We start from the raw sequence: 72,089 nt of genomic DNA, 5'->3' as shown, positions 1-72,089 counted from the left end.
ATTTTCTCTTGGAAAATTCGGCCATGGTGGGTGCATCAACATTATAATTTTTCAAGCTTGATTCTCACACCATAAATCACTAATTCCTAACCAAATCACTTGAAATAAAATCAAAATCATCATCAATATTCTACATGGAGAATTTGGCCAATGATGGGTGATGGGAGAAAATGAAATTTTCTTATTGGCTTTTCGTGCTACCTAACATTAAACAACTAAAAACATTAAAATATCTCAAAATCTAAACAAATAAATCATCAAATCTTATCTCTCTAAATTTGGTAAGCCATGAATCCTTCATGGTATCTTGTGATTCAACCATGGAAAATGCAAAATAATGCATAGGAAAGGTAGATCACAAGCTAGAATTGAAAAATCTTACCTTTTGTCACTTGTTTCCTTGAATTTTCACACTTTTCCCTTGAATTTTTCCACCTAGGGTTTTGTTCTTCCTTTTTCTTCCTTTTTTCTTGCTTTGTTCTTCCTTTGGCCGGCCATATGAAGAGAAATAGGCTGATTTTTGTGCTAATTTATAAGGAAAATAATAAATGGATGAGAATTTGACACATGTCACCATTCCATTGGTCCATGTGTCATACTTACCCATTAAGCAATCTCTTTCCACCACTTAAATTTTCTCAATTATCCATGATAATATTGGGTAAAATCCATATACTGGACAAGTGTTGGGTGGTGTAAAATTATAATTTTTCCCCTAGGGTGGCAAAATAAATATTTTACCCCTATGCTCGAAAAATGTTAGAATTAAAATTTTTCACTTCTCAAACTCAAATTATGTTCTAAATAGTTAATCTTGATCAAAAACTTCTTCCAACATTTCAATTTTAACCTCGGGTGGCAAAATGACCATTTGGCCCATAGGTTATGAAAATTCCAATTTGACTCCAAATCGGTCCTCGAACTCCGAATCACCATTTTAAGTCATTCTGGGGTTTTAAAATTCTCAATTTCATTTTAAAATCTCTATTTGGACTAGTTCGAGGCTTAAATCAACTTAGTTGTACCATTTGGTACATTGCCGTCCTTTAACTATTTTCGAGGTACCCAAGTAAGCAAACATGCATTCTTATGTAAGAATGGCATAATAAACATATTGTAGAGCTGGGCTTGACATTTATGTTCAGAAAATATATGACTAATTTGAGTAAAAATCATTAGAAAAGTTGAAATGGGCACTTGATGTTATAAACAAGTTGTCGATACTTATAATTTAAAGAATTATGCAAGCAAAGGATAAAGGCAACTTTGGAAAAAAAATGTGTTAAGATGTATATGAATATGCAAGGTTAAGTGAGGAAAGGTGGTGATTCTAGCATAGTATGAGTTATTAACATGATGGTAATGTTTGAATAAGAAGGAAAATGGGAATGATAAACACTAAGATTATTGAGTTTAAATTGTTGCTAGGAAAGTTTGCTGTGGTGGCATACTAGCCAAGGAAACAAGTGACCGGCAAGTAGAAATAGCGAGGTATGCACCCGGATCAATAGCGACGAAGCATTCTGCTATTGTAAGGTAAGTGGGTGGTGCCTATTTCAAAAATTCCATAGCTATATAAGGTTATACTTTTATAAATGTTGCCGGATTTCATTAAATGCAATTGTGGAAAGCATGAGCTGTTATCCTCGATAGGCAATTTGTAAATGGATTTATAATGATTTATACACTGTTATCGTGGAAAGCATGAGCTGGTATAACTCGTAGGAAATTGTGGATGCAAGTTGTTTTGAAAATTGTTTTGGATATATCTATAGATGAACTATATACGTAAAGTGTTTTAGAAATCGAGAAACAAGCCTTTTATACTGTTTTGCATTCAAAATATGTGCCTTGTGTTTATGTGTGATATGCATATTTTAAATGCAATTGTTAAATGATTTAAAAAGCAAGTTTTGAGCACTGGTTTTAGTCCAATCTTTGTATAAGAGAATACACCATGCCTTTTTATCTGAAAAGTAATTGGAAAGGTTATTGAACCTTGTTTTCAAATGGTTTTAAGCAAAAGACTTGGAAACCTCGATTTGATTTTTTGAAAAGGGTTTTCACAAACCAAGTGCGTCGAGAGTAGGCCGACTGTCGCTTCAGTTAAGTGTGACCCTCGTGCACGAATGAGCTCTAGCTAGAGAACCTTTGTGTCATCGATGGGCGGTAAGGCGTGGTGGGGGCCACGAGCTGTGATATGTATACGTGGCTAGGCCACAAATGACCTCGGTAGAGTAAGACTCCTGGATGTACGCGGTAGCGACCGCTTGATTCTCTGATGTCGGCTAACATAATGGAGACTGCCATGGCTATGGGAATCTGGTGGAGTAAAACTCTCGGATTGTTATTACGTGGAAGTGGGTACACGTGTTGATATTATACTTTCCTACTTGAGAGCCTTGTGAGTTTTCAATGCATACTCTCTTGCATGGTGGAGAGTTATGATTTTCTCTGCAGCTCTTATTGTTTAAATAAAAGCCTTCAGTGCTTACTTGACAAACATGAGTTGATTTAGGTGGTTGAACACTTTGATTTGCTTACATGCCACACATTTTGGGAGCATGCTTACCTTTATACTGTATTTCATATTTTGATGACAATAATGTTTTCGGTGATTAAAACTCTTTCTGTTACACTTATTTTCGGCACTGATTTGCTAAAGAAAGCATTGTATTATGATTTTACGATATTATTTTTACAAGGCACAAATATCTTTATTGTGATTTGGTTTATAAGGTTAGCATTTCATACTCTGATTTTATCATTCAAATGATCTGCTTATTGCTTGTTTCCCATCTACTCCCTGTTCACGGATCCGATGATCACTGAGTCTATGAGACTCACCCCTTTATTTTCCTTTTACAGATAGTGATCAGCCTAACGGTGCAATCATCGACACTTATGGTCCATTGCAGATAGGTAAAGGCATATCATAGCATTTCATTCCAAGTCACTCTGCTCTTAGAGGTCGAGTAGTAGCACTTTGTTTATTTAATTGTAAATAGATATTGGCCTTGGAATAAGTATTAAACTGGAGACTTTAGACCTCATTGTATATACTTATGATTATATTGTTTAAAGATTGAATTGATTACTATAATTATGGTTCAAGTTATGATACGAAAGGATGTGGTTTAAGCACTAATATTGATTGGTGAACGTGTAGAGTGAATTATTAGGAATCTCTCATAAGGCTTGCTTTGGTCTGGTGGGCTATGCTTATTAGGCCCATGAGCCGGTCATGGCCTAGGATTTGGGCTGTGACACCAACATTGAGTATAGATCATAAACATTATTCAATATGAACTTAACATGCAACATATCGTAAGATAACAATCATAATCATTCCATTAACATTTAACTCAAACATTGTGATGGTACAACCCCTATCAGCCTTGGGCCAGCAATGTACAACCTCATTGCACCTTGGGCATTTATGATGCATCATAGGAGTGAAGTCATCACTTAACCCCATTTAAGTGGAATCAATTGCACTCATTAAACTCTTATGCTCATAGCATTTAATATGTGGAATGTCCATCACATACATGCTTATGGAATTTCACATCATATACACATCTCATGGCATTTCCTCATGCCTACTCTTTCATCATAACATATGTAAAACATGCATTACATACATAATCTCATAGCATTCATCATGCTTCCTCAAACATTTCGTGTAATATATGAATAACACATCATATACATAAACATAATATCTTAGATGAAAATCATCATACAAGCCATCACACATTTCATGCCTCAATATATCTAACATACACCTTTTACATTCATGCATTAATTATAAATCATATCTCATACCCACACTAGTCCAAAGACCGGAGTAATTGAATGGACTTAAACATAAGGTGCTTGTCCCCTTTTATTGAAAACTAATACATAATATCATATTTACATACATAGTAGGTTGAAAACAGATTTTAAAATATTTTTCTCATCCAAAAATAAATTTTTAGCTCATAATTATTTATAGAACATCATATTCACTATTAAGCCTTAAATCATGCTTCAACTTTATAAATCAAAATAGTTTTGAAAGTGGTGTATCCACTCACCTTATAGGAAGCTCGATTACAACTTCGGTTCTGTGTAATCCAATGTGTTTTCAAGCGTTCCTATCACACAATATTAATAACAATCAATTTTTAAACTAATAAATTTAGAATAATTAATCTAGCAACTTTCGAAATTTATTCGCTTTTAACTATAGTCACTTTCTCTATTTAGACTAAGCTAGAAATGCATAAATCCTCTAAACTTACCTTAGATGAGCTTAGATGTTGAAGGAAATCACAAAAAGCTTAGCTTTAATCCTCAATAGAGATTTCTGGGCAAAGATAATAAACTTCCAACGTTAAAAGTGTGAGCTTTAAAGGTTTTATAACATAAAAATGTCATTTTTAGCTTTAAACTTCAAAACTAAGATCAAAATCATCAAAAGCAATGACTTTTCATTAAAAATGAGTTGAAGGGTTTTAGAGAGGTTTTACCTTTCAAAAATGGCTGAGGGTTGAGAAATCCTTGAGTATTGGATCATATTTATAGTTTGGGATGTAAAAATACATTTTTACCTCTTTTATTTTTGTGAAAACAATATCATCTATCGATAGATCGGGGCTATTTATTGATAGATAAGCTTTAGAACCATTTCTAAAAGCTTTTGATGGCCATCTATCGATAAATTGGCCTGGCCATCTATAGATAGATCTGCTCATCTATCCATAGATATTCTTCAAAGCAACTTTAATAGATTGGGTCTAGAAAGTAGAAATAAACCTAAGAAACATGTCCAATTGAACTCCTTTTAATACAAAACTTTGTAAATCATCTTAATGCATCAAAACATGAATTTTTCTAAGATCAAAACTTCCTTTTTAACATTCCAAACACAAAAATCATCTCAAAACATTACACTATGAAATTTTCCATACACAAAAACTAAATTTCAAGTTTTCAAAACACCATTTAACTTACTCATCTAAAAATTTCTAACTTAACAATTCTCACATTAAGGTGGGGTTTCACATTTTCCCCTTTAAGAAAAATTCGTCCTTAAATTTAACTAAGGCACTAACTTTCACTAAATAAATGCAGTTATTGTGCTCACAAGTCATGTTCGGCTTCCTAAGAGACTTCCTCGCTTGTGTGGTTGTGTCATTGCACCTTGACTAAGGCTACCTTCTTGAAGTTTAACTTCTTCACTTGCCTATCCAAAATGGCTATCGGCACCTCCTCATAGCTTAAATCATCCTCTAGTAGCAAAGACTCATGTTAAATTACGTGAGAAGGATTCAGTTGTTATTTTTATAGTACTAAAACATGAAACACTAGATGAACACTAGCAAGATCCGACAAAAGTGCTAACCGATATGCTTTCATGCCAACCTTCTCTAATATCTCAAATGGTCCAATATACCTCGAACTCAACTTACCCTTCTTACCAAACCTCATTATGCCTTTGGTTAGAGAGACTCGCAAAAACACATGATCACTAACCTCAAACTCCAACTCTCATCATCTATGGTCGGCATATGACTTTTGGAGACTTTGTGCTGCCAACATCCTCTCTCTAATCAATTGTATCTTATTGATGGTTTCTTGAGCTAATTTTGAGCCAAGTAACTTTCTCTCACCAACCTCAAACTAACATATGGGTGACATACATCTTTGCCCCGTATAAAGCCTCATAGAGTGCCATCTCAATGCTAGCCTGAAAGTTATTATTATAAGCAAATTAAAGTAATAGCAAGTGTCAATCCCGAGCGACTCCAAAATCTATGACACATCCCTCAACATATCCTCTAGTGTCTGAATGGTCCTCTTAAACTATCCATCTATTTGTGGGTGAAAAGCAATGCTAAAATTCAATTTTGTCCCCAAAGCCCCTTGCACTTTTTCCAAAATTGAATAATGAACTATGTGCCTCTATCCAATACTATAGTGATTGGGACTCCATGCAGTCGCACTACCTCATCAATATACAACCTAGCATATTATGCTGCTCCATAGGTGGTCCTCATCGATAGAAAATGAATGAACTTAGTCAGTTTATCCATAATCACCCAAATAGAATCATACCCCTTGCTCGTATGTGGTAGTCTAGTCACAAAGTCCATAGAAATATGCTCCCACTTCCACTTAGGAATAGGCATAGGTTGTAACAATCTGGCAGGCTTTTTTATGCTCTGCCTTAACTTATTGACAAACTAGACACTTAGCTATAAACTCAGCCACATCTTGGTGGTGCATGGATGAGCAACATATGTAGCCATGTGTACCTCCTCTAGAATCTCTCATAGTGTCCGGTCAGCCTTAGAAAACTCCATATCTCGATTACTAAAGTAGACCTTGTCCATTTCTCTACTGCCTCAATCTTTTTTGGGTCCACCATCATTCAATCTTTAGATACTATGTTGCCCAAGAAGCTAACACTATCAAGCCAAAGCTCACACTTGGAGAATTTGGCATATAACTAGTGCTCCATTAATGTTTATACCATAATCCTCAAGTGTTACTCATGTTACTTTTGACTCCTTGAATATGACCACAAATTTATTCAAATATGGTCTAAATACCCTATTCATCATATCCATAAAAGCTGCAGGGGCATTAGTCAATCAAAATGACATAACCAAAAACTTATAATGACCATACCTCGTACGAAAAGCTGTCTTGGGTATGTCGCTATTTTTAATCCTCAACTGGTGATACCCTAATCGTAAATCAATCTTAGAGAAACACTTATCCCCTTGCAACTGATCAAACAAATCATCAATATATGAGAAGGGATACTTGTTCTTGATGGTCACTTGTTCAACTACATGTAGTCGAAACAAAGCCTCATCGAATCGTCTTTCTTCTTCACAAACAATACTGGTGCACCCTGTGGTGAGACACTAGGGCGAATGAAGCCCTTGTCAAATAAATCCTCCGATTGATCCTTGATCTCTTTAAGCTTAATTGGTGCCATTTGGTATGGTGGTATAAAAATCAGACTGGTGACCTGCACCAAGTCTAAGCAAAATTTTGTTTCCTGCTCTAAAGGTAATTCGAGTAACTCTTTCAGGGAATACATCTATGAACTCTCTTACAATAAATACATTTGCCACATTAACTGCCTCTACTTAGGTGTTTATCACTATAGCCAAAAATTTCTAACATCCATGCCTCATTAAGTGAGTAGCGTCATGGCTGATATCATGCTAATTGAGGCCATGCTACAATCTGCCTATATATAAAAGGTGTTTGTCCCCCCTTGTTAAGAACTAATACATAATATCATATTTACATACATAGTAGGTTGAAAACAAATTCTAAAATATTTTTCTCATCCACAAATAAATTTTTAGTTCATAAATATTTGCAGAAAATCATATTCGCCATTAAACCTCAAATCATGCTCTAACTTTACATATCAAAATAGTTTTGAAATTAGTGTATACACTCACCTTATAAGAAGCTCGATTACAACTCCGATTCCATGTAATCTAGTGTGTTTTCAAGCGTTCCTGTCACACAATATTCATAACAATCAATTTCTAAACTAATAAACTCAGAATAATTAATCTAGCAACTTTCAAAATCTATTTGCTTTTGATTATAGTCACTTTCTCTCTCTATACTAAGCTAGAAATGCATAAATCCTCTAAACTTACCTTAGATGAGCTTAAATATTGAAGGAAATCACAAAAACCTTAGCTTTAATCCTCAATAAAAATTTATGGGCAAAGATAGTATATTTCCAGCATTAAAAGTGTGAGCTTTAAAGGTATTGTAACATAAAAATGCCATTTTTAGCTTTAAACTTCAAAACTAAGATCAAATTATCAAAAGCAATGATTTTCATTAAAAATGAGTTAAAAGGGTTTTAAAGAGCTTTAACCTTTCAAAAAAGGGCTGAAGGTTAGGAAACCCTCAAGTATTGGGCATATTTATAGTTTGAGAAGTGAAAATATGCTGTTACCCTTTTTATTTTTATGAAAACGATGTTATCTATCGATAGATTGGGGCTATCTATTATTAGATGAGCTTTAAAACCCTTTTTAGAAGCTTTCTGATGGCCATCTATCAATAGATATGGTCATCAATAGATAAATCTACTCATCTATCCATAGATGTTCTTCAAGGTAGCTTTGATAAACCCCTTCCAGATTGTATCTTTCGATAAATGAAGAACATCTATCGATAGATTAGGTCCAAAAAGCAAAAATAAACCTTAGAAACATGTCCAATTGAACTCCTTTTAACACTAAACTTTGTAAGCTATCTTAATGCATCAAAACATGAATTTTTCTAAGATCAAAACTTACTTACCTTGTAACATTCCAAACACAAAAATCATCTTAAAACATTACACCATGAAATTTTCCATTCACAGAAACTAAATTTCAAGTATTGAAAACACAATTTAACTTGCTCATCTAAGGATTTCTAACTTAGCAAATCTCACATTAGGGTGGGGTTTCATAGTGAACCTCTCATACATTTGATTTATGGTCTCATTTTCTTTCATCCTAAATAGCTCATAATCATGTGTGAGACGTCCTATTTTGGATTCTTTAATTTGGTTTGTTCTCTCATAGGTTGTTTCTAAGGTATCCCAAATTTGTTTGGCAATTTAACACATAGATACTTTATTGAATTCACTAGCACTTAGAGAGCAAAAAAGAGTATTGAAAACCTTGCAATTTGTTTGTATTAACTTATTTTCTTTTTCATCCCACTATTTTTTGGTTTTTACAACTTTCTTTCCATTTGCTTTCGTAGTGGGAACATAAAGGCCATTTAAAATGACATTCCAAACATCAAGATCTATTGATTGAATAAACATTTCCATTTCTTTCTTCCAATAAGGATAGTTTCTAACTGAGAAGAATTGAGGTCTTTGAGTTAAGTGTCTTTCATCAGGAATAGTTGATGTGGATTCCATCTTGATGTGTTGAGCTTTGTTTTCGGATCACTAAAGGTTGTTAAACCTAGAAAATTGAGCCCTAGCTCTGATACTAATTATTAGTTCAATAAGTTCAATGTGAATAAATCTAAGAAGGGGTGAATTGGATTCTTTTAGAATTTTAAAGAATTTTTTTCAATTTTTGAGAAAATAGAGTTTTTTTTCAATTCAACTACTCAATTTGAAAATGAACAAGATAGTTGACTTCTTGATGATTAAGAAAGATTGAGAATGCCAATGAAATTTAGAAAGTAAGTAACAAGAAAAATCAACATATAACTTTTATAGAGGTTCGGCCTCCTAACTTACATCCTCTCTGTTAAAATCACTAAGGAGTTTAAAATCCACTATTGAACTAATGTTCAATACATTGCCTTATGTGGATCAAGCATAAATTTTCAAGACAATGCCTTTTTATGGTTAAAGCACAACACTCTACCTTTTATATTGATTAAGGTATAACCACTCAAGTAAATACAACAAAAAGAATATAAATACAACTGGTATACCTCTTAAAGGCTGAATAACAAATTAGGTACAATACTTTGTCACGACCTAAACCCAGGGGTTCGTGATTGACGCACAAGTCTGAAAAGTGAAGCCAGCGAGACTTGAGCAAGCCTTAGGGTTCATAATCATATAACATAGAGCTAAGAGATTTCATAACTGAATAGTTGTAAACAAAGTTTGAATTCAACATAATACATTATCCATGACCCATAGCTCATACCAATATCCACAAGGCCATACACTGACCATTGACAGCTAGTTCGTACATAACAACCCTTATACAAATTCATATGGCATTCAATGCCTACAATATTTGAAGTACCTTACTTTTTAAATTTTGAAATTTCAAATGCAGAAGCTAGTATGGACTAGACTCAGCGGAGTGAACCATTGGGATAGAAACCTAATGGATGTTAGCTTTAAAATTATTATAGTTTTGATTATGACAAAATGATCAAATTTGCTTGAACATTATAATCCTTGACAATTTCTTGAAATGATTTAACTCCCATACATTTGTTCTTACATAAACACAAGCTTGACTCTTGAAGTTATTGAATTATATTTATAAGCTTGTATGACTTAGGTGTATGAGTGCTTATGATTCTCATTCATTAAAGTTTGATTTAAAGATTAAAGAAAAATCTTGATGCACTCATTAAGGGGAAGTTTTGAATATCTTGTTTAATGATGAAAAAAAAAAATGAGAGAAGGAAGACTAAGTTAAATAGAGCTTGATAGGTCTTCATGTTTAATTTATGTGTGTGCTGCTTAGTTACTTTTGACATTCTGTTGTGATAATTGCTTATGGTTAGAATTTGACATTCTACTGTGATAATTGCTTATGGTTAGGATTTGGATGCTGATGACTTACTTTTGTTATGCTTTTATGTTATTTTTGTTGGCTTGTTAATGACATTTGATTCTAGAATGGATATGGTTTGTTGATAATATGCTGATGATGGTATAAATGGTCATAATATTGATAATATCTTATTACTTATAACTGGCAACTCTGCAAGCTTGTAAGACAATTCATGAATATGCTTTGTCAAATGTCTGAATCAATGCTTGTTATTTTCATTAAGAAATAGATAAAAAATTAATTGACCTGCTAAGTTGGATAACAAAATAACTTGAAAAGATCATGCATACATTAAGGGGGAGCACACACTCAGGGGGAGAAATTCCTCATCTTGTGCAGAACAAAAAGAGCTAATAGACATTGTACTATTAATCAAGGAATGTTTGTCATCATCTTAAAAAAAAAAAAAAGGAATGTTGTTGGCTCCATAAGTTTTTGATGATAATAAAATATTCTCATTCATTTATGTCTAACTCTACTACTTGAGTGTGCAGGACAAAATGTATGTCCATAATAAATTAATAACTCAAAAATGAAGATGGCTGGTTCAGAAATAAAGAAAACTTAGTCGACCAAGAAGTAAGTTAGTCGACAAAGAGCCTACTGCCAGAAATCTGGACTTCAAGACAGAAACAACTTAATCAAGTAAGAAGGAAGTTAGTCGACTAAGAGCTCACTGTCAAAAACTGGGATCAGAAGATAGAGACAACTTAGTGGACTAAGAGCGCAGTTAGTCAACTAAGATCATTTTGCCAGAAAAATTGAATTGAGCACTAGAAGACAAAATAACGGCTAGAAACGACTAGTTTCTGTCTCTAACAGCCAGAATTGATTTTGCAAGAATTTAAAGCCTCTTCAACAGTCAAAAACAAGAGAGAGAAGTTATCCAAAGTGATTTTGAGCTTAGAAGACTAAAAACCTTCTCTTTGCACTTGCATTTCACTCTCATCCTTTGAAAAAGTGTTTGAGCTTAAGTTTGTACATCTTAGATCAGCTAGGTGATCAATTGTACTTCATCTTTTCTTCATTTCTTGATTACTTAGAGTGTGCAAGGCACTCTAAGGGATTTATTCAAGCTTGGATTGCTTGATTGAGTGTATAGGTTCTAACTTAGCCTTAAAAAGTTAGTTGTTGGGTTTTGGTTGATCCCGTGAAAAACCATTGTTGTGGGTTGTGGTTGAGCCTTTGAAAAACCACTTTGGGTTTAGGTTGAGCCCGTGAAAAACCATTGTGAAAGGTTGTGGTTGAGCCTTTGAAAAACCACTTTGGGTTTTGGTTGATCCCAGTAAAAACCATTGTGACAGGCTTTGGCTAAGCTTGGTAAAAGCCATTGTAAAGCTTGGTGAAAGCTTGTGAATTTCACCATTCTTAGTAGATTGATTGGAAAATCCTTGGTTGAACAATCAAGGTAATGGATGTAGGTCTTGGACCGAACCATTCTAAATTCCTGCGCATTGTCTACTTTGTTTTTATTTTCATTGCTTTTCAAATTAGTTCCTCATCTTGCCAAGAGCCGAATTGTGCTATTCACCCCCCCTCTAGCACATTTACTTGGGACCAACAATGGATGCCAAATGTGTGCCTGTCCATCGACGACACTAGCCACATAATCCCGTAGCTTACTTATTTGTACATAATACAATAGAAGGGTGAGTAATCTAACACTCAGTGAGGGGGGATGCTAACATAGCATAGGAATTCGCATACATACATATTTATAGGCATATCTAACCATCAATCAAACACAATCAAACATCTCTGAGGGTAAAAGTGTGAGGATCATCTTAATATTCCACGTATACATCTCATAATAATATGCCTTGCCAAATCATACCTCTTCGGCGTATCACATTCATAATTCTATGAACTTTATGTCATCACATTAGATCATATCAAATTAAGGCTTAACATTAAAGCCATCATCAAACTAGGCTCCCTAGGCTCACTTTAGTAATTGAGCATAATCACAATATTCGGTATCCATAATTCGCTTACCTTGAAACGTTTCATCAAATATCAACCATATTTCAATCGTACATCTCCCATCTTAAGCACACATCATTCATCCTTAAGGAGTATTCACATTGGTATACATTGTACTAGGCTTATCCTCAAAGCCGTATCAAAGTAAACATCCATAGGCACACACTAGTTGCCTAAGTATCATAACAGTTTCAAATTTTCATCTGAGCCTATTCGATGCTATGTCATATCATACAAAAATCATATCAAAATCTTTGAGTGGTCTTCCTTAGACATAGTCAAATCACACACAATAGCCAGTTAATGGAGAAACAAATTATCATAGCCCAATTTTCGAGCCATGACAGGGGCAAAAGCCCAATGGGCTCAGCACATTAAGCCCAAGCAAGCCTATTTATATAATCTTGTACATTAATCTACAATTCTTTAAAATCCACAATTCGTAGTGTTCCAATATAGTTCCTTTGAAAACAATTCATAAAACCCAATCATGCATTCATAATGGCATCATCAATTATATAAATATATAGATTAACAAATGAATCTTAACATTTCAAATCAAGTATTCATATACACATAATTAGACCTTGATCGTCAGCGGAGTGACTCTGGGCACGGTTGCTAACATCTAGTGTCATGTTAAACCTACTGAGCAATGGATAGGGAAGAGCACCTTGTCCTAGGATCCAATCATCTTTAACTCAGGAAACCTAAAACATGAATTTTAAAAACGTGAGTACAAACTCAATGAGTGAACATAAGAAGGGAACAAGCAACGTGAAGGAAAGTTTAGAAATCATGATGCACTTAAGTTTGAAAACAATGCAACTTAGTTCAAGTTCTTATTAAAAATCCCTCCATTTAACCCCTGGTTATTAAATCATTTAATGATGAAGGAACCATATTTAGTATGAAATTAGAAAGAGAGGAAATTTCCAACAATTATCCAAGCAAGGAGTATAAACAAAATGTTTCTCGTTGCAATAAAATCAATTTGCAAATAAATGGCAAATTTTCAAGATTCATTATGTGCATCTCACCCAGCTCATGTGCATCCCACCACATCATGCACATAGCCAGACATCCCATCTCAACTAGCTCATGTGCATCCCACCACATCATGCACATAGCCAGACATCCCATCCATCTCCCTCACCACCGTCATCACTGGCAAATGCACACTCACCCCGCACATGAACGGTTGCATTTGTCACACAATGGTACCATTTATGACATAGTATATATATATATATATATATCAACATTATACAAAAACATATGGATTCATCCTTTTACACATTTCACTTTTCACAACATCAAACATTTTATCAAGGGCTTTTTCCCAAGAAATTTTAAAGCAAAAACTGATCAAATTTTCAAATGATTCATTGAAACACGTAAACATTTCCCCAAAACATTTTGAAATGCAAGTTCACTCACCTTACGATAGCAGGATATTACATCGCTATTGGTTCAGAGGTGTATCAAGCTATTCCTACTTGCCAGTTGCTCGTTATTTCCCCCAGCACACCACCACAGTACTCTAACTTTACCTTTGCACTTCCTAGCAACAATACAAATGCAATACCTTTAGTGTACATCATTCCTACTTCTCTTTTCCCTTCAATCATGAATCTTTATTCAACTAACCTACATCTCGACACATTTTTACCAAAGTTGCCTTTATCCTTTACTTGTGTAATTCTTTAAATTATAATTACATGCAACTTAATTATGACTCTAGCACCCATATTAACCTTTTCTAGCCATTTTCATTCAAATTCATCTTATATTTCCACACATAATCCACATATACGGTAGCAACAATCATTCTCACTTTCACTCAATTATTTCCTAGTTTACATGCATCGTTATTTATCTAACTTTCAATACTTTGTTTCTTAATCATCCATCCACAATATTCCTTTTTCATTTCTTTCAAACAACATGCCATACAGTCTTAATAATTTTCAACTAGCTTAGGCAAACAGATCCTTTCAACAACCATAATTCCTCACAATATTCAACTAACCGTAGGCTTTAAAACATAATGTTAAGCTTACCGTTTTCCTTTTCCACTTTGAGTCCTTCATGTACCCACAAGTTTATTCACTTATATGTTACCAATTTTTCTCCAATCAAGCCAATCTTTGTTGCCACAAGACATTTCTCTAAGTCACTAACTCATTTTCAAAGACTACTCAAGCCAAAAAAAAGAATCCTTACCTCTCCTTGCTTGAATCACCAAAACCAAGCTTTTCTTCCTTTCTCTCTTTTTCTTTCTTCTTCTCCTAGGGTTTAGATGTGCTGGAAATTAGGGTTAAAAGCTTCAGGTTTAGTGCCCAAGAAGTTTGGAGAAGAAAGAATTAAGAAAAGAAAGGAAATGAGAAGAAATAAGGAAAATCACATGAAAAAAATTGATTTTCATGAACTTAACATGAAAATGGCGTTGGAAGCTTTAAGAAGGAGAAGAAAATATCTTGCTGGAGGACATAAGGATGATTTTGGGCTGATAAAGATGAGAGTCAAAGCTTTCTTTGGAAGCTTTGACCAAACTTTGTGTAAAATTATCGTTTTACCCTCCAAGTTTCTTCCCTTTTTAATTTAGTCCTCTCAACACTCATTTAACTCCAATTTCCTTCTATTATCGTCTTCTACACATGAACAAACAAAGTATAAAGTTTGTACTCTAACGCGGTGTCCCCATAATATTTAAAATATTTATTTACCCGCGCTATCTTTACTTAATAAAGACACGCGACCCCATTAACGTCATTTTTCTCCAAAATTTTTCTCCTTCTTCTTCTCCCCCACTTAGAATGACCATATCCTCCTTCTTTGTGGAAAATTTTGATACTGAATAAAATATTAATATTTTAATATTATTTTATTCCAAAAATTTTCTCTTGTCTCCTTTTGTCCCCTTAGTATCCAAAATACCTTATTATACCTCAATTGACTTCTGAATCACTTTTTATTTGGCAATTTCTTCTTTGATAAAAGTATTATTATTTTATTGTTATTTTCTCGCTTGCGGAATATTTTATCCCAAACTATTCTTTTCATCTTTCATCACTTTTAAACATTATAATTAACCTCAATTGGCATCCGATAATCTTTATTAGTTACCATATCAAAGTACGAGGTATCACACAAATCATGCACAAGGCAAAGTCGCTTACAGAGCACAAGTCATGCACATGCCGAAGTAACGAGCTAAGAATCAAATCATGCCGAACGTCAAAGCAGCTAATAGAGAATCATACCATCGACCGAGGTACTCTTTCAATGGTCTGCATCATCTAGAGTAATCTCCTGTCAATGGCATTGCCCAGAATAATCTCTCAACAGGTGACATCACGGCACTGTAGGCAAGACTAATACCACTGTCCCTACTTACCACCATCCCTGCATTCACACACATAGTCATAAGGTAATGAGACTCATTTAACTTCAAGTCAAATCAACATTTGGAATTCATCCCTTGAACGAAGCACAAATCCACAATGAGACCATCATGTCTCTATTTTTTCATATGTCCATAACATATCACAAATCACATTTATCGAGCTTCAATCATCTATAAGCTTGTTTGAGTTCTAATCAACTTAATGATTTATAAATCATAATGTCATATCATTTAATTGGCCTCCTTAGCCTCATATACAAAAATAATTCACTTTGAATATCAAAATACGTGGCCTTACATACTCAAGTAATTAGGCCTCAATAACAATGGCTCACTTATCAGTACAAGCCCTACAAGCCAATCTGTGGTGGTATGGGAATTGCAATTTTGAGATATTCATGTATGATATTTTGTTATTCATAATAACATTGAGGTAGTTCTTTATCCATAAGTTTATGATTTAATTACTTTTTGTACTTATGTAGATAAAGCCCATAAAACTATATATGCCTTGCAAAGGAATTGTATTAGGATATAATTATAAAATCCTTATGCATCAAAGCATTGTTCCTAAAAGTTCTTAATCATTGTATTATTGAGACAAGGCATCAATAATTCTGAAAGATCAGCACATGTTATGTTCCATACTTGTAAAGTAAGCAATCACTCTCATAGGTTGAAGTATAGAAATACTTCGAACTAGCATGTGGGTGTTTTCCATGGGAGAGCTAGTTCACTGAACATGACCCGCCATGAGAAGTGCATTTGGTACCTCACTTAAGTGTTTATGCAATACTTCTCATGTGTCAGTTGCGTAACTACTCCCTAGACTTGAGACACCAAGTTGTCTTGTATGTAGAGTACTATGCTTTGATTTCATCCCTATGGGTGTCTAACCAAGGATGCCGAAACAAGATGTTTTTGGGTATAGTATGAAGCATATAAAGGCAAATGATTGGTCAATAAAGGAATCATCACCCCAAGTGATTCAAGGGAAAATATCTCATTAGTTCTTGGTTGACATTAGCTTAATCAAATCCTTGGCCAAGGTGATTAGGAGATTATGAAATGAGTTTCATAAATCTCCATAAAACTAATGATCTAACTACATCGACAAATGTAGAGGTCAATAAGAGTAAGCACTACACCAAACTCTTATCATCTCTGGGATATATGATGAAGGAATGAATTACATTGAAAACTATACACTGAAAGGCTATCAAAGAATCCTTTGACTCTCCTAACAATTAGGTGGCCATGATGCATTGCTAGATGCCAATCATGGTCTATGGAATTGAATTAGTTAATTTAAAATTGAATATGATTCATTTGAATTATTTAATTAATAATATTATAATTCAATTCCATTTCCAACATGTTCGGAACCTAATGGGTCACACACAAAGGTTGTAATTTGAATTAAATGAAGAGTGTGATGATTTAAGTTAGACTTAAATCAAATTCTAGGTTTTAACTACTAAGAACCTAATTAAAAGAGTTTAATTAGGTACTGGTTAAATATTATAATTGTTATAATATTAAAGTCTTATTTTGCAAATTTTAATAAGTTAAACCTAGATATAAATATCACATTATAGCCATTATTTTCTATATAGAAAAAAAAGAAAAAAAGGTTTTTCTCTTGAGTTGCAGCCACTCTTGAGAAGTTCTTTTTTTTGAAAACTTCTCCTTTGATTCTTTGCTTGAAATCAAAGAAGAAAAGAAGACAAATCATTGTCCACTTGCTAGCACAAGCCTATGGCATAAAGCTCTCTCCTTAAGAATGATCCGTTACAATCGTGTGTGCAACATTGAAGGCCAAGTGATTGAGTGGCTGGGATTCTTTCACACAAAAGGTGTTCACGTTTTGTCACCAAAAGGAATCCATTTGATTATGATATCACTTGGAAAGGTAAAACTTTTTCTAATTTTATGTGGTGCTTAACTTTGCATTAAACAACCAAGGTGATCCAAAAATAGGAGGCATGGTTTTTATTTTATTTTAATTTTTTTAATCTGCCACGTTGATGCTCTAATCATGCCATTCCTAGTAGTGGTATTAGAGCCTTCCTTGGCTTGTTTTAATGCAAAGGTATGTCTTGTTATTGTTTAATTTCAATTTCGATTAGATGTGAGGTATTTGGAAGAGAGCAAGTAAGTGTTAAATTTTGATTATGTTTTAAAGTAGTTTATAACCTATTCGAGTTTTGATTTTTAATACTTATTTGTTTCAGCAACTAATCTTGTTTAAGTGTCTCAATTTTGCAGAACAATATGTGCATGAGATGCACAAAAGAGTTTGGCAAGAAATGGATTCGAATTCATGGGAAACAAGATGCGGTTTGGTGATAAAATTTGATTCTGTCTAGATTTGCATATGGTTCAATTTTTAGTTTTTAACAAGGGCCTAAAAGCCTCTAAAAATTCTGAAAAAAATTTGAAAGTAATCTACATTGAAAATGTTTCAATATGATCACTTAATAGCTGAAAATGGTGAAGGAAAGGCAGTGAAATCATGCCTGAAACCATTGCCGCTAGCAATAGTTTTGAGTCACAGTTTTGCTAAGAAAGTCATCTTCAAATAGTCTTAAAATTGTGCAAATGTTGTACTTTTTTGGACAAATTTTGAAGTTTGAATATGTTCAAAAGATGCTTGGAAAGATTTCTAAAATTAAGGGATTTAATCTTTTGATCAATGCCACCATAATGCCACATATGCAACCCAAAAATTGCAGCTATGTACAAAATACATAAGCTACGTTTTTTTTGGGTTTTGACTAGCTAAATAAAGTCCAAATTTTATGAAATTTTAATATGGAAAGACTCCATATGTTCGCTAACGATGGTCAAAATTTGGGAATTAAATTCCCTAATTTGGTGCTGCATTAAGCCACAAAATCATGACTGATACAGTGTTGCCAGAATTTTGTAAAGTCATGGTTTTTGGGATTTTAGTGTCCATATTTGTAGCCTAAATTGGTGCAATTAAAAACACTAATTCACTAAACAAGATCTAATGGAAAAGTTCCAAAAAGATAAATTAGGGAATTTGATTCCTTAAAATAAGGATATCAAAATTTAATTAATCACATCCATAAATTTAGGAATTTGATTCCTACAAATATGGGAGTGTGATAAATATGAACAAGATAAATATCATGAATTAATTTCTTTCTTTTAACAAGTGAAATTCAAATAGGACACTTAAATATAATTAAAGATAATGTTGTCTTAAATATTATATTTAAATTATCTAATGAGATTAGATAATTGAAGACACATAATCTTTAATTTAAAAGGATTAGTAAAAGTTACTTAAAATGTTTAAAGATTACAAATTAAAAATGTTTTAATTTGTAAGAATATTTTAATTCTAATTCTAATGAGATTAGTGTTGGTCCCAAGTAAATGTGCTAGAGAGGGGGTGAATAGCACTTTTTGGCTCTTGGCAATATGAGGAACTAATTTGAAAAGCAATGAAAATAAAAATAGAGTAGATAATGCATAGGAATTTAGAGTGGTTTGGTCCAAGACCTACATCCACTACCTTGATTGTTCAACCAAGGATTTTCTAAACAAATCCACTATGAATAGTGAAATTCACAAGCTTTCACCAAGCTTTTACAATGGTTTTCACCAAGTTTAGCCATTTCACAATAGTTTTTACCGGGATCAACTAAAACCAAACATCTAACTTTTCAAGGCTAAGTTAGAACCTATACCCAATCAAGCAATCCTAGCTTGAATCAATCCCTTAGAGTGACTCGCTCACTCTAAGAATACAAAGAGAGTTTTAATGAGAGTGTACCTATGATCGCACAGTTAATCTAGGTGGTACAAGTGAAGTGCAGATCACAATTACAAAGATGGGAGTTGAGTGTAGTAAAGATGGGAGTTGATGCTGAACCAATAATATGAGAATGCCTTTCCGCTGCAGCAAGGACCCGTCGTTTACTTGACTTGATTTGCATGAATGCTATTAAAGTTTTCCCTCTCCAAATCTTTTATTAAGCATGGACCCTTTTCATCAAGTGATTTACTCATGTGGGGTTTACATGAGGGGTTTTAATAAGAATGAAACTAAATAGCATTGTTTTGAAAATAAATGCATAATGATTTCTTTAAGTCTTCCCTATTGTTTACTTGTTCTTTTCCTTATTCACTCACTGAGTTTATACTCACCGTTTTCAACTTCATGTTTTCAGATCAGGAGGCAGCCGGTAACTAGGTTGAGGTGTCCTCGTAGGTTCAACTCTTGGTAAGTGTTTTAGCATTCAGTAGTTGTACTTTCATCCGAGTCTCTCTATTGGAAATCGAGTCTCCATTTTGAGATGTATAGACAAACTTGATGTAAATTATTAAGATACATGTTGTAGACAATATATGTATATTTTGATGGGTAATGCCACTAAGAGTTGGCAATGATTAGCATTATTTTGATTTGAAACTATGAAATGTGACTTTAGTAACTTTGATGGAATAATGAACAGCTCACATAGATAGGCTTGCTTGGGCTTGGTGGGCTATGTCCATTGAGTCCATGCGCCGGTCATGGCTCGGGATTTGGATCGTGACAATGACAAAACATTATTACTACTTCAGCTTGCTGTTTGTCATATTGTTTCCAGACTTAATTCATTTCAAAGCTAAATTCCATAATTGATTCAATCAAAATATTAGCATTCATATTTATTTTCATCTAAATTTCACTTCACAATATCATATCAGCAATTAATTATCAGCATATCAACTCAATGTCAGCACCAAAGCATCAGCAGGAACTCAATGACATCTTTAAATATTCAATCATCAGCTTAACGGCGTTGCATTCATTCATTCATTCAGAATCTATCCAAAATATCATAAGTTTTCGGTACATTATTAGAATAAGTTCTCAACACACTTTCAGCATCAGTCATCAGCAATATAACAAAAAAAATAAACAAAACAAAATAAATAAATAGTATCTCAGCACAATGATCAGTATCTAATTTTCAGCAAACTACCATAGACCATCTACATAGACAACCTAGTCAGATTCAATACCCTGAATTTCACCTAGATTTTTGGTACCTCTACCCTAACATTTTTTTTATTTAATTTATTTTCCCTTTCCCCTAACTTTCCACTTTTCCCCCTTTTTGTCATCATCAAATCTCAAGGATGCTTAATCATCTTCTAAAGAAGATGAGGGAGAGGATTCATCATCAGTGAAATATTTGACATTGAGGGGTTCAGGAGAAGGTTATGATGGTGATTTTGAGGGTGAAGGTTTAGGTGAGGATCTATCAAAAACTTTCAAGAGTTCTTGAGGAGAAGAGATAGTTGCTGGTTTAGCCTTTTCAGTAATCTTGGAGGATTGTCTTCTTTTGAGGAACTTAATCTTGGTTGCCATTCTCTTGATCCCTTTACCAGGTGGTTTTGGTTTAGTCTATGGGGTTGCAGTAGTCTTCTCTTTTTCTTTCCCAGTCTACTTTTCTGCTGTTTGTGCTGGTGCAGATGTGGCTTGCTGTGATTTTGCTTGAGCTGCTTCTTTCTTAGCTTGCTCCTCATGAACCATTTGATAAAAAAGACCTATGATTGAAACTTCTTCAAAATGTGGAGGAGATGGTTGAAGTTCTGGTTGTGGATCTTGAAAATGTGGAGAGGTGCCATCAAGAGATCCAAGAACTTCAGTCCCCTTATCTAATCCATTTTCCTTCTCAAGCTCAACTTCAGGGTCAATCATTGGTTCAACATCTTTATCTTGAGGAGCAAGGCCTCCAAAGCTCTCAACTGAGAAGGCAGAGCCTTTAGTAACCACTCTTACTGGTGCTTGGCTTGGAGTTGCTGAAGTGTCTTCAACTGCAGGCTCAATAGTGGATTTCCCTTTTTCCTCTATCATATTTTCAATCTCTGTAAGTCTTTCTTCCATTTTCACAATTTTTGCAGATTACTTTGTAAGTTTTCCATCCATTCTCATCAACAAATTGAAAATCATTTCACTGGAAAGTGGTGAGGGTGTTGCCTCTGTCTGTGGTGGTATTGTAGAGACCTTGGGTGTTTTAACAAAAGTTTCTCCATCTAACTTGTAACTCATCTTTGGCAAACTACTTAAGTAAATAGCCTGGTCTCTACTCTTTACCAGATCCATTTCATATCTTTTAGTCCAAATTCCTTTCTTCTACACTAAAGAAGTGATGACATTCCTATATGGCAAATTTATCTTATCTCTTGTACAAGCTCTTCTCATTCTTTCAACCATAAATTGACCTAGATTTAGGGGAGTAGCATTGAATGCATGCTTCATTAGCCATAAGTCCTGAAAGCTAATGTAGCTAAAACTACAACTTCTGCCATGAATGTTTTCTGCTATAAAGTAATGCAAAATCCTAATTTAAGGACTAGCAATCAGGTCAGCGATACCTTTTAAGGAGTATTTTTCTTTCCTCCCTGTAATTATTTCCCACAAAGAGGATGGATCATAATTTTTTGGGAATTCAAACTCTCCTTCCTCACATTCAACATTAAGTAAACTCCCTAGATCAGCAGCAGTTACAATAAACTCTTTACCATTTAAAAACACATTCAGGCCATCATTAAGATAATCATCAAAATCTTCAAGTTCCTCATTTCCTAATGCAATACTTGCATAAAACTCTTTAACCAGACTGGCACTGTAGGATCGATTCTTAAAAGTACTATACTGCTTCAGTTTTAATTACTCAAAATAATCAAATAGACTTGTTTGAAGTTCTGGGGTTTCATTGAAACTGTCCCAATCAATGTATTTTCCACAAGTAATGGGGGCATTTTCTAATTTCTTGTATCTATCTTCATGTACTTTGTTCCTAAACTTATAAGATGAGGTGTTACCTTTCTTAGATGATTTTCCCTTCTCTTTCTTCTTCTCTGTTTTCTGTTCCTTTTCCTTCTGCGATTTTTTAGATTTTTCACTCATCGATGCATACCTAATTTTCTGTTTCTTTTCTGTATTTCTACTTGCATGCCTTCTTCCAATGGCCATTTTCCTTTCTTCTTCTCAGCAATTTCTTTAGTCAAATAGGTTTTTGCCATTTTGGATTTGAGAGAATTCTGATAGAGGGTTTTGAGAAACTGAGTGGAGAGGGTTTCAGTTTTGGGTGGGTCAATTTCAGAGGAGAGAAGATGTAGAGGAAATGAGTTAATGGGCAATTTAATTTCTCCAAAAACCATCTGTCTCCCCCTTGAATATTGTCAGTTTTTCTCCTGTTCAAAATTCAAATTTTTCCTTCTATTTTATTTTTCATTAGATAGCATTTTCTACCCATTTTCTTCACCCGGTATACTGCTCCTGTTCACTATTTTATTCTTTTTCTTTCTAACTTAACTGAGTTTTATTATTTAAAGTGATAGAACACTCTTAGTTGACTAAGTGTTTCTCTTAGTCGACTAAATGCCTACTGTTCTTTGAGAAAATTTTAGAATTTTTCCTAAAGCTCTTGCATACTAACAATTCCTAAATTTCTTTTAATCTCACAGAATCTATCCTCATTTAAGGGTTTTGTGAATATGTCAGCTAATTGATGTAAAGTATTTACAAACTCAATTTTTAATGTCACTTTTAACTACATGATCTCTAACAAAGTGGTGCCTAATCTCAATATGCTTAGTCCTAGAATGCTGCACAAAATATTTTGAAATGTTGATTGCACTTGTATTGTCACAATATATTGGTATGTTATTCATTGACATTCCATAATGTTTTAGTTGTTGTTTAATCCATAAGATTTGAGCATAACAGCTGCCTAGAGACATATTCTGCTTCAGCTGTAGATAAAGCTACTGAATTTTGCTTTTTGCTAGACCATGACACAAGCATGCTACCTAGAAACTGGTAGGTCCACTAGTACTATTTCTATTTGTTTTGTTGCCAGCAAAATCAGCATCTGAATATCCAATTAAGCTCAAGGATGATTCTCTAGGGTACCATATGCCTAAAGTTTGTGTGTCTACGAAGTATCTAAAATTCTTTTAACAGCAGTCATGTGTGATTCTTTAGGTTGAGATTGAAAACGAGCACATAAACACACACTGAATTGTATATCAGGTCTGCTGGCTATTAAATAAAGAATTGATCTGATCATACCTGTATAGAGCTTTTGATCAACATCCTTTCCTTTTCATCCAACTCAAGTCTGGTGGATGGACTCATCGGTGAACAAATTGATTTCAGCTTTAGCATATCAAACCTTTTGAGCATGTCTTGAGTGTATCTTTCTTGGTTTATGAAGATTCCTTTCTTACTTTGTTTGATTTGAAGCCCAAGAAAATACTTTAGCTCACCTATCATGCTCATCTCAGATTCACCCTACATTTGTTTAGCAAAGTCCTTGCATAATGCTTCATTAGTTGCACCAAATACAATGTCATCCACATAAATTTGAACTACAATTAAATCATTTAAGTATCTTTTGATAAACAATATTGTGTCAATACTACCTCTAGCATAACCTTTTTCAACTAGAAATTTTGAAAGCCTCTCATACCAAGCTCTAGGAGCTTGTTTCAATCCATACAAGGCTTTATGAAGTTTGAAAACATGATCTGGTTTTTCTAAGTCCTCAAAACCTGGTGGTTGTTCAACATATACTTCCTCTTGAATGAATCCATTTAAGAATGCATTTTTTACATCCATTTAAAATAATTTAAAATTCATAAAACATGCAAAAACATGCAACAATCTTATAGCTTCTATCCTAGCAACCGGTGCAAAGGTTTCATCATAGTCTATTCCTTCCTCTTGGTTATATCTTTGGGCTACCAACCTATCCTTATTTCTAACTACATTCCCTTGCCCATCACCTTATTTCTATACACCCATTTTGTTCCAACGATAGGGTGGTTTATAGGCCTAAAGACTAATGACCATACATGGTTTCTTTTGAATTGATCAGTTCCTCTTGCATAGCCAATATCCAGCTTTCTTCTTTTTTTGCTTCCTCAAATGTTTTAGGCTCAATTTGAGATATGAAAGTTGAAAACTTACAAGTCTCTCTTGTTGCTCTCTTCGTTTTAACACCTTGTGAAATATCACCTATGATTAGTTCTTGTGGGTGGTCTTTTGCATATCTCTAACTCCTTGGAAGGTCATTATACTGATTTTCAACTCTTTGCAGAGTTTTTATGGGTAGAGGTTCTGTTTCTCTACCTAAGGTATTTTCTTCATTATTTTTCTCATCATTTAAACTCATTTCTTCCATTTGTCTTTCAAAGACATCCGTATCATTTTCATCATCAAAAATTTCCTTTTGTAAGGTATTGGATTCATCAAAAACTACATGGATGGATTCTTCAACCGTTAAAGATCTTTTGTTGAAGACTCTATAGGCTTTTTAGTTTAATGCATATCCTAGAAATATAGCTTCATCACTCTTTGCATCAAACTTTCCTAAAGGTTGTTTTCCATTATTCAATACAAAACACTTACAGCCAAAGCTCCTAAGGTGAGAGATATTTGGTTTCCTATCCTTGTAAAGTTCATATGGAGTCTTTGATATCAAGGCTCTTATAGACACTCTATTAAGAATATAAGCTACTGTGTTAACAACTTCTGCCCAAAAGTATTTTGGTAGATTATTCTCACATCGCATAATTCGAGCCATTTTCTTCAAGGTTCGATTTTTCCTCTCTACAACTCCATTTTGCTGGGGTGTTCTAGGTGCAAAAAAATTATGATCCAACCCTTTTTCATTACAAAAGTTCTCAAATTCATCTCCTTCAAACTCACCTCCATGATCACTCCTAATACTAACTATAGCTAGTCCTTTTTCATTTTCAACCTTCCTACCATGACTTATGAATGCTAGTAGAGCATCATTTTTATGAGCAAGGAAATACACCCAAGTGTACCTAGAGTAGTCATCGACTATTACAAAGCCATAAGATTTTCCTCCTTGACTAGTTGTACTTATTGGGCCAAATAGATCAATGTGCAGCAATTCAAGAGGTTTAGATGTGGAAACGACTTTCTTTGTCTTAAAGGATGTTCTAACTTGTTTTCCTAGTTGGCAAACATCACATATCTTATCATTTTCAAACTTAAGATTCGGCATTCCAACAACTAAATTTTTTCTAATCAACTTTGACATGGTATGCATGCTCACATGTCCTAATCTCCTATGCCACAACCAACTATCATTTTTAGCATTTGCCACAAGACATATTTCACAATCCATTTCAAAATCCTCAAGAAATACAACATACATATTCTTTAATCTTCTTCCTATAAATGAGACTTTATTAGTGCTTATGTCTATCACTTCACATTTGGTTGAGTCAAAACATACTTTAAATCCTTTATCACACAATTGACTAATGCTCAATAAATTATGTTTCAAACCTTGAACTAACAACACATGACTAATTTGAGTTAAAGAGTTCTTACCAACCGTTCCTATACCATGAATTCTACCTTTTGAATCATCACCAAAGGATACGGTTCCTCTCTTTTTCTTGTATAGCTGTGAAAATAGCATTTCATTTCTTGTCATGTGCCTTGAGCAGCCACTGTCCATATACCAAGGTTGCTTCTTCTTGTGTTGAGCTTTGAACATGTATCATTTGACTGCAGCTCAACCTACAAAATAGATATTCAGTTTTTCTTTATAGGTACCCGTACCTTGATGGGTCCTTGATTGTTAGCAGCAACATAAGATCCTTTTGGAACCCATATTTTTCTTATTTTCTACACATTTCTTTTCTATTGCAATCATAGGATAAATGGCCAACTTTATCACAAATATAACACCTAGATGATGCATTAGTAGAATTTTTCTTATAGTAAACATTTCTTTTTGGAGTTTCTGTCATGACCCGGTACTCTCCTCGAGCCCGTGACAACTGCCGCGATATCCCAATAGACATTCATTACCTTGAATGCCAACCGAAACCTCGCAAGGCTTAATATTAGTTTTCGCACCTCCCTTGTGAGCAATAATTATAAATATCATATTTTAAAAGATTATAAGCTATTTACAAATCAAAACAATAATAAAAAAATATTTTCTCTCACAAGGGCATTTTGGTCACTTTTTTCCAAAATTTTGAAACTTGCTGAAAATATAATATATAGGGGAAAATACACATTTCATAACTAAAAACAAGTTTTTATGTCGAAAACATTCATTTAGGGTGAAATTGTAGCTAATAGAATAAAATAAAAATATTAAATGAAATATTCTATTTTCTTATAAAACAATATTTGTAGAACTCTACGTAAATAATTTTTGTAGCGTAAAAGAAAAAGAAATCCATACATACAGTAACACAGATAACTAGAGTATGTAATTTAATTTACAATGACGTGTGGGCTCCCGAATAACCAAAGGTAACAAAGGCTATGGACCTACAATTTTTGAAGAGGCGAGTCCAATAATAACCCTTGACGCAATCAACTATTTACGGACTAACCTGATCTTGGAATGAGTGGAAAGGAGGGTGGTGAGTTTATATAAACTCAGTAAGTAAACAAACATCATCTAAAATATCTAAAGTCGAGTAAATGGAGACAACTTAAAATAGTTCATTGTACTATGATTCATAACGTTTCAAACTCATTTCAACTAAATAAAATAATTTCATTTCACTCAAATAATCAACATGGCTTATGAATTTCTTACAAATTTGGCTCGTATCAAAACTCATTCTCGGGGATACCTTGGTCGGGCCATCCAACCGAGTCCGCCAAGGCTGTTAAAGAAAAGTTCATATACGCATAAAACACATTTTTATGTTTAAAAGCATCGTCGTTCCTTGGCGTTGGCTGAGTTCACCATCATGTGGTGGTTTAGTGTGTAGTGAACTCTAAAGCTTTACCTCAGGAGATACCCTCCGTGGCTCTCGTACCGAGGTAAAATATAACCAGGTTTACCGTGCCCCTCTCTAATTGGCTGGTTCATAGAAACCCGCCACTGTAGTGACCAATTAATATCACACCAAATCAATAAAAGTTTTAACAGCATGACATGGCAATTATATTACTACCCAGCCTGTTAAGGCAAAACAACAGTTCATACAATTTCAACACAATTTCCAATTCATCAATTCATGCCAATATCACCATAAGCCATTCAATTCAAACCATAAATTTACAACACAATCAAACAGTCTCCAATTACTCAATTTCTAAAATCATCATTCAATTTCAAAATGATTTATAAAACTCATTTCATTTAATCACATTTTACTTATAAAACATAAGGATTTACCATTTAAACTCATTTTTTTATAAAATCACAAAAATGAATAAAAACTACTTTAGATAATTAAGACGATAATAAGGTTACTCACTATATCGGGAGTCAAAGTACTCCTAATCTCGGTCTTCTGGTATAATCTCCTTACCCTTATCGAAAGTTTCACCACCTAAACATAATGCACAACAACCAATTTACTATATTTGTACTAAATCGTTATAAAACTAATTTAGGCTCTATATGAATGCATGAAATGGGATGTGAAATGTTCGGATTATTATTTAAATATGGTGTTCTACGTAGCTTCAATTATGTATCGAAATAAAATGGTATTGGCCTAATTCGATCTATACACCGGTTAATTGGCCAATACATCCAATTCAACTCCAATTAACTTGATTCCACTTCCAACACTCCAAGTCATCAATTACAAGGTAAATAATATGTAATATCACAAAAATCCATCATCAATATCTTCCTTGTAAAATTCGACCATTAAAGGTTTAGTGTAGAACATGTAATTTTCATGCTTGGTTTTTACACCTTACATCATAAAACAACTAAAAACACCTAAATAGCATGAAATTCATCAAAGTCCATTATCCAATTTCTCTCTTGAAAATTTCAGCCAAGGAGTGTGGGTGAAGGGCATGAAATTTCTTGCTTGTTTTTCATGCTAAACTTCACCAAACAACTAAAAACACTAAGATACCTTGAAATCTAACCAAATAAATCATCAAATCTTCTCTCCCAAAATTTGGTCAGTCATGAATCCTTCATGAGATCTTGAATTTTAACCATGGTAATTGAAAAAGAATGCATAGGAAAGGTAGATCACAAGCTGGAATTAAGAAATTTTACCTTTACTTGCTTAATTCCTTGAAATCCAATGAATTTTCTCTTGATTTTCTTCTCTAGGGTTTGTTCTATGCCTTTTCCCTTTTGTTCTTGCCTTGGCCAGCCAAGAGAAATGAGATGAGAGAGTTTTAGTTGTGTTTATAAAGGAAAATATAATAATATTAAAGCTTGACACTTGTCACCATGTAATTGGTCCATACATAAAACTTAATAATTAAGCATTTCTTCTCCACCACATAAAATCCCTCAATTATCCAAAGTATAAAATGAATTTTATGGGTTTGACAAGTGTCAAGGTGGTGTAAAATTTCAAAAATTCTAATTACGTCCTTGTGGACACGTGAAATGACCTTTTTGCCCTTATGTTCGAAAAATTATCGAAATTAAAATTTTTCACTTCTTAAGCTCAAATTATGTTCCAAATAGTCAAACTTGATCAAAATTTCATCCACCATCCCAAATTTGCACTTGGGTGGAAAAATGACTATTTTACCCCTACGTTATGAAAATTCCAATTTAACTCCAAATCAATCCATAAACTCTGAATCACTATATTAAGTCATTCTAAGATTCAATAACTCTCAATTGCATCTTAAAATCTTTATTTGAACTAGTTCAAGGCTTAAATCAACTTAGTTGTACCATTAGGTACACTACCGACTTTTTATGATTTTTTTGAGGTATTCAAGTATGCAAGCATGTTGTCAAATACATGAATGACTTGGCAAGTATATTATAGGGTTGGGCTTGACAGTTTCATTTTGCAAACATTTGAGTGCAGCATTTTCTTCACTTAGCTTTTGTAAGATTTCAGTTTGGCTTTCCAACTCTAATTTTATATTTTCAAAATCTATTCTTGAGTGCTCCAATTCAATTTGTAGAAATTTTCTTTGTTCACAAATAGCATCAAAGTCAAGTTTGATCTTATCTAAATCTGATTCTAGAGATGCAAACTTTTTCTTTAAGGTCTTGTATTTCAAAACAAGTTTCTCAAATTCATCATATAAACATTCATATTCATCCTGAAGTTCATCAATAGAAATATTGCAAGGGGATGAATATACCTCAGATTCATCATCTAGTGCCATCAAACATAGGTTTGCTCTTCCTTTAGCTTTTTCTTTCTCACCTTCAGAACTTGAAGTATCACTGTCTGACCAAGTTACTACCACCATTGCTTTCTTTGATTTCTTGTTTCTCTTTGGAGTTTCTTCTTTCAGCAAGGGGCATTCGGACTTGAAATGTCCAAGCTTCTTACATTCGAAGCATGTAAGCTCTTCTTTTTTGTTGAAGTCATTTTTGTTTTTGGTTCTCCGTGAAGAATCTTGATCTTTTCTAAATCCTCTTCTAGCTAGTCTCCGATTTCTTTTGCCCATCAGTTTTCTGAATCTCCTAGCAACCAATGCTAGTTCTTCATCATCATCACAGGATAGCTCATCCAGTTCTTCTTCAAGAATGCTGGCTTTGAGGGCGATGCTCTTCTTCTTTTCTTTTGCTTCCCTTTTATCTTCCTTTTCCTCTTCCTTGAGTTATAGCTCATGAGTAAGGAGAGAACCACAAATTTCATCCAAAGTTATGACATTTAGGTCCTTGGCTTCTCGGATGGCTGTCACTTTAGTCTTCCAATTCTTGGGTAGGCTTCAAAAAAGTCTTTTTACAATTTCATGCTCGAGAATTGGTTTCCCTAATTGACTTAATTTGTTTGTGATGTTTATAAATCTATCTAACATGCTGGTGATATCTTCACCAGGCTCCATCTTAAACATTTCATAATTGTGGGTCAAGAGGGCTATCTTAGACTCCTTGACTTGAGAAGTCCCTTCATGGATAATTCTAAGTTTATCTCACACCTACTTTACTGTGGTACAACTTGATACTTTATTGAACTCGGTGGGAGTGAGAGCACAATGTAATGTATTGATTACCTTAAAATTGGTCTGGACCTTTTTGGTTTTAGCCTCGGTCCATTCAGACCTTGGCTTAGGAATCATCTCGTTAGTAACTACATTTAAGGTTGAAGGAATGAATGGTCCATCAGTTTGTTGGCTCCATTAGTTTTTGATGATAATAAAACATTCCCATTTATTTGTGTCTAATTCCTTTATTTAAGTGTGCAGGAAATTAATATATGAATTTAATTTCTTAAATCTTCAAAGAGTATTTTTGAAAGAAAAAAAAGAGATAAAATCAACAGAATGTAACTGAATAACAAGGAGGAAGCTTATTGGTTAAACAAGGAAGAACACTGGTTGACTAAAAATTCAAATTGGAGCAATAGCGGGTTAAAGAGTTTGAGAAATAGAACCAACTTAGTCAACCAAGTCAGTCGACTAAGTGCCCTCTACTAGAATCTGCAAACCAGAAACAAAATCAACTTAGTCAGCCAAGTTAGTTGACTAAGAGCTCTCTGTTTACAATTTGAACCAAAGCACTACAAGATAGATTAACGGCTAGAACTCATCCTCAACTGTTTCCAACTGATATAAACTACCAAACTACCATCAGAGTTGCATCTCCAAGTATAAAAGGTCTTCCAATAATGAGAAACAAGTTTTTTGAAGCCTTGAATGAGATTTAAGCTTTAGAAAGAAGAAAAACCAGAAAAGCTTCACTACATTTGTCTGCACTTAAACGCTTACTCTTTGTCATTGTATTTAGCAGTCAATCTTGTACCAATCATATCAACTTATGATCATAGGTACTTTCTTTAACTTCTCTTCTTGTATACTTAGAGTGAGGGAGTCACTCTAAGGGGTTGTTCAAGCTTAGGAAAGCTTGAATGTTATAGGTTGTGGTTGAGCCTTGGAAAACCAATTTGGGTTTTAGTTGAGCTCGTGAAAAACTAGTGTAAAGGTTTTGGCTGAGCTTGCAAAAAGCCATTGTAAAAGCTTGGTGAAAGCTTGTGAATTTCACCGGATTCTTAGTGAATCGTTGGGAAAATCCTTGGTTGGATAATCAAGGTAGTTGATGTAGGTCTTGGACTGAACTACTCTAAATTGTTGTGCACCTTATACTCTGTTTTTACTTTCTTAAGTTTTGGAAATTAGTTCCATATCTTGTCAAGAGCCAAATTGTGCTATTCACCCCCCCTCTAGCACATATTAACGAGACCAACAATTGGTATCAGAGCTAATTTCCTGTTTTTTAAGGCTTAACATCCTTTAGGAGGATCCAAATGGCTCAACAAAAAACCATAGTTGCTGAGGGACAATCAAGAAACAGACCACCTCTGTTTGATCGCTTTCATTACCCTTATTGGAGTACTAGAATGTCAATTTATATTAGAGCTATAGATTATAAAATGTGGGATGTCATAACTGATGGACCCTTTATGCCCTCAACCGTGAATGTAGTTACAAACGAGTTGATGCCCAAGCCAAGGTTTGAATGGACTAAGGCTGAAACTAAGAAAGTTCAAATAAACTTTAAGGCCATCAACACATTACATTGTGCCTTGACCCCCACTAAATTTAACAAAGTCTCAAGCTGTACAACAGCTAAACAAGTATGGGAAAAACTTAGAATAATCTATGAAGGGACTTATCAAGTAAAGGAGTCCAAAATTGCTCTCTTAACACATAGTTATGAAATGTTCAAAATGGAGACTAGTGAAGACATCACCAGCATGTTTGATAGGTTTACAAACATTACAAATAAATTAAGTCAACTAGGCAAGCCAATCCCTGAACATGAATTAGTTAAGAGTCTGCTTAGATGCCTACCAAAATCTAAAAGTGACTGCCATTAGAGAGGCTAAAGATCTTAACATCATCACTCTCGATGAGATATGTGGTTCTCTTCTCACTCATGAGCTGGAGCTTAAGGAAGAAGAAGAAAAAGACCGAAGGGAAGTAAAGGAAAAGAAAAAGAGCATTGCACTTAAAGCCAGCATTCTTGACGAAGAGTTGGAAGAGCTTTCTTATGATGATGATGAAGATTTAGCTCTAGTTGCAAGAAAATTCAGAAAACTAGTGAGCAGAAGAAATTGAAGGCTAACTAGAAGAGGTTTCAAGAAAGACCAAGGTGCTTCATGGAAAATAAGAAACAAAAATGACTCTAACAAAAAGGAGGAAATGATCTGCTACGAATGCAAGAAACCTGGTCACGTTAAGTCCGAGTGTCCATTGCTGAAAGATGAAACACCAAAGAAAATTAAAAAATCCAAGAAAGCAATGGTGGCTACTGCATGGTCGAACAGTGACACTTCAAGCTCTGAACTGATGATGAAAAATCTGAGGAAAGAGCAAACATCTATTTAATGGCACAAGAGGATGAATCAAAGGTATCCTCATCCCCTTGCATTAATTTTTATGATGATTTACAAGATGAATATGAATGCCTTTATGATGAATTTGAAAAACTTTTTTTCAAAATACAAATCATTGAAGAAAAAGGTTGCATTACTTGAAAATGATTTGGAACAAATCAAACAAAAGTTCACCTTTGTTTTTTAGCAAAGAAATATTTTGCAAGCTAAGTTAGAACACTCAAAAACAGACTTTGAGTTTTTAAAACAAGAGCTAGAAAACAAGTCTGAAGCCTTGCAAATAACTCTTGATGAAAACACAACTCTTAAATGTTTGAAAACTGAATCTTCAAAAAGAGAAGCATACCACAATAAATATTATGCTAAAGCATTACCTAGATGTTATAATTGTGGTAATCATGGTCATTTGTCATATGATTGTTTTAAGAAAAGAAAATTACAAAAGTTAAGAAAATTTAGGTTCCTAAGGGATCCTTTGCTGCAACTAACACTCAAGGACGCATCAAAGTATGGGTACCTATAAAGAAAAACTAAAATTTTGTTTTGTAGGTTGAGCTAGACTTAAAAGAGACATGTTCAAGAGCTTAACTCAAGAAGAAACAGCCTTGGTACTTGGATAGTGACTGTTCACGGCACATGACAAGACATGAAATTCTGTTTGCTCGGTTGGATAAGAGAAAGGGAGGAACCGTATCCTTTGGAGATGATTCAAAAGGCAGAATACATGGTATAGGTACGGTTGGTAAGAGTTTCCAAACTCAAATTAGTCATGTGTTGCTAGTTAAAGGCTTAAAGCATAAGCTACTAAGCATTAGTCAATTATGTGATAAAGGATTTAAAGTATGTTTGATTCAACTAAGTGTGAAGTGATTGATATGAGTACAAATAAAATCTCATTTATAAGAAAAAGGTTGAAGAACATGTATGTAATCTTTCTTGAAGACTTTGATGTGAACAGTGAAGTGTATCTTGTTGCAAATGCTGATAATGATAGCTGGTTATGGCATAGAAGATTAGGACATGTGAGCATGCATGCTATGTCTAAATTAATAAAGAAAAATCTTGTTGCCAGACTACCGGAATTGAAATTTGAAAAAGTTAGGATATATGATGCTTGCAAACTAGGAAAACAAGTTAGAACATCCTTTAAGACTAAGAAAATAGTGTCAACATCGAGTCCTCTTGAATTGTTGCACATTGATCTATTTGGTCCAATAAGCATAACTAGCTTAGGAGGTAAATCTTATGGCTTTGTAATAGTTGATGACTATTCTAGATATACTTGGGTATACTTCCTTGCTTATAAAAAAGATACTCTACAAGCATTCTTAAGTTATTGTAAGAAAGTAGAAAATGAAAAATGACTAACCATAGTTAGCATAAAGAGTGACCATGGAGGAGAATTTGAGAATGATGAGTTTGAAAAATTTTGCAATGAAAAGGGGGTGGATCACAATTTTTTTGCACCTAGAACACCCTAGCAAAATAGAGTTGTAGAGAGGAAAAACATAACATTAAAAGAAATGGCTAGGACCATGTTATGTGAGAATAACCTACCTAAATATCTTTGGGCTGAGGCAGTAAATACAGCAGCTTATATCCATAATAGAGTCTCAATAAGACCCTTGATTTCAAACACTTCATATGAACTTTACAAAGGTAGGAAACCAAATATTTCTCACCTTAAGAGTTTTGGCTGTAAATGCTTTGTATTGAATAATGGAAAACAGCCTCTAGGGAAGTTTGATGCAAAGAGTGATGAAGCAATATTTTTAGGATATGCATTAAACTCAAAGGCCTATAAAGCTTTTAATAAAAGGACCCTTACCATTGAAGAATCAGTCCATGTAGTTTTTTATGAGTCAAATGCATTACAAAAAGAAGTTCATGATGATGATGATGATATAGAAATCCTAGAAAAACAAATGGAGGAAATGAGCTTAGAGAACAATAAAAATAATGAAGAAAGCTCATCTAGAAGAGAAAATGAAACTCCATTTCTAGGAAATCTGTAAAGAGCAGAAAATCAGCATGATGATCTACTAAGGAGTTGGAGATTTGTAAGAGATCACCCACAAGACCAAATAATAAGTGGCATTTCACAAGGAGTTAGAACTAGGAAAGTAACTAGAGAAACTTGTGAGTTTTCAGCTTTTATATCTCAAATTGGACCTAAAAACTTTGAAGAAGCTGAAAAAAAGGAAAATTGGATAATGGCCATGCAAGAAGAACTTGATCAATTCACTAGGAATCATGTATGGTCATTGGTACCTAGACCCTCAAATCATCTTATTGTTGGTACTAAATGGGTGTTCAGAAATAAAGTAGATGAGCAAGGAAATGTTGTTAGAAACAAAGCTAGGCTGGTAGCAAAAGGTTACAACCAAGAAGAAGGAATAGATTATGATGAAACTTTTACTCCCGTAGCTAGGATTGAAGCCATAAGGTTGTTTCTAGCCTTGCATGCTTCATGAATTTTAAGTTGTACCAAATGGATGTAAAAAGTGCATTCTTAAATGGATTAATTCAAGAAAAAGTTTTTGTAGAATAACTACTTGGTTTTGAAGATTTTGAAAAATCTGATCATGTCTTTAAGCTTCACAAAGCATTGTATGGATTGAAACAAGCTCCTAGAGCTTGGTATGAGAGGCTTTCAAAATTTCTAGTTGAGAAAGGATATGATAGAGGCAGCATCGATACTACATTGTTCATAAAAAGATATCAAAATGATTTAATTATTGTGCAAATATATGTGGACAATATTGTATTTGGTGTAACTAATGAAGCTTTATGCAAGAAGTTTGCAAAGGAAATGCAGGGTGAATTTGAGATGAGCATGATGGGAGAGTTGAAATACTTCCTTGGTCTTCAAATCAAACAAAGTGAGGAAGGAATCTTCATCAACCAAGAAAGATATACTCATGAAATGCTCAAGAAGTTCGATATGCTAAGCTGAAATTAATTTCCACACCAATGAGTACATTCACCAAACTCAATTTAGATGAAAATGGTAAAGATGTAGATCAAAAGCTCTATAGACGTATGATCGGCTCTCTTCTTTACTTAACAGCAAGTAGACCAGACATTCAGTTTTGTGTGTGCTTGTGTGCTAGATTTCAGTCAAAGCCTAAAGAATCACACCTAACAGTTGTTAAGAGAATTTTTAGATACCTCATTGACACTCAAGAACTAGGAATATAGTACTCTAGAAACTCAACTCTTAGCTTAGTTGGATATTCAAATGCTGACTTTGCTGGGAGCAAAACTGATAGGAAAAGCATTAATGGAACATGCCAATTTCTAGGAAGGATGCTTGTGTCTTTGTCTAGCAAAAAGCAAAACTCAGTAGCACTATCTACAGCAGAGGCTGAATATGTATCATTAGGTAGCTGCTGTGCACAAATCCTTTGGATCAAGCAGTAATTAAAAGACTATGGAATAACTATGCATAATGTACCGATATACTGTGATAATACAAGTGCAATCAACATATCAAAAAATTCAGTACAACATTCTAGGACAAAGCACATTGAAATTAGACACCATTTTATTAGAGACCATGTTGTGAAAAATGACATTTAAATAGATTTTGTGAATACTCTACATCAATTAACAGACATTTTTACCAAACCACTGAGTAAAGATAGATTTTGTGAGATTAGAAGAAATTTAAGGATGGTTAATGTGAAGAAATTATAAGAAAATTTTTTACTCTCACATTGAAAACAGAATGCATTCAATCGACTAAGGAATTCTTAGTCAACTAAGAGTGGCCTGACATCCTTAAATAATAAGACTTAGTGAATTTAATGAAATAGGGGTAAATTGTGGTAAAAATTTGATTTACCTGGTGAAAGAGGAATAGAGCAGAGTTGCCAAAGGTAAATAATCAAAATTTTAGAGGGAGATTTGAAAATATAAAGAAATAAATGTAGGGTGGTTCTTAAAGGAAGATGAGAAGTTTTCTGAGCAATAATTGTTGCCAACCTCTTCTTCCCTCTCCTCTGCAACCCGTTCCTCTAAAAACAAAAACCTATATCTTCTTAGTTGCCTTTAAAATTAACTCAGATCTTTAGAAATTTCTAGAACCAAAATGGCTAGAACATCTCAGAGTAAAGATGTATTAGAGAAGAAGAAAAGAAAAAGGCCAATAGAGGAAGAAACTGGAATAGAAAGTCAGAAGAAGAAATAGAAAATTGTGCCTACCTCAGTGAAGGAAAAAACCGAGAAACTAAGAGAAAACAAGCAAAAAATACACAAGAAGAAAGATACAAAACCCTCACTCTAGAAAGGTTTTAGTTCCTCTTCTTCTTCGAAATTTAGCAATAAGCTACATGAATATAGATTGAAACATATAGAAAATGCACCAATCTCCTATGGAAAGTTTATTGATTGGAAGAGTTTTAAGGAAAATGTAGAAATTCATACCAATCTATCTGAGTACTTTGATGAGCTGAAACTTAAAGGTTACAGCACCTTTAAGAATAGGTCATATAGTCTAAGTCTGGTTAAAGAATTTTACTCTAGCATTGCTTTGAAAGAAAAGGAATTAATAGATTCTGATAACTATGTAGAAGATGGCTTGAATGTCTATTTGAATGGAAAAGAGTTTGTTATGACTGTTGGAGATTTAGGGAACCTGTTGAAATTAGAGGGTGAAGTAGGTGAATTTGAACTTTCAGAAAAATATGATTCGTCCTCACTGTGGGAGATCATCACTGAAAGGAAAGAAAAATACTCTTCTAAAAGTAATTTAGGTCTAACAATCAATCAACAGATTAGGAAACTGCATTACTTCATTGCAGCAAATATTTAAGGGAGGAGTGGAAGTCTTAGCTACATCAGCCTCCAAGATCTTTAACTGATGGAGCATGCTTTTAATAGAGTGTCTCTAAATCTGAGGAGATTTATGATTGAGAAAATGAGAAATGCCTGTAGACTTGATAAGGTAAATATGCCATATGGGAATGTGATTACATCCCTTGTGCAAAAGAAAGGGATATGGGCTAAAAGGTATGATATGGACCTAGTGAAAACCAGAGACCAAGCCATTTATTATAGCAGCTTAGTTAAGATGGGGTATGTGCTCGATGGAGAGAAGTTCATTAAAACCTCTAAAACTGGCCCAAGAAAAGATCACAGTCTACCTGCTCAACCTGAAGAAACTTCTTCCAGATTTTCGAACAAGATGATTTTTAATCTGCTTATGAGGATTGATGGTAAACTAACTAATCAAGGAGTGAAGCTATAGAAGATGGAAGATAAAATCACTGAGTTGGAAAATAAACTGAAGGAGAAAGAAAACATGGCGTTTGAACCTGTGGCTACAGACAGTTTTACCACATCCAGCATTGCACCTGCACAGCAAGGTACTGAAGGTTCAGTAGAGCCAGCAGAGAAGTCTGCAAGTTTTGGTACTCAAGCTGAAGGCTTTACCTACAAGTCTACTAGTCCGGTTCTGCAAACTGAGGACTCCCCACAAGGAGTTGAACAAGCAGCCAAATCACCCTCCCCTGAACCTCAAAGCAAAAATGACTCAAAACAAGGGACTGAACTAGCTAGTGCAGAAATTGAGAAACATCAGGCCTCTTCTCCAAATTCAGAGGAAGTTTCCATTATGGACATTTTTCATCAAATGGTCAGAGAGGAACAAGCTGAAAAAGACACTGTCAAGACAGCAACTTAGAAGGATGGTGCAAATGTAAGAAAAGGAAAAAAACTTGCTTCAACTCCCAAACTAAAGGCAAAAACAGGGAAACCAGAAGCCACCACAGCACCACCAACTAAGGCAAAACAACCAACTAAAGGAAGGAAGACTATGGCAACCAAGACAACCTTTCTCAAAAGAAGTAAGTCTTCCAGATTGGTAGAGAAGTCCAAACCAGTCTCAGCCTCTTCTCCTCACAGTCTAGTTCATGTTTCAAATAAATTTTTTCCAGAATCCTCTCCTAGAAAGTCATCTCCTCTCCGAGAACCCTCTCCTTTTCCTCTTAACCCTTTCTATGAAAGTGAATCCTCACCCTCTACTTCATCCTATGAGTAGAATCCCCTTCCTTTGATGCTGACAAAAAGAGGGAGTAGTATGGTACTAGGGGAGCAGGAACCAGAGAATAATGTTTAAAAAATAAAAAATGTTAGGGTAGAAGAACCAAGAACCTAGGAAAGAAAGAAAACAGAACCAGGGGAGCATGAAATTAGAAAAATAAGAGATAGGAAGGCAAAACTAGTCCAGGGGCATTTTCGAAATACTTTTTATTCAACTGTTATTTGTGCCTTGGTGGCACTCAAACACTCAGCTCTAATTTTGTTATTTATGTGGATGTATGTGAAACATGAATGCTGATATGTTTATGATATTTAACTGCTGTAAACTAAAGTCTGCTGATGTTTTGATATTTTGACTGTCATAAACAAAATCTGCTGCTAATATGCTGATATGGATTTATATGCTGAATAGATGATGTTTATATAATGTTTGATGAGAATAAGTTATAGATGAAGCATATAGCATATCAATTGAAATGTGGATGATGTAGACACAATCTGAAATCAATTGACTATTGACAGCTGTTGAAACATAGATAAAAATCTGTCAAAACTTGCAGCTGAAAAATTCTGGACGCAAATCACTCTATATTGTTGCACATATATATTTTGTAAATATACAATATCATTTTCTATATAATGAGAATAAAACTGGCTGAAATAAAATAAGCAAAATATGCACACACTAAGGGGGAGCTTACACTTAGGGGGAGCAAACCTCAATTCCTGCAAAAAACTAAAAAGAATTTAAAATGACACTATGCTGTTAATCAAGAAGTGTTTTGTCATCATCAAAAAAGGGGAGATTGTTGGCTCCATTAGTTTTTCATGAAAATAAAACATTCCCATTTATTTGTGTCTAATTAATTTATTTAAGTGTGCAAAAAATTAATATATGAATTTAATTTCTTAAATCTTCAAAGAGTATTTTTGAAAGAAAAAAATGGATAAAATCAACAGGATGTAACTAAATAACAAGGAAGAAGCTTATTGGTTAAACAAGGAAGAACACTGGTTGACCAAAAAATCAAATTGGAGCAATGACGGGCTGAAGAGTTTGAGAAACAAAACTAACTTAGTCAACCAAGTTAGTCGACTAAGTGCCCTCTGTCAGAATCTGTAAACCAGAAACAGAATCAACTTAGTCAACCAAGTTAGTTGACTAATAGCTCTCTGATTGCAATTTAAACCAAAGCACTACAAGACAGATTAACAGCTAGAACTCATCCTCAACTGTTTCCAACAGATATAAACTACCAAACTGCCATCAGAGTTGCATCTCCAAGTATAAAAGGGTCTTCCAACAATGAGAAACAAGTTTTTTGAAGCCTTGAATGAGATTTGAGCTTTAGAAAGAAGAAAAATCAGAAAAGCTTCACTGTATTTGTCTGCACTTAAACGCCTACTCTTTGTCATTGTATTTACCACTCAATCTTGTACCAATAAGATCAACTTGTGATCATAGGTACTTTCTTTAACTTCTCTTCTTGTATACTTAGAGTGAGGGAGTCACTTTAAGGGGTTGTTCAAGCTTAGGAAAGCTTGAATGTTATAGGTTATGGTTGAGCCTTGGAAAACTACTTTGTGTTTTAGTTGAGCCCGTGAAAAACTAGTGTAAAGGTTTTGGCTGAGCTTGCGAAAGGCCATTGTAAAAGCTTAGTGAAAGCTTGCGAATTTCACCGAATTCTTAGTGAATCATTGAGAAAATCCTTGGTTGGATAATCAAGGTAGTGGATGTAGGTCTTGGACCAAACCACTCTAAATTGTTGTGCACTTTATACTCTGTTTTTACTTTCTTAAGTTTTGGAAATTAGTTCCACATCTTGTCAAGGGCCAAATTGTGCTATTCACCCCCCCTCTAGCACATATTAACGGGACCAAACCAGTTATGACGTCCCACATCTCATAATCAATTGCCCTAATATATATTGACATCCTAGTGCACTAGTAATGATAGTTAGAGCCATCAAACAGAGGTGGTCCGTTTGTTGATTGTCCCTCAACAACTACTAAATTTTGTAGAGCCATTTGGATCATCCCAAGGATGTTAGACCTTAATAACAGGGGTTAGGCTCTAATACCACTTGTTGGTCTTAAGTAAATGTGCTAGAGGGGGGGTGAATAACACTTTTTGGCTCTTGGCAGGATGAAGAACTAATTTGAAAAGTAATGAAAATAAAAATAGAGTAGATAATGCGCAGAAATTTAGAGTGGTTCGATCCAAGACCTGCATCCACTACCTTGATTGATCAACCAAGGATTTTCTAAATAAATCCACTATGAACGGTGAAATTCACAAGCTTTCACCAAGCTTTTACAATGGCTTTTACCAGGCTTGGCCAAAACCTTTCACAATAGTTTTTATTGGGATCAACTAAAACCCAACACCTAACTTTTCAAGGCTAAGTTAGAACCTATACCCAATCAAGCAATCCTAGCTTGAATCAATCTCTTAGAGTGACTCGTTCACTTTAAGAATACAAAGAAAGAAGTAAGAAGTAATGAGAGTGTACCTACGATCACATGGTTGATCTAAATGGTACAAGTGAAGTGCAAATCACAATTACAAAGATGAAAGTTGAGTGCAGTAAATGAGCAATAAGTGTTTTCTGGTTTTTTAGCTCTTTTTTATGTTCTTGGAAGCATTCTGTCACAGCCCAAATCTCGGGCCATGACCGGCACATGGGCCTAATAGGCATAGCCCACTAAGCCCAAGCAAGCCTTTTTATGCAATCTTGATCATCATTCCCAACCATCATTTCTAAAACCACATATTGTAATTCTTTACTAAAATATTTCAGTAACATTTTATAGTGACCCAATACTTACAATTTTATTATGTCAAAATAATGTCACCCGTCTACCAACTTCTAGTTGCATCAGTAATCAAATATACATATTTTACTTATAACATGGATACTAGAGGATTTCATTACATATGCATGTTCACAGGTAACAGACCCTTGACCGTCAGCGGAGTAACCGTGGGTGAAGGTACAACTATTAAGATGCCATAGTACCTACCAAGAAGATGAGCATCATGGAATACTCAATCTAGGTCCCAACTGCCTCCAAATCTGAAAACATGAAGTTTAAAAATGTGAGTATAAAACTCAGTGAGTGAACATAATAAGGGAACAAGCAATCGATAGGAAGAATTTGGAAATCATGATGCACTTGTTTCAAAAACAATGCAATTGATTTAATTTCTTACTAAAAACCCCTCATTTCAAACTTTGATTAATAACCTCATAGTGTTGCAAAAACCCATGATCAATCCATGAAGTTAAATGGGTGAAAAATAGGTCAAAATCAAGCAAGGTAGCAAGCATGGCAGCAAGTTTCTCGCTGCAGCGAGAAATAGTCTCAGTTTGCATATGTTTCAGTTTTTCTAGTATATCTCCCACTAAAGAAGTTAAATTGACCTGATTTTTAGACCATTAGAAAGCTAAGAGGTAGGGATACAAGTTTTATGTTTACCACTTTTCCCAATTCTGACAAAAAGGTAGTCAAAATATTCGTCGAAGTAAAAGCACTACACTAGGACCTTAGAGTTTCTCACTACAACAAGAATAAATCTCGCTGCAGTGAGAACCAGGCTAGTGTGACCCCTACAACCCGAGAGTTTCTCATTACAGCAAAAATGAATCTTGCTGCAGCGAGAAACAAAGCATTGTAATTGAAATAGGTCTTGTTACATCAAAAGCCATTTTCTTGTTGAAATAAAAAGCAATTTGGGAGCAATTAACAATGTCAACACACAACACAATCACAATTATTTTCATAAACTTTCTATAACATATATATATTTGTATATACATACATCATCATGCATATCATCCCACCATCATCAGCTCATGTGCACTCCCCACTCGCACATAGCTAGGTCATCATCAGCTCAAGTGCACTCCACACGGCACATAGCTGGGTCATCATCAACTCATGTGCACTCCTACACGCACATAGCTGGGTCATCATCAGCTCATGTGCACTCCCACACGCACATAGCTGGGTTATCATTATCACATAAAAAAAACATCCAATGCATATTATACATATCAACATATTGTGATAACACATGAACCATTATATGGCATACTTTGACAAGATAGAAACATTCACCAAAGGCTTGTTCCCTAGGTAGATTTTTAAGGAAAAGTTGGATAAAATCATTCAAATGTTTTGTGCAAATACATTCACATTCTCAGAACAATTTTGAAATGCAAGTTCACTCATCGGTCTTGTTAATTCTTTTGCTTGACTTTAGCCTCAACTAATACTCCAAATGGACATGTGAGGCCTTGTTGGAACTTATACACACACAACATCACCACCAGCGTAAATTGGCATTAATATAATTTCAAAAGCTCTTTCCTAAATCAAGTTCTACTAGTTATTCCTAACTAGCTTCCAATTGCCATTAAGTGGCTAGTTATTTACACCACTCTAGTCACCCTAAGAGTGAATAAACAACCTCAATGATAAAACACTCACAAACCCCATTGTTAGCCATTATCAACAACTAAAGAAATTTAACCTTAACTTATACTCACCTTGATGGTCTTTGTAGTTGAATTCTCTTTCAAAATTCTTCAAGCTAACAAGGGAAATGCTCTCTCTCTCTCTCTCTCCACATGTCCAGCTAATGAGAGGAAGATGGAAGTAAGACTTTTTAATGGTTTTAAGGTGAAAGAGTGAAAGAGCACAAAAAGTTCTATGAAAAAGTGCTCAAAAGTATGAAAATTGAAGCTAGAGAGAGAAATTTATGAAAGCTTTAAGGGAGGCTCCCATGGAGATGAAGAAACGTGAGATGGGAAGGGAACAAGAAATGGCTGAAAGTTGTTGGAAATTGCTAGAGCTTTATATATTTATATCTAAAGTTTATCCATTTCTCACATAAATTACCAAAATGCCCTTAACATGGTGACTTTGTCTTCCTCCCATCCTTTGTGCAACCTTTTACTCTTTCGACACTGGGACAATGTCCATAATAGTCTAGAAATACTCGGGTTCACGAAAACATAAAAATTTAGACCCGATATGCAAAATGACCATTGTGCCCCATATTGTGAAAATTATCATTATTTTTATCTTCTTCATTTATTTACCATCATAAACATCATTTATTCATTTCCTAGGCCTATTTAGACCTTAATAGCATAAAAAAAACCCACTCGTAAGAGCTCACTAAAAGAAATTATGAAATTACCCCTAGTCCACATTATCGCATCTACTTCTAGTTATGTGTCTATAGAGATCGAGATTTCACAGGTTCATTTTTGAATTACCCTTTTTAACTCGGTAATTAACCTCAATTGGCATCCCTAAACTTTATTAGCCATCGTATCAAAATACGGGGTACTACACCTTCAATGCATTTCTAGCTATTGGAACCTTCTTTTATACTTGGAAAATCAGTTCTGATGTGAGTTAGACAGTTTTTGACCATTGAAAATAGTTTGGTAGCAATTCTGGCCGTTTGTCTGTCTTCTAATGCACAATTCAAAATTTCTGGCAGAATGCTCTTAGTCAACTAACCGATGTCTTAGTTGACTAAGTCGTCTTTATCTTCTGTTCCCAGTTTCTGGTAGTGTGCACTTAGTCGACTAACTCATTCCTTGGTCGACTAAGTTGGTTCTGTTTCTCAATACTCTTCAACCCGCTAACTTTTGATTTAAATCTTAGCTGACTAAATCTTCATTAATCGACTAAGGGGCTTTTGTCTTGTTAATCAATTGTGACTTCCTTATTCCTATGCTCTTTGATATGTGCATTTGAATGATTGATTATTTATTTGCATACAATTTTTGTCCTGCACACTCAAGTAGAAATATTAGACACAAATGAATAGGAATGTTTTATTATCATCAAAAATTAATGGAGCCAACAATTAGGAATGGATAATATTACTAATACTTATTAGTAAAGACTTTCCATATATGGAAAACTATTTCCATACATGGAATTAAAAAAATTGAACTCGACATTAGTTGCACACTAATTTCAGATGTCTCATATGATTAAAAATTAGAATAAGACATAGTTTTAATTTTATGTTTATGTGGATGGATGAATGTGGACTAGGCCCAATATGATTGTGGATGCATGGTTAAATTTTATCATGGCATTTATTTATTAAATAAGGTCTGCACACCTTGCCTTTCTCTTAATTTTCAAGGATTGTAAAATTCTTTCCTCAATTAACTCCCTTCGGATGTACCATGAGGTTTCTTTACTAAAATGTAATTAGTTACATATAAGTATAGAATTAGGATTAGTTTAAGAGTTATTTTACAATTCGAATATGAAAACCTAAATATGCCATGAAGATACAAGGAGGAAGATTACAATATGTTGTATGTTATCCCCTCAGTTTGACCAAGCTAATTTCCTTCAATGGCTCAAGGAAACTAGTATAGATAAAGTCCATTATCATCCAAAGTAGTATGCATGAGATAGATTTATTTATGTAATTAATAAATACTATGCATGCAAAGATGAGATCTTAACTAAGTCAAAAATAAGAAAATCCTTCAGTAAATATTGAGTCACATGCCACGCATGATTAAGTTACCTTCTACTATATAGCAAGATAACTTGGCTGCTCTTTTAATCAAAGACTTGTTGAGCACACTCAAGGTCATACTTTTACACGAGTATATTTGAGCTATTGGTGGGTTTTACTCCACTAGTTTCATAAAATTCGAATGCTTGAAAACTTGATTATTATGGAAACTAGAGGCAATGGCTAGGCGAAACGTATATGATATGCTTAGGCAATGTGTTGTTACTTAGCTGATCTAGGAGTTGTATAGAGATATAATTAGTAAGCTCAGTTGCTTGCCTAATCCACCTATCATGGTTTGTTGAGCACACTCAAGGTCATGATTAAAATGGATAGGGATCCTAGCCCACTAAAAGAATCCTTGTAGAGATCTCTCGAGGTGATTTAGAGGCTTATCATCTTAAAGAAAATAGTGGGAGTAATCAATTTATGATTTATTATCTCATCTTAATTGATTATAATAAATAATTACTCATAAACGTTTTTTAAATGTCTAAGTTGTTAGAATGCAAATACACATGACTTTGCACGGCATACTTGATGTCATCATGAAATTTAGGCCAAAATGTTTGGACTGGTATATCAAGTTGAGAAACGTTTTCAAATATCTATTTAGAATAGATGTCATTAAGGAAGATATCCTTACCTTCTTGACAAGGTCAAAGAATAGGAAACTTGTTGAAGTTTTACCTTTGACCATGTATATGATTGAAGTAAATCTGTCTACTATTAATCCATCATCATGGGTATTAGATACTGGATGTGGGTCACACTTATGTAATGGCATGAAGGTGCTGGAAATGAGTAGAAGATTAATGAAGGGAGAGGTGGTCTTAAGAGTAGGAAATGGAGCAAAGGTTGTTGCACCGGCTATGAGGACAGTTACCATACCTTTATCTTCTGAGTTGATCTTGGAATTAAGAGACTACTACTATGTTCCTTTCATATCTCGAAATATCATATCTGTGTCATACTTAGCATTATATGATAATATTGAATTTTGCATTCAGGGTAATTGTTGTTCTTTCTCGAAGGGAGAGATGCATTATGGTGCAGGGACACATTCGAATGGCTTCTATATTCTTAATCCTAAGAGACCCATATTCAATATAGAGGTCAAGAAAGCAAAGAAAAATGATCCAAAACTATGCTACATCTGGCACTATAGGCAGACACATCAATGAGACTCACTTAACCAAATTACACAAACAAGGTTACATCAATCCATTTAATTATGAATCGTATGGAATGTGTGAATGTTGTCTCCTTGGTAAGATGACCAAGTCACCTTTCACCAAGAAGGGTGAATAAGCTGAGGTGCTACTGGACTTGTACATTTGGATGTATGTGGTCCTATGAATACTAGTGCTAAAGAGGATACTCGTATTGCATCATCTTCATAGATGACCATTCTCGCTATGGTTATGTATATTTGATGAAACATAAATCTGAATCCTTTGACAAATTTAAAGAATACAGAGTGGAGGTTGAGAAACAAACTCGAAAGAATATTCTCACTCTTAGATCTGATCGAGGAGGAGAATATCTTAGCCAAGAGTTTCAAGATTATCTAAAAGAGAATGGGATTCTCACACAATGAACTCCTCCAAGGACTCCACAGCATAATAGGGTGTTTGAGAGAAAGAATCGAACATTATTGGACATGGTTCGATCCATATGAGTCGTGTACATCTTCCTATATCTTTCTGGGGATATGACCTAGAAACTGCTGCTTGCATATTGAACCAGGTTCTTACCAAATCAGTTGATAAGACACCATATGAGATATGGAGTGGGAAAAGGCCAAGCTTGTCTTATGCCAAGATTTGGGGATGTATTGTTTATGTGAAGTGTACAATGTCTGATAAGCTAGAAGCGAGATCAGACAAATGTAAATTTGTGGGATATCCTAAAGGAACAAGCGGATATTATTTCTATAGTCCCACTGAGCAAAATGTGTTTGTCTCAAGGTATGCCACTTTCCTTATGAAAAAGTTCTTAAATGAAAAGGCTAGTAGGAGTAAAGTTGCACTCGAAGAAGTTCAAGACCCACAAATTGACATTCCATTGAAACTTGAGCCTGAGATTGTGACAGCTGATGTACAACCACAATATCAAGAGGCACAACCACTCAAAAGGTCTAGTAAAATACGTCAAGCTCCAAAGATATATGGAGTTCTCTTGGAAAGGGACACATTGACCATAAATGATAAGCCTACAACCTATGAAGAGGCGATGTTGGACATCAATTCTGAAAAATGGCTAAAAGCCATGAAATCTGCAATAGATGCCATGGATACCAACCAAGTATGGACTTTGGTGGGTCCACTTAAAGGGATAAAACCCACTGGGTGCAAGTGGGTCTTTAAAAGAAAAACTAATGTAAATGTCAAGGTGCAAACCTTTAAAGCTAAACTGGTATCAAAAGGTTATAAACAAAGACAAGGTATTAACTTTGAAGAAACCTTTTCACCAGTTGCTATGCTTAAATCCATTAGGATTTTGCTAACAATTGCTGCATACCATGATTATGAAATATCGCAAATGGATGTAAAAACTACATTCCTTAATGGAAACTTGCAAGAGAAAGTGTACATGGCACAACCTAAAAGTTTTATATCCATTGCTAATGCTAATAAAGTGTCCAAACTTCAAAAGTCCATTTATGGACTTAAGCAAGCTTCTCAAAGTTGGAACATCCATTTTAATGAAGTTGTAAAAAGGTTTGACTTCATAAAAAATGAGGACGAACCATGTGTCTATAAAAAGGATAATGGGAGTGCCATAATTTTCCTAGTGCTCATAGGAAATGATATACCATTTCCGCAATCTACAAAAATTTGGTTGTCTAAACAATTCTCCATGAAGGATTTGGGAGAAGCAACTTACATTTTAGGAATAAAGATCTATAGAGATAGATCTAAAAGATTATTAAGTCTCTTCTATTCCATATACATAGACAAAGTGCTAAAAAGGTTTAGCATGATGGAGTCCAAGAAGGGACAGTTGCCTATGTTGTAAGGCATATATCTCTCTAAGGACATGTGTCCAAAGAATAAAGAGAAAAGAAATCGCATGGATAAGATCCCATATGCTTCAGCAATAGGATCTATCATGTATGCGATGCTTTGCACTAGACCAAATGTATCTTATGCTTTAATTGTCACGAGTAGATGCCAAACTAATCTTGGTAAAGCTCACTGGATAGTTGTGAAAAACATCTTAAAGTACTTACGAAAAACTAAAGATGTATTTTTGGCTTATAAAGGAGGTGAACTCCAAGTTAGGGATTATACGGATGCAAGCTTTTAAATTGACAAAGATGATAGCAAGTCACAAAGTGGATATGTGTTCACACTCAATGGAGGTGTAGTGAGTTGGAAAAGTTTCAAACGAACAACAATTACGGACTCTACAATCGAGGCTGAATACATCTCTGCATCGAGGCAGCAAAAGAGGCAATTTCGATTAAGAAGTTCATTACTGAACTAGATGTTGTTCCTAGCATTGTTGATCCAATACCTTTGTATTGTGATAACAATGGAGCCATTGGACAAGCAAAGGAACCAAGGTCTCATCAGAAATCCAAACATGCATTGCAACATTACCATGTGATCAAAGGGATCATTGGAATAGGGGACATTTGCATATAACGTATACCCACTAAGGATATTGTCGATCCTCTCACTAAAGCATTGTCCTAACAAAAGCATAATCATCATGTTGAGAACATTGGTATTAGATACTTAGGCAATTGGCTTTAGTGCTAATGGGAGATTGTTAGTATAAGCCCTACAAGCTAATCTGTGGTGGTATGGGAAATGTAATTTTGAGATATTCATGTATGATATTTTGTTATTCATAATAACATTGAGGTAGCTCTCTATCCATAAGTTTGTGATTTAATTACTTTTTGTACATATGTAGATAAAGCCCATGGAACTATATATGCCTTGCAAAGGAATTGTATTGGGATACAATTATGAGATCCTTATGCTTTAAAGCTTTGTTCCTAAAAGTTCTAATCATTGTATTATTGAGACAGGGCATCAATAATGCTCAAAAATCAACACATGTTATGTTCCTTACTTGTGAAGTAAGCAATTGCTCTCATAGGTTAAAGTTAGAAATACTTGGAACTAGCATGTGGGTGCTTCCCATGGGAAAATGAGTTCACTGAACATGACCAACCATGAGAAGTGCATTTGGTACCTCAATCAAGTGTCTATCCAATACTTCTCATGTGTCAGTTGTGCAACTACTCCCTAGACTTGAGACACTAGGTTGTCTTGTATGTAGAGTACTATGCTTTGATTTCATCCCTACGGATGCCTAACCAAGGATGCCAAAGCAAGATGTTTTTAGGTATAATATGAAGCATATAAAGGCAAATGAGTGATCAATATAGGAATCATCACCCCAAGTGATTCAAGGGGAAATATCTCATTAGTCCTTGGTTGACATTAGCTTAATCAAATCCTTGGCCAAGGTGATTAGGAGATTATGAAATGAGTTTCATAAGTTTCCATAAAGCTAATGATCTAACTATAGAAACAAATATGGAGGTCGATAAAAGTAGGCATTGCACCAAACTCTTATCATCTCCGGGATATATGATGAGGGAATGAATTACACTAAAAGGTTGTCAAAGAATCCTTTGACTTTTCTAACAATTATGTGGCCATGATGCATTGCTAGATGCCAATCATGGTCTATGGAATTGAATTAGTTAATTTAAAATTGAATATGATTCATTTAAATTAATTAATAATATTATAATTCAATTCCATTTTCAACATGTTAGGAACCTAATGGGTCACACATAAAGGTTGTAATTTGGATTAAATTGAGAGTATGATGATTTAAGTTAGACTTAAATCAAATTTTAAGTTTTAACTACTAAGAACCTAATTAAAAGAGTGTAATTAGGTATTGGTTAAATATTATAATTGTTATAATATTAAAGACTCATTTTGTAAATTTTAATAAGTTAAACCTAGATATAAATATCACATTATAGCCACTCTTTTGTATATAGAAAAAAAAACAAAAGAAAAAAAGGGTTTTTCTCTTGAATGCCACCACTCTTGAGAGGTTTTTTTTTTTTTCGAAACCTTCTCCTTTGATTCTTTGCTGAAAATCAAAGAAGAAAAGAGGACAAATCGTTGTCCATTTGCTAGCACAAGCATGTGGCATAAAGCTCTCTCCTTGAGAAGGATCCGTTGCAATCGTGTGTGCAACATTGGAGGCCAAGCAATTGAATGGCTAGGATTCTTTTATATAAAAAGTGTTCACGTTTTGTCACCAAAAGGAATCCATTTGATTACGATATCACTTGGAAAGGAAAAACTTTTTCTGATTTTATGTGGTGCTTAACTTTGCATTAAACAACCAAGGTGATCCAAAGGTAGGAGGCATGGTTTTTATTTTATTTTAATTTTTTTTATTATTTCGCTACGTTAATGCTCTAATCATGTCATTCCTAGCATCACTGGCCTCAAATACATCAACAATCTCATTTTAAATTATTCATAGCCTAATAACCGTATATAGATAAAAAATCTCACATCAATTCATGCATCAATATTTCATCGACAATTGGGCAATTTATTCCCACAACGTGGTATAACCATCACACTAACTTTGTCATAGCATATCCATAAGCCATTCAGATTATACATCATCTAGATGTTAGCTCATGCTTAGCAATAGCGATCACAAACAAACACATGTATTAACGTATATTAATAATATCATAGCTTAGGCATACACAATACTTAGAACCATGGCAGTGCATATTATCATGCGTGATGCATCACATGCAGTATCAAAGGTAAACCCCACTCACAATGACAAATTGGAGGTGCTCGATAATCAAGCTTCAATCCCTAGGCTCCAATCATATTTCGGCTCACAAATGTGCCCAAATGGCTCAATCTTCCCTTAAGCACATCGCAGTATCACAAAACTAATTAAATCCTAGCTTTTGAAAAATGTCAACTTTTCTATAAATAACCAAATTCTTAACAATCCAACATATAAGCTCAAATCCTTCAATAATGAGCTAAACCCATACCTTAAGGGTTGGATTGTACAATTCTTAGCTCCAAATTCCTTAGGAAACTCAAGAGGCAAATCTCACCAAAGCTAGACCAAATCACTTTAAGTTATTAGCCAATTCAATTGAAAATCAATCGGTAAAAATATTTAATCTTACCTCAATAATGTTTCCCGAAGCTCTAATCTACTCCAATCCATTCTAAATAGTTTAAAAAGTCAATCTAGGAGGTTAAGGTTTTGAGTTTTAGAAAAAGAAAGCAAAAATCATAAATCAAGCCTTTTGGGAGTAAAAACTCCTACTTTTAACACTTAAAATCCATGATTTGTGTTTGGAGTTTAATGGGTTTGAAAGGTGTAAAAGTTAAGAGAAAATGGTGGAAGAACAAAGGTCTGGGAGAAAAATGAAGAGAATTTCATTTTTGGGGCTTTTAAGCCCGTTTTAAGCTGACTAAGCATCCTAGGATCAACTATGGAGGGTCTATAGTCAACCTTGGACCAGAAAGTTTGTTTCTCACCCCTTTTCCCCTTCACAAGATTAACTATAGAGGTCCTATAGTTGATCTTGGACTAGAATGCCCTTTTTTATTCAATTTTTGCTTCACAGAATCGTCCATGGATCAGAATGTTTGCATTTCTTCCTTTTGAGGATTGACTATAAAGGACTTATACTCAATCCTGGACTAGAATGCATGATTTCCCTGCCCTTTACTTCACAAGATCGACCCTTCATGCACTAGAATTGACTTCTTAGGTCCAAATTCGTAAAAATTGTTCGTTGTAAAGTCTAAACCCATCCTAAATCTCTTCCACAACCTCAAACCATTCATATAACATGAAATCCTCACATATAAATATCCAAATATATCATTAAAAGTGAAAATCTCACATAGATTTCAAACCATATAGCCCACCATATTCAAGCTCTAAGATTTGCAGTCTAAGTACCATAATTATCATTCTCATCTCAACTCATCAAGAATGCTTAATATCCAAGCATGTACTCATCACCCAAATTCAAATCCTCATTATGCTCTATGTCACATAATATACAAATCAAAACTTAGCATAATTTGCATTAAGCATCATATTTATCAAGGTGTCAAATACTACACTATACCATTCATGTACCAAACATATGCACAACAATATTTTGAGCTTTCACATGCTCATATATCATATTCATTGCTCTATGGACATAGGCATACCTTTAAGCTCTTAAACATATACAAAAACATTCAATTTAGCTCATCAATTGGCTTGGTTCACTTTACATAGTTCATACCAAAAATCGAGGGTGTTATAGTTTGGTTAAAGAATGAGAACTTAATAAGTACTGCACTAGAAGACTTGAAGGGCTAGAAGAAGAGGACAAAGGGCCTTAAATAATTTTTTCCAAAATATTCTCTTTTGATTTGTTTTCAAAGTCTTCCAAGTGTTAAGGAAGCTTGTATTTATAGTTGCTGAAGCTTTAAGGGTAGTTGGGACTGCATTTAATGTGAAAACAGTTTTCTTCTCTTCATTCAAAGCTCCAACAGTTATATTGTATCGATACATATGTGAATGTATCGATACATTGCTTCTTTTATTTTTGAATTCCCACTATGATGCATTGATACATTTGTGTGTGTACCGATACATTTAAACTTGCTTACAAGGGTTTTGACATTCTGTTTAAAATGTATCGATACATTTACTAATGTATCGATACTATTGAGGTAGTGAGCATTCTATTGAAAATGTATCGATACATTTGAGAAATGTATCGATAGGTTTGAAGCAGTAGCATTCTATTGAATTTCTATCTATACATTTGAAAATTTATCGATAGATTGAGTTTGACCTTTGAGTTTTGACTTTTCTCAAGAACATGTATCAATAGATTTCAAAATCTCTCGATACTTGTCCAAATGTATCGATAATAAAGAACATGTATCAATAAAATTGAACCAGAATGCAATTTTAAAAGTCCTTTTTCATTGTTTTTCTTCTCAAACTCATTTGAAAGAGTTAAGGAATGTGTACACTTGATATTCCAAGACTTAAATGAATTTTGATCAGTTTATTTTTGTCATTTCAAAACACAAGATTGATTTGAAAGGTATAGAGCTAACTGTACTTGTGAAAAAAATTCCAAGAAAGTAGAATCTCGCCAATCCATTAACAAAGACTCTAACACAGAAGAGTTTCAAAGGTCACTTAAAAGGTCTTAGAATGAAGGGTATATCATACTTGCTTTAGGGTAAGTGGGAGATTGTTAAGAATTTGAAAATATGGTATCCTAAAAGCAAGTATATTCTCATATTTAAATTCCGTTTAATTTATTTATATTGAAAGTAAATTTTGACAATAAGGCGAAGAGTTTGTTTTAAGTATTTATTATCTGGTTATAAAGGTGACAAGATTCTAATGAGGAATTAAAATACATTTGTATGAAGAGCCTTACATAGAACTGTAAACACCATTTTTTTATAGATATCATTATAAACACCATTTTTTTATATATATCTAATTAATATTTATATATGTGTTTTTATTTTTTATGTGCTTTATTTTATTTTTATTATCTTATTTTATTTTATTATTAGTCAAATTCCATTAAGTGTCCAATGGGCTTAATGAATAAACCCAAAGTCGGGGCCTATTAGTAAAAAATAGACACACCAGGTTAAAATGAGATTAAAATAGATAAACTAACTAAATGAAATTAAATTTAACAAGTCAAGATTAAAACTTGATAAACTCCAGAACGTTCTAGAAACTAGGAAGAACAAGAAAACAAAATATAAAATTATAAAAATTTAAAATTTAAAAAGGAAAAGAGAGATGCTAGATGGGCATGGCTCAACAAAGTGCGTTTTGCATCCTGCCAAGGACAATGCTACCATACCAGAAGCGAAACGTTTGCGTCTGGCAGGTGCCTCACAACACTAGGGGAGCACAAGTGGCACCCCCAGCACCCAAAAAGGGCAGCTTTATTCCCAAAATTCGAAAAAAGCAAAGGAAGCCTAATTTCAAAGAGAAACACAAAAAAATCCCAACTTTTAGCCTAGCCAAAAAGCCCTAAAAACCTTAGAAAACCCTAGAGCAAAAATCCTAACTTCCTATTCTATCAACCAGCAATACCACAACCACAAAAAACAAAATACTCATAAACTAAAAAACATGTGGGATGCAATTATTAGTCCCAAGTAAATGTGCTAGAGGGGGGGTGAATAGCACAATTTGGCTCTTTCAAAAATTGGTCCTAAATGGGAACAAATGCAAGTGAAAAGAAAGAATGAAAATAAAAACAAAAACAGAGTAGACAACATAGCAGAATTTAGAATGGTTCGGTCCAAGACCTACATCCACTACCTAGATTATTTAATCAAGGATTTTCCAAACAAATCCACTATGAATGGTGAAATTCACAAGCTTTCACCAAGCTTTTACAATGGCTTTTACCAGGGTCAACCAAAACTTTTCACAATAGTTTTTACCGGGATCAACTAAAACCCAACACCGAACTTTTCAAAGCTAAGTTAGAACCTATACTCAATCAAGCAATCCTAGCTTGAATCAATCCCTTAGAGTAACTTACTCACTCTAAGAATACAAGGAGAGAAGTGATAAGAGTATACCTATGATCATAAGGTTGATCTAAGTGGTACAAAGTGAAGTGCAAATCACAATTACGAAGATAGGAGTTGAGTGTAGTAAATGAGCAGAGAGTATTTTTTTATTTTTTTTTAGCTCTTTTTTGTCCTTGGAAGCCTTGATTGCATTTCTAGCAGTTGGAAGCCTCTTTTATACTTGAAAAATTAGTTCTAAAGTGAGTTAGATAGTTTTTGACCGTTGGAAATAGTTTTGTTACAGTTCTGGCCGTTAATCTATCTTTTAGTGCTCAATTCAAATTTTCTAGTAGAGTGCTCTTAGTCGACTAACTTATGTCTTAGTCAACTAAGTTGTCTCTGTTTTCTATTTCCAGTTTCTGATAGTGAGCACTTAGTCAACTAACTTACTTTTTGATCAACTAAGTCGGTTTTGTTTTGAAGTCCAGATTTCTGGCAGTAGCTTCTTAGTCGACAACCCACATCTTGGTTGACTAAGTCTTTTCTGTAATTCAATAATCTTAAGCCCGTCAACTTTTGATTTGAATTTTAGTTGACTAATCCTTCATTATTCAACTAAGAAGCTTCTATTTTGTTAATTAGTTGTGGCTTCTTATTCATATGCCTTTTTTGATATGTCCCATGGAATAATTTATTTATCATTGGCAACAATTCTTGTCCTGCATACTCAAGTAGAAATATTAGACACAAATGAATAGGAATGTTTTATTATCATCAAAAACTAATGGAGCCAACAATCTCCCCCTTTTTAATGATGACAAAACATTCCTTTATTAACAGCATGGTGTCTATTGGTTCTTTTTTATTTTGCAGAAAATAGAGGTTTTCCTCCCCTTAAGTGTGTACTCCCTCATAGTGTGTACTTATTCTACTTATTTATTTTAGCAAATTTTTATTCATGTCATATAGACAATGACCTTATATATTCTGAATATATATATATATATATATATATATATATATATATATGCAGATGTATAGAGTAATTGATAGTAGGTGACTATTGATAGATTGTCATCAATATATCAACAGTGTCTGTCAACAGCACATTGTTACCAAATTTTATCTATGCCATTTATCATCCAACAAATATAGTATAAATAACATCCATATTCATTTACAAACATAATCCATTCACATTATCATATTAAAGATCAATCATCAGCATGACAACTCAATATCAGCACCAAAGTAGTAACTGAAACTTGATGGCAGAAACTTCAATAACATATTTAAATATTCAACATCCAACTTGTTGACATCCAAAAACATAAACAGCAATGTCTATCAACATCCAAAAACATCTATCATCACAGTCAAATTTAATTGTTCAACTGTCAAAGCAAAAACAGAAGTCAATATTCCTAAATTACCCCTAGTTCTCCCCTAAACTCTGTACTTCAATTCTTCCCCTTTTTGTCATCATCAAATCTTAAGGATGCTTAATCATCTTCAAAAGAGGGTGAAGGGATGGACTCATCAGTGCCATAGAAAACATTTAGGGGTTCAGGTGAGGGTTCTGGTGGTGATTTTTGTGGTAAGGGTTCAGGTGATAATCTGTCAAAATTTTCAGGGGATCTTGTGGAAAAGAGATGGTTGATGGCTTAGCCTTTTCAGCTATTCTAGAAGATTTTCTTCTTTTGAGGAACTTGGTCTCGGTGGCCTTTGTTTTCTTTCCTCTACTACGTGGTTTTGATTTGGCTTGTGAAGCTGCAGCAGTTTCTTTTCCTTTACTCGATTTTTCTTCTGCTATTGGAGTTGGTTCAATGAATACAGACTTTTGTGCTTGTACTTCAGCTGTTTCCTTATCTGCTTACTCTTCCCTAACCATCTAATGGAAAATGTTCATGATTGATACTTCCTCAGAATGAGGAGGAGAAGGCTGCTCTTTTTAAGGTTTTTGAGGGAATGGGGGATTTTCATCAAGTGAGCCAAGCACCTCAGTCCTTTATTCTAACTCAGCTTCCTTTTGTGGCTCAGGTGAGGGTGTTTTCCTTGGTTGATCTACTTCAGGTTCATGACCCTCGGCACCTTGTCCAGTAGAACCTTCAGCATCTTGTTATTCTGCAAGACTTGGAGTTGTAGAGGTATTTGCAACTGCAGGTTCAAAAGGCATTTTTCCTTTTTCCTTCATCACATTTCCAAGCTTTGCCAATTTCTCTTCAATTTTCAGCATCCTTACTCCTTGGTCAGTCAGCTTTCCATCAATCCTCATGAACAGGTTAAAAAGCATTTCATTAGAGAACTGAGATGAAGATGCTTCAAGATGTGCAAGCAGAGAAGTTTCTTTTCTGGGAGCAACCTTAGGGGTTTTAACAAAGGTTTCTCCATCTAGCTTATACCCCATTTTAGGCAAACTTCCAAGGTAAATGACTTGGTCTCTACGTTTTACTTTATCTGCTTCATACTTAGAGCTCCAAATACCTTTCTTTTACACTAGAGACGTGATGATATTTCCATAAGGCAAATTTATTTTCTCCAGTCTACATGCTCTTTTCATTTTCTTAATCATAAATCTGCCCAGGTTAAGTGAAACACCACTAAATGCATGCTCCATTAGCCATAGATATAGGAGGTTAATGTAGCTAAACTTCCACTCCTGCCATGAATGTTCGCAGCAACAAAGTAATGTAAAATTCTAATTTGAGGACTTGTAATAAGGTCGGCATTACTTTTGGAGGAGTATTTTTCCTTCTTCCCTGTGATAATTTCCCATAGGGATAAGGGGTCATAATTTTCTGGGAATTCAAACTCACCCTCCTCACATTCGATTTTGAGTAGGTTCCCTAAATCTTCAGTAGTAATAGTAAATTTCTTTCCATTCAAAAAGACATTCAGACCATCCTCAATATAATCATCAGAATCCTTAAGTTCATCCTTATCTAGTGCTGTACTTGAATAAAATTCTTTAACTAAACTAGCACTGTAGGATCGATTCTTAAATGTACTAAATTCCTTTAGTTTTAATTCCTCAAAATAATCTGATAAGCTTGTCTGAATTTCTGAAATTTCATTGAAACTGTCTTAATCAATGTATTTACCACAAGTGATAGGGGCATTCTCTAATCTCCTGTATCTATCTTCATGGACTATGTTTATAAATTTGGAGGATGGGATATTACCTTTCTTAAACGATTTTTCCTTCTCTTTCTTCTTCTTTGTTTTGTGGCCATTCTTAATCATCTTCTTTCCAGACTTTTCGATTTCAGAAGTGTGCAAAATCTTTTTCTTCTTCTTCTGTATTTCGAATTGTGAACTTTCCTCTAATGGTCGCTTACCCTTTTTCTTCTCCAGAGCTTCTTGAGATTGTCTAGATTTTACCATTTGGTTTGAAGGATTTTAAACTCAAGGTTTTGCGAGTTTAAGAGGGAGGGGTTTCAATTTCAGATGGGTCAGTTTCAGAAGAGAGAAAGTGTAGACATGAGAAGTTGAGGGTAGTTTAATTAAAAAAAAAATCGTCTGTCTCCCCCTTAAATATTGTAAGTTTTTCTCCCGTTCAAAATTTGAAAATTGCCTCTCATTTTTATTTTTCAACTGGGCGATATTTTGTGCCCATTTCCTTCACCTTGTATACTACTCCTGTTTAGTTTATTCATTCTTCTCTAAGTCACTGAGTCTTATTATTTAAAGTGACAAAACACTCTTAGTTGACTAAGATTCTCTTAATCGACTAAGTGCCTTCTGTTTTATATGTAAAAACAAAAAAAATTTCCTAAAGCTCCTGCATATTAATCATCTCTAAATTTCTTCTAATCTCACAGAATCTATCCTCATTTAAGGGTTTTGTGAAGATGTCAGCTAATTAATGTAAAGTATTTACAAATTCAATTTTAATGTCACCTTTCATTATGTGATCTCTAACAAAGTGATGCCTAATCTCAATATGCTTAGTCCTAGAATACTGCACAGGATTTTTTGAAATGTTGATTGCACTTGTGTTGTCACAATATATTGGTATGTTATGCATTGATATTCCATAGTCTTTTAGTTGTTGTTTAATCCACAAGATTTGAGCACAACAGCTGCCTAGAGATACATATTCGGCTTCAGCTGTGGAAAGAGCAACTGAATTTTGCTTTTTGCATGACCATGACACAAGCATACTACCTAGAAATTGGCAAGTTCTACTTGTGCTCTTTCTATCTATTTTGCTGCCAGCAAAATCTGCATCTGAATATCCAACTAGACTAAAGGATGATTCCTTAGGATACCATATGCCTAAAGTTTGTGTGTCTATAAGGTATCTAAAAATTATTTTAATAGTAGTTAGGTGTGATTCCTTAGGTTGAGATTGAAAACGAGCACACAAACATACAGAGAATTGGATATCAGGCTTATTGGCTATTAAATAGAGTAGTGATCCGATCATACCTTTATAGAGCTTTTGATCAAGATCTTTTTCTTTTTCATCTACATTAAGTCTAGTGGATGGACTCATTAGTATTCAAATTGATTTCAGCTTCAACATATCAAATCTTTTGAGCAGGTCTTGAATGTATCTTTCTTGGTTGATGAAGATTCATATTTCACTTTGTTTTAATTTGAAGGCCAAGAAAGTACTTCAGCTCACCCATCATGCTCATCTCAAATTCCCCCTACATCTCTTTAGCAAAGTTCTTGCATAAAGCCTCATTAGTTGCACCAAACACAATGTCATCCACATAAATTTGAACAATAATTAAATCATTTAAGTATCTTTTGATAAATATTGTTGTATCAATACTACCTCTAACATAACCTCTTTCAACCAGAAATTTTGAAAGCCTCTTATACCAAGCTCTAGGAGCTTATTTCAATCCATACAAGGCTTTATGAAGTTTGAAAACATAATCTGGTTTTTCAAAGTCTTCAAAACTGGGGGGTTGCTCAACATAAACTTCTTTTTGGATGAAACCATTTAAGAATGCACTCTTTACATCCATTTGGAATAACTTAAAGTTCATAAAGCGAGCAAATGCAAGTAATAATCTTATAGCTTCTATCCTAGCAACCGATGCAAAGGTTTCATCATAGTCTATTCCTTCCTCTTGGTTGTATCCTTATGCTACCAACCTATCTTTATTTCTAACTACATTTCTTTGTTCATCTACCTTATTCCTAAACACCCATTTAGTGCCAACAATAGGGTGGTTTAGAGGTCTAGAAACTAATGACCACACATGGTTTCTTTTGAATTAATCAAGTTCCTTTTGCATGGCCATTATCAAGCTTTCCTCTTTCTCTGCCTCCTCAAAGTTTTTAGCCTCAATTTGAGAGATAAAAGTTGAAAACTCACATGTCTCTTTAGTTGCTCTTCTAGTTTTAACTCCATGAAAGATGTCACCTATGATTTGCTCTTATGGATGATCCTCACTATACTTCCAACTCTTTGGAAGATCATGATGTTGATTTTCAATCCTTTGCAAGGTTTCTAAGGGTGGAGGTTTTGTTTCTCTACCTAAAGTATTTTCTTCATTATTTTTCTTATCATCTAAACTCATCTCTTCCATTTGTCTTTCAAGGACATTCGTATCATTTTCATCATCAGAAATTTCCTTTTGTAAGGTATTGGATTCATCAAAAACTACGTGGATGGATTCTTCAACCGTTAAAGATCTTTTGTTGAAGACTCTATAGGCTTTTGAGTTTAATGCATATCCTAGAAATATAGCTTCATCACTCTTTACATCAAACTTTCCTAAAGGCTATTTTCCATTGTTCAATACAAAGCATTTGCAGCCAAAGCTCCTAAGGTGAGAGATATTTGATTTTCTACCTTTATATAGCTCATATGAGGTCTTTGATATAATGGCTCTTATAGACACTCTATTAAGAATATAAGCTACTGTGTTAACAACTCTGCCCAAAAGTATTTAGATATATTATTCTCACATAGCATAGTTCGAGCCATTTCTTTCAAGGTTCGGCTTTTCCTTTCTACAACTCCATTTTCCTGGTGTTCTACATGCAGAAAAATTATAATCCAGCCTCTTTTCATTACAAAAATTCTCAAATTCATCTCCTTCAAACTCACCTCCATAATCACTCTTAATACTAACTATAGCTAGTCCTTTTTCATTTTCAACCTTCCTACAATGACTTATGAATGCTGGTAGAGCATCATTTTTATGAGCAAGGAAATATACCCAAGTGTACCTAAAGTAGTCATCAACTATTACAAAGCCATAATATTTTCCTCCTAGACTAGTTGTACTTATTGGACCAAATAGATCAATATGCAACAATTCAAGAGGTCTAGATGTGAAGACAACTTTCTTGGTTTTAAAAGATGTTCTAGTTTGTTTACCTAATTGACATGCAACATAAATTTGATCATCCTCAAGTTTAAGTTTAGGCAATCTTATAACCAGATTTTTCTTAATTAATTTTAACATAGTATGCATGCTTACATGTCCAAGTCTCCTATGCCATAGCCGACCATCATTTTCAACTTTTGCTATAAGACATGTTTCAAAATCCATTTTAAGATTCTCAAGAAATACAACATACATATTCTTTATTCTTTTTCCTATAAAGAAGACTTTGTTAGTGCTTATATCTATCACTTCACATTTAGTTGAGTCAAAACATACCTTAAAACCTTTGTCACACAATTGGCTAATACTCAATAAATTATGTTTCAAACCTTTAACCAATAATACATGACTAATTTGAGTTTAGGAGTTCTTACTAACCGTTCCTATGCCATGAATTCTACCTTTTGAATCATCACCAAAGGATACGGTACCTCCCTTTCTTTTGTCCAGCTAAGCAAATAGCATTTCATCTCCTGTCATGTGTCTTGAGTAGCCACTGTCCATATACCAAGGCTGTTTCTTCTTTAGCTGAGCTCTTGAACATGTATCTTTTGTATGCAACTCAACCTACAAAACAAATATTCAGTTTTTCTTAATAGATACCCATACCTTCATGGGTCCTTGATTGTTAGCAGCAACATAGGATCTTTTTGGAACCCATATTTTTCTTATTGTAGGTACACTTCTTTTTCTATAACAATCATAGGATAAATGACCAATTCTATTACAAGTATAACACCTAGATGCTACCTTAACATGATTTCTCTTGTGGTATGCATTTCTGCTTGAAGTTTCATTTTTCAAACTTTTGAGTGCAGCATTTTCTTCACTTACCTTTTTGTAAGGCTTCAGTTTTGCTTTCCAATTCTAATTTTAGAGTTTCAAAATCTATTTTTGAATGTTCTAATTCAATTTGCAGAAAGTTTCTTTGTTAAAAAATAGAATCAAAGTCAAGTTTAATCTTTTCCAAATTTGATTCTAGAGATGCAGATTTTTTCTTTAAAGTCTTGTATTTCAAAATAAGTTTCTCAAATTCATCATATAAACATTCATATTCTTCCTGAAGTTCATCAATAGAAATATTGCAAGCGGATAAGGATACCTCGAATTCATCATCTTGTGCCATCAAACACAGGTTTGCTCTTTCTTTAACTTTTTCTTCCTCAACTTCAGAACTTGAAGTATCATTATCTGACCAAGTAGCTACCACCATTGCCTTGTTTGATTTCTTGTTTCTCTTTGGAGTTTCTTCTTTCAGTAAGGGGCATTCGGACTTGAAATGTTCAAGCTTCTAGCATTCGAAGCAAGCTCTTCCTTTTTATTGGAGTCATTTTTATTTTTGGTTCTCCATGAAGAACCTTGATCTCTTCTAAACCCTCTTTTAGCCAATCTCCTATTCCTTCGACCCATAAGCTTTCTGAATCTCGTTGCAACCAGTGCCAATTCTTCATAATCATCACAAGATATCTCGTCTAGTTCTTCCTCAAGAATGCTGGCTTTTAGGGCGATGCTCTTCTTCTCTTCTTTTGCTTCTCTCCTATCTTCTTCTTCCTCTTCCTTGAGTTCTAACTCATGAGTCAGGAGAGAACCACAAATTTCATCCAAAGTTATAACATTTAAATCCTTGACTTCTCGAATGGCTGTCACCTTAGGCTTTCAATTTTTGGGTAGGCTTATAAAAAGTCTTTTAACAATTTCATGCTCAGGAATTGGTTTGCCTAGCTGACTAAGTTTGTTTGTGATGTTTGTGAATCTATCTAGCATGCTGGTGATATCTTCACCAGGCTCCATCTTAAACATTTCATAATTGTGGGTCAAGAGGGCTATCTTAGACTCTTTAACTTGAGAAGTTCCTTCATGGATAATTCTAAGTTTATCCCACACTTGTTTTGCTATGGTACAACTTGATACTTTATTGAATTTGGTGGGAGTTAAAGAACAATGCAATGTATTGATTGCTTTGAAATTGGTTTGGACCTTTTTGGTTTCAGCCTCAGTCCATTCAGACCTTGGCTTAGGAATCATCTCATTGGTCACTACATTTAAGGTTGAAGGAATGAATGGTCCATCAGTTATGACGTCCCACATCATATAATTAATTGCCCTAATATATATTGATATCCTAGTGTTTCAATAAGGATAGTTAGAGCCATCAAATAGATGTGATCTATTTGTTGATTGTCCCTCAGCAACTACCAATTTTGTAAAGCCATTTGGATCTTCCCAAGGGTGTTAAACCTTAATAATAGGGGTTAGGCTCTGATACCACATAATTTGCTAGAGGGGGGTGAACAACATAATTTGGCTCTTTTAAAAATTGGCCCTAAGTGGAAACAAATGCAAGTGAAAAGAATGAATGAAAATAAGAACAAAAACATAATAGACAACACAGCAAAATTTAGAGTGGTTCGGTCCAAGACCTACATCCACTACCTTGATTGTTCAATCAAGGATTTTTCAAACAATCCACTATGAACAGTGAAATTCACAAGCTTTCACCAAGCTTTTACAATGGCTTTTACCAGGCTTAGCCAAAACCTTTCACAATAGGTTTTACCAAGATCAACTAAAACCCAGCACCTAACTTTTCAAGACTAAGTTAGAACCTATGCTCAATCAAGCAATCCTAGCTTGAATCAATCCCTTAGAGTGACTTGCTCACTCTAAGAATACAAGGAGAGAAGTGATAAGAGTGTACCTATGATCATAAGGTTGATCTAAGTGGTACAAAGTGAAGTGCAAATCACAATTACAAAGATAGGAGTTGAGTGCAGTAAATGAGCAAAGAGTATTTTTTGGTTTTTTTTAGCTCCTTTTTGTCCTTGGAAGCCTTAATTGCATTTCTAGCCGTTGGAAGCCTCTTTCATACTTGGAAAATTAGCTCTGAAGTGAGTTAGACAGTTTTTTACCGTTGAAAACAGTTTTGTTGCAGTTCTGGCCGTTAATTTGTCTTCTAATGCTCAATTCAAATTTTTTGGTGGAATTCTCTTAGTCGACTAAGTTGTCTCTATTTTTGTTTCTAGTTTCTGACAGTGAGCATTTAGTCGACTAACTTACTTCTTGGTCGACTAAGTCGGTTCTGTAATACCTCGCACCCTCGTTGGACACAAATAAGACCTTATTAATCAAACGAATGATCATTTGATGTGAATTGGCGTGCTAAAGAGCGACAAAGGATGAAAGGAACGTTTTAGAATAAAAAGTTTCACGCGTGCAAAAACAACAATTAAATAATAATATTTTTGTTGGAGAGGAATTAGTAAGCTAAAGGATGATTCGGAAATAAACCGTGATGTAATGATGTGTTTCGGGACCAAAAAAGGCAACTGAAAATTTTTGAAATAAAATAATATTTTATATGGTGTCAGAATTAGTCATGAGAAATGGAATATGACTAATTTAAGTGGGGGAGAAGAAGTAAAGAAGAATTTTGAAGGAAAACGACGATAATTGTGTTAGCGTTATTTTATTAAATCGAGCTAACACGGGTAAGTAAATATTTAAATATTATGGTGACACCGCGTTGAAATGCGATCTCGATATTTTGATTATACACGTGTAAGAAAAGGAAGATAGAAGGAAATTAGAATTTTTGCACGTGTCGAAAGAATTAATTTTAAAATATGAAAATTTGATAGAGGTGTATCAAATAAAATGAAGTTGAGGAATTACATGTAAATTGCATTATTTGGAGAGAATAAAATAATAAGGAAATAAAAAGAATGGGGTGAATGTGGTTTGGATGGGAATGAAGAAAAGTCAAAGTCATTTGGAATACTAATAAATTTGGAACCAAGTGGAGTGGGTAGCCGGCCAAGTGAGATGGAGTAAAGAAATGAAAAGAAAATAAAAAGAAAAAAGTAAAAAGAAATGTAAGGTGGGGGCCGGCTAAACAAAAGAATAAAGAAAGTAAAAGAAAAGCTAAGTAGGTTAAGTGAAAAAGAAAAAGAAAATAAAGAAGTCGGTTGTGAGGGAGAGCAAAAGAAAAGCAAAGAACAAAGAAAAAAAAAAGAAAGAAAAATCGTGAGAGAGGAAGAGAAAACGAACTAAAATTCTACTATTTTCTTGGCACGGTTTTGCTGCACTTTGAGGGAGGAAAAAGAGAGCTTTTTGCTGCAATTTTTAGAGGAAGAAAAAGCTAAAAAATTTTGAGGTAAGAAAGCTGATTTTTTTTTAGGTTAATTGCAAGAATTTTTGAGGTTTTTATGGCTGATTTTGGTGTTGAAAATTCAAGGTTTTTGTTGCTGAAATTGTGTGAATTTACTGCTAGAAATTTTTAGAGGTTTTTGCTGCCATAGAAGGACAACTTTGGTTGCTGAAAATTTGAACTGTTTGCTACCAATTTGTGCAGAAAAATTGGAGCTGTTTGCTGGTAGTTTGTGCAGGAAAATTGGACAGCTTTGTGATGCCAAAATTGAGAAGTTTTGTTACTGGAAATTTGAGCTGGAAATCTACTGATTTTAGAGCAGAAAATGGCAGCAAAAAGGGTGAGAAAATGAGGCTTTTGGTGATCGATTTTAAGAGGAAAGGAGAGAGGAAGCCAAGGTGGTGAAAAGAGGAAGCCACGGTGGTGAAGGGAATGACGAGCTGGAAAGAAAAAAAAAAGAAGAAGAAACGTGGAAGAGAGAAAAAGAAAGAAAAAGAAATAGAAAATAAATGGGCATGACCCAATAGAAAATAAATGGGCATGGCCCAATAGGAAATAAAAATAAATGGGCTTAGCCCAAATAGGAAAAATGGAAAAGCCCATGGAGAGGGCCCAAAGGTCATAAAGAAATGAAAAAAGCCCAATGGTAAGTTAATATTATATTTTAAGGTTTATGGGTAGTTTAATATTATGCATATTTTGGATAAAAAATATGCAAGTTGCTTAAGGAATTTTTAATTAAGTTGCTACCCATGCAAATGTGTGATTAAGTATACTGAGTTTAAATTGTTGCTAAGAAAGTTTGTCGTGGAGGCGTGCCAAACGAAGTATGTGACCGACAAATAGGAATAATTACATATGCGTACGAATCAATAGTGAAGTAATATGCCACTATTATGAGGTGAGTAGGGGGTATCAATTTTAAAAATTTCGTATATATATACATGTACGTATATTTTACGTGAAGTGCAAAATTTATGGAAAGCATGCGTTGATAGAATTTTAAGAAATTGTGGGTGTAAGTTATTTTAAGAAATCATTTGGAATATATATATATATATATATTAGACGTAAAGTGTTTTAAACCGGGAAACAAGCTTTTCGAAAAGATTTACATCAAAGGAAATTGTGCCTTATTGTTTGTGTGGCGTGCATTCATGAAATTTATTACATATTCACCATGCTATTTTGATACAAAATATCATGCAAATATTTACAGTGAACATTTTACGAAAAGAGAGTTTTAACGTGATGTGAGGACCGATATTTTGAGAAAGATTTAAAATATCCCCTCGAAGATCAAATTTGAATTATTTTAAAAGGTGATTTCATTTTAACCAAGAAATTCAAGAGTAATTGGAGACTGCTACTTGTTGTATTATAAATTGTATTTTGAATCGAATGGCTTATGATAATGTGGGCATGATTGGGTGGATTGGTAAATGTGTTGAAAATGTATAAACTGTTGTTTGCCTTGATAGGCTGGGTTGTAAAATAATTGCCATGTCATGCTATTGCAAATTTTATTGCATAGTGGGTTTAGCTTGTTGCAATGGGCGGGTTCCGTGGACCAGTCTATTAAAGGGGCACGGTAACCCCATTATATTCTTACCTCGGTTGGAGAGGCGTGTAGGGTATGTCACGACCCAGTACTCCTCTCGAGCCCGTCACAACCGTCGAGGTGTCCCTGTAGACACTCATTACCCGGAATACCAACCGGAACCCCGTAAGACTTTAATATCAGTTTCCCATTTCCCCTATGAGTAACCGTTGCAAAATATCATGTTCTAAAAGATTTTAAGCTATTTCCAACTTAAAATAATAAAAAAATGATTTTTGTCTCACAAGGGCATTTTGGTCATTTTTCCCTAAAAATTTTGAAATCTGCTTAAAATGTAGTATGCGAGTACAAAACACATAATTCATAATCAAAAATAAGTTTAAACATCTAAAACCTTCATTTAAAATGAAATTATGATTATTTAGATATAAAAAAAATAAAAGAAATATTCAATAAAATATTCTATTTTCTTATAAAATAATATTTTTAGAGTTATACGTAAATAAATTTTGCAACGTAAAAGCAAAATAAATTCATACATACTGTAATACAGTAAGTCAGAGTATTTAATTTAATTTACAATAACCAATGGGCCCCCGAATAACCAAAAGTAAGGAAGACTATGAACCTACAGTTTGGAGGATGCAAATCCAATGGTAGCCTCGATGAAATCAGCTATCTACAGCCTATTCTGAGCCTGAAATGGGTGGAAAAGAGGGTGGTGAGATTATATAATCCTAGTGAGTAAACAAACATCATCCAAAATATCTAAAGTCGTGTAAATGGAGATGATTAAAATATTCCATCTCAATATGTATTTCATAACATAAATATTTATTTCATTTAAATAATCAACATGGCTTATGAGTATCTTAAAAGCTTGGCTCCTATCAAAATCATTCTCGGGAATACCTTGGCCAAGGCATTTAACCGAGTCCGCCAAGGCTATTAAAAAGTTTCGTATACGCATAAACATATTTTTAGTTTGAAAACCACAGCCGTTCCTTAGCGTTAGCGGAGTTCATCGTCACGAGGTGGTTCGGCATGACGTGAACTCTAACCATACCTCAGAAGATACCCTATGCGCCTCTCCGACCGAGGTACGTATATAAGCGAATTTCGTGGCCCTCTAATAGGCTGGTCCACAGAACCCGCCCACTGCAGCAAGCTAAACCCACCATACAATAAAATTTACAATAGCATGACATGGCAATTATTTTATTTTACAGCCTCTCAAGGCAAATCAACAATTCAAACATTTTCAGCACATTTACCAATTCAACCATTCATGCCAATATTGCCATAAGCCAATCAATTAGAACCACAAATTCATAATACATCAAATGGTCTCTAATTACTCTATTTTCAAAGCCATCATTCAATTTCAAGACAATTTATAAAATCATTTCATTTAAAAACATTTTGTTTATAAAACATAAAAATTCACCATTTAACTCATTTTCCATAAAATTCACAAAATCGAATAAAAAGACCACTTTAGATAATTAAAATGATGATAAGGTTACTCACTATTTCGGGAGTCAAATTTTTAGAGTACTCCAACTATCGATCCTCGGGTGCAATTTCTTTACCTTTATCGGAGGATTCACCACCTAGATATAATGCACAATCAAGCAATTTACCACATTGGTGCTAAACCGTTATAAAACTATATGAATGCATGAAATGGAATGCAAATTGTTTGGATTATTGTCTAAACATGGTGTTCTACACAAATTCAATTGTGTACCTAAATAAAACGGTATTGGCCTAATTCGATCTATCACTCGATTAATTGGCCAATAATGTCCAATTCAACTCCAATTAACTCCATTTTTCTTCGAATTCTCCAAATCATCAAACACAAGTCAAATAACATAAAATTTAGCAAAATCATCTTCACATTTTCTCTTGGAAATTTTGGCCATGATGGGTGCATTAACACTATGATTTTTTCTACTTGATTTTCTCACCATAATTCATCATTTCCTAACCAATTCACTTGAAATAAAATCAAATCCACCATCCACACTTTACATGGAAAATTCGGCCAATGATGGGTGATGAGAGAAAGTGAATTTTTCTTGTTGGCTTTTCATGTTACATATCACTAACTAACTAAAAACACTAAAATACATTGAAATCTAACCAAATCAAAGTTCAAAACTCCTCCCCTATGTCCAGCCAGCAAGGGTATCCTCATGTAAACTTGATTCTCAACCATGGTAAATGAAAAGAATGCATAGGAAAGGTAGATCACAAGTCAAAATCAAGAAATTTTACCTTTGATTACTTGATTACTTGAAATCCACCAATTTCTCTTAAATTTTCACTTTAGGGTTCTTGTTCTTTCTTTTCTTACTTTGCTTTTCCTTTGGCCGGCCATATGAAGAGAAATGGGCTGATTTTGTGCTAATTTATAAGGAAAATAATAAATGGATGAGAATTTGACACATGTCACCATTCCATTGGTCCATGTGTCATACTTACTCATTAAGCAATCTCTCTCCACCATATAAATTTTCTCAATTATCCATGATAATATTGGGTAAAATTCATGTGCTGGACAAGTGTTGGGTGGTGTAAAATTACAATTTTGCCCTTGGGGTGGCAAAATGACTATTTTACCCTTATCCTCTGAAAAACGTCGAAATTAAAATTCTTCACTTCTCAAACTCAAATTATACTCCAAATGATCAATCATAGTCAAAAATTTCATCCAACACTCACATCTTATTCTCGAGTAGCAAAATGACCATTTTGCCCCTAGGTCATAAAAATTTCAATTTGACTCCAAATCAGTTCTCAAACTCTGAATCACCATTTTAAGTCATTCTGGGGTTTTAAAATTCACAATATCATCTTAAAATCTCTATTTGGACTAGTTCGAGGCTTAATTCAACTTAGTTGCACCACTAGTACACTACCGACTTTTGACGATTTTTCGGGGTTTTTCAAATATGCAAGCATTTTGTCAATCACATGAATGACATGGCTAATATTTTATAAAGTCGGGCTTGACAGCACTACCCCCCTTAAAATAAAATTTTGACCTCAAAATTTCACTTAACAAATTCGAAGAAAATATGTGGATATTGGTTTCTCATCTGGTGCTCGACTTCCCACGTCATCTCCTCCATTTGAGCATTCTTCCACAATACTTTCACCATTGGAATGCTCTTGTTCCTTAGCACTCGATCCTTTCGATCTAGAATACGTACAGGCTGCACCTCGAACTTAAAATCTTCATGCAACTCAATCGGTGGTGTCTCTAGAATGTGGGAGGGATTAGGAACATACTTTTTCAGCATCGAGACGTCGAAAACATTGTGAATCTGATCTAACTTCTGGGGTAATTCAAGTCTGTAAGCCACTGGCCTAATCCTTTCAATGATACGAAATGGTCCAATGTATCTCGGATTGAGCTTTTCCCGCTTCGCGAATCGAATCACACCTTTCATTATCCAATAAATACCACAAATTATCACAATAGTGTAATCAAATAAGATTTAATTCTTGGAATTTTTAAATTATTACCTTTCCAAGGAGAAACCTTAAGAAAAATTTTATCGTCGACGTCGAACTCCAAATCTTTCCTTCGTTTATCAGAATAACTTTTCTGCCTATCTTGAGCTGTCTTTAATCGCTCTCGGATAACCTTGACCTTGTCATTTGTCAGATCAATCAATTCCACATTAAACAATTTCCTCTAACCCATTTCATCCCAACAGAGCGGTGTTCGGCACTTCCTTCCATACAAAGCCTCGTATGGTGCCATCCCAATACTAGACTAAAACCTTTTATTATACACGAACTCCACCAATGGTAAGTGTCTGTCCTAACTCCCAATGAAGTCAAAGATACAAGCCCGTAACATATCCTCCAAGGTCTCAATAGTCCTTTCAGATTGACCATCAGTCTGTGGATAAAAGGCAGTACTAAATCTCAATTTAGTTCCGAGAGCTTCCTGAAATTTCAGCCAGAATCGAGAAGTAAATCGGGGGTCTCTATCTGACACAATAGAAACTGAAACTCCATGTAATCTCACAGCCTCATCTATATAAAGCTTAGCCAGCTTCTCAATGGAATACGTGTTATGGATAGCCAAGAAAAGGGCTGACTTAGTCAATCTATCCACAATCACCCAAATAGCATCATTCCCACTCTATGTCCGTGGAAACCCAATATAAAGTCCATAGTCACATGTTCCCACTTCCATTTAGGAATCGGTAAAGGCTGAAGAGTACCTATGGTTTCTGATGCTCTGCCTTGATCTGTTGGCATGTGAGACATTTCGCTACAAACTCTGCTATGTCTCATTTCATACCTGGCCACCAATAACTTTCTTTAATAGTCCGATACATCTTGGTGCTTTCGGGATGTAAAGCGTAGGCGAAAAAATGAGCTTCCTCTAAAATAACTCGTCTCAACTGGTCATCTTTAGGAACATAAATCCGGTCTCCAAACATCAAATTACCATCATCACTGAGTCTAAACTCACTAGTTTCTCCATCTTGCAGCTTTTGAACTTCCTGTTTCAACCAATCATCAGATTTCTGTAATTCTCTGATTTGATTCAATAATGAAGGTCTCACAACGAAGCTGGCAAGTAGGGTTCCATCCTCACCATTATTCAATTGAATCCCTAGAGACTTCATCTCAAGTAATATCAAAAAATAAGAACTTCGAAGCGTTGCTAACGACGATGAGGATTTACGAC

Source organism: Theobroma cacao, chromosome 5, assembly GCF_053813885.1.
Source record: "Theobroma cacao isolate CCN51 chromosome 5, ASM5381388v1, whole genome shotgun sequence".
NCBI classification, from domain to species: domain Eukaryota; kingdom Viridiplantae; phylum Streptophyta; class Magnoliopsida; order Malvales; family Malvaceae; genus Theobroma; species Theobroma cacao.
The sequence above is the reverse complement of the archived record's forward strand: the minus strand, read 5'-3'. Positions refer to the sequence as shown.